Raw genomic sequence first — 72089 nt, forward strand, 5'->3', positions numbered from 1 at the left:
CCAGAGGGAGTAGATGACTTCGTAGTCTATTTTGACGCTTCAATCACAGGTATGGGGCAGTGTTGATGTAATGAGGTCATGTGATAGCTTATGCCTCAAGACAGTTGAAGCCTCACAAGGATAACTACCCAACACATGACTTGGAGTTGGGGGTTGTAGTGTTCGCCCTCAAGATTTGGCGGCATTACATTTATGAGGTTCGATGTACCATTTACACGGAACACGGGAGTTTGAGGTACCTCATGGACCAACTGAGTGTGAACATGAGGCAGCATCGGTGGTTAAACGTGGTGAAGGACTACGATTGTGAGATCCTTTACCACTTGGGTAATGCCAACTTGGTAGCCGACGCCTTGATCCGCAAGGCGACAAAGACCCCAATCCGAGATATCTGTCTAAGGATGACAATGATTACTCCATTTCTAGAGCAGATTCGAGGGGCGCATGTCGAGGGCCTAAAGGAGGAGTTCCGAAAGTGCGAGAGGATTACAGGCCAGGTGGCCTCCTTCGATTATGACATCAGGGGGTTGTTGACCCTACATAGGAGAGTTTGGGTGTCATACTGGGGAAGAGTACAGAAGGTATTGATGTATGAGGCCAACAACTCCAGGTTCTCCATCCATCCGGGAGTGACAAAGATGTACAGAGATCTTCGCCCAGACTATTGGTGGCCCTACATGAAGCGGGATGTAGCCTGGTATGTAGAGAGATACCTGACTTGTAGGAAGGTCAAGATGGAGCACCAGAGGCCGCATGGAAAGATGCATCCATAGGATATCCTCATGTGGAAGTGGGAGGATATTACTATGGATTTTATCACCAAGCTTCCTAGGACTGTACGTGGGGTCGATTCGATATGGGTCATCGTGGATCGGTTGACCAAGAGCGCACACTTCATACCGATCCAAGAGAGCATCCCGGCCGAGAAGATAGCCGAGATTTATGTTGAGAGATAGTGGCATGTCACAGAGTACCTGTCTCAGTGGTGTCAGACTGAGATGTCTGTGTCACTTCCAGATTTTGGAAGCGGTTTCACGAAGAGATGGGTACTCGTCTCCATTTCAGCACCACTTACCACCCCCAGACAGACGGGCAGAGCGAGAGGACGATTCAGACTCTCGAGGACATGCTTCAGGCATGTATGCTAGATTTCGGTGGCAGTTGGGATACGTATCTTCCGTTAGCGGAATTTTCATATAACAACAACTACCACTCCAGTATAGACCCCCCCCCCCTTCGAGATGTTGTATGGGAGGAAGTGTAGGACCCCAATCTGCTGGAGCAAAGTCGGTCAGAAGTTCATGGGGAGTATGGAGGTAGTACTCAAGACTATAGAGCAGATTCAGCAGGTCTGAAGCAGACTCCAGACTGTGCAGAGTAGACAGAAAAGTTACGCTGACAAGCGACGCTCGGATTTGGAGTTTCAGGTGGGTGACATGGTCCTCCTGAAAGTTTCACCCTAGAAGGGTGTTATCAGGTTTCAGAAGTGGTGTAAGTTGGGCCCTACGTTCATTGGTCCGTTTAGGGTTTTGGCTCGGGTGGGTCGGGTTGCTTGCCGGTTAGACCTCCCAGTAAAGCTCAGTAAGATTCACAACACGTTCCACGTTTCTCAGTTGCGGAAGTGCTTGGTAGATGATTCAGCAGCGATACCCATGGAGGATATTCAGGTTGATGACAGCCTGAATTACATAGAGAAACCAATAGCGATCTTAGATCACAAGATGAAGGAGCTAAGGAACAAACATGTCGAGCTATTTAAAGTTTAGTGGCAGCACCGTAAGGGTTCAGAGTGGACGTGGGAGCCTGAGGAAATGAGGGAGCACTACCTAGAGTTGTTTTCAGGTGCAACAGACTTTGAGGATGAAGTCTGAGACAAGTAGGGGAGAATTGCAACGCCCGTTCCTGGTACACAATTTCTTGTTCATTCATTCAAGTATTTTATGTTGAGCTACTCAACGAGTTGGAAGCCCTAACTCGTTGACTATATGCTTTAGAAGTCACGGGATTTAAAAGGCCTACTCGGCGAGTCCAAGCTAGACTCGATGAGTAGGTCTGCCAGGAAGAAACCTTATTCTCGGGGTTTTGTACCCTATTTAAACATCTTAAACCCCTACCCTGGACTTCCCTTATCAGCCTCCTTCTCTCCAAAAAAACCCTAGTGCATTTGTGAGCCTCTCTCCTGAGTTTTTAGTGTGTTTTGCTGCCTTTGAAGGTGATTGAAAGAGTTTTGAGCAAGCAAGCTTGGGGAAAGAGGACTAGATCTAGGAACTCACTCATCTTTTGCAACCTACTAAGGTAAAAAGTTATTACCATGATGAGCTATAACTTAGATCTCCTGGGATGTGGATTCTTGGGTATTTTTGACCCTTTTGTTTAGGAAAAACTATTCCCTTGGGGTGTATGCAAAACATTTCCTCTTTTCTATAACTTAGGGCCTCTGAAGCCATAAAAAGGGTCATGAACCCGTTTTCATGCAAGTCATGACCATGCTTATGAAAGTAGAACGCTATAACTTGAGTTTGGGTTCATTTGAGGTGTGCAAAGCCATCAAGTCTTCAACTTTATAGAAATGGACCTTGGAAACAACCTGATCTGTAATTTGGAACTGCAGAAGTGTGAAACCAATGATTTTGGATAAATCTGCAAGGGACTCGACGAGTCCATGAGGGGACTTGGCAAGTCCAATGAAGAAACCCCGATGATGTTCATAGGAATCGACGAGTTGATTAAGGAACTTGCCGAGTAGAAGGATCTTTCCACTTTTCTGTTTATGCCAAGACTCGACGAATATAAGGACGACGTGACTAGGCAGTTTGTAAAATCGCGATGACATGTAGCTTGGGAACTCAACGAGTCATGGGGTTGACTCGGTGAGTCGAGTCGCGATTCCAAGGTTTTGAGTTCTAGGACTCGGCAAGTCATAAGGCCGACTCGGCGAGTTCGGTCAACAAGGAAGGTTGACTTTGACCAAGGGTAAAATGGTCATTTTACCCTAAGAATAGTTATCGATTTCTGATTGATTGTCATTATGTAATTTATAGCCGGAGAGTTACCGAGCAGCAAACATGGATTCCTCACTCGGGTCTTCAGCAGTTAGTCATACAAGGTGAGTTTTCCTACAGTAGGAATGGGTATAAGGCACCAACACTGGCTCGTTTATGTAGTTGCAGTATACCGAGGTTAGCCCGATGTATTTTATATGTTTCTGGACTTCGGTTTGATGTCAGGGCGATCCCGAGAAGTAGTCATGTATGCTTGATGTCTTTGTGATTCATGCATGTTTATGTTATATGTGATATGTTCTGGACTTCGATCCAATGGTGGGCAAGCCCAATGCAGTATATTTGATTATACCATATGTTTATATTGATGATATGTTTAGTTTATACTAGACTTTGATCTGATGTCGGACGGGGCCCAATGCAGTGGGCGGGGAGCAAGTTATTCTGGATTTCAATCCGATGCCGAGCGGGGCCCGATACAGTAGGCAAGGCCCAGCATATGTTATATGTGTTATTGTATGATACATGTTAGTTTAGGGGAGCTCACTAAGCTCCGTGCTTACAGTTTTAGTTTTGGTTTCAGGTATTTCTGGTAGCAAAGGGAAGAGCTCGATGTGATTGTATGGCATACACCACAATATTCAGTCTGGGATTGTTGAGACTTTGATATTTTACCATTTGTTATTGGTGCGATATTTTATATGATATTTTGAGACACATGACAATTGGTTTTTCTTACTAATTATGGATAATTGTAGTTTTATACATTTTTCAAACGAAATTTTTGGGCGTTTATTTGGGATGTTTCACTCTGGTAGAGTTTTCCTATAATAATAATTTCCACTCAAGCATCAAGATGACACCTTATCAAGCTTTTTACGAACAGAAGTTTCGTATGTCGTTATGTTGGCTTGAAGCTGAAGAAAAGCAGATTATGGGCCCCGAGATAGTCCATCAGACTGCTGAAAAGCTAAAGGTGATTAGGGAAAGGATGTTAGCAACTTAGGATCGTCAAAAGAGCTATGTTGACAAGAAAAGACTACCGATGACATTCGAAGTTGGGGATTCGGTTTTGCTTAAAGTCTTACCATTGAAAGGACTTATAAGATTCGGGAAAAGAGGAAAGTTGAGTCCAAGATTCGTTGGATCGTTCAAAGTTCTTTAGAGGATTGGGAACCAAGCTTACAAGTTGGAATTTCCAGAAGAACTAGATGGTATTCATAACACTTTCCATGTGCGTTATTTGAGGAGGTTTATAGGAGAAGTTTCTGACATAATTCCAATTTATGAATTAAGATGGATGAAAACAAGAGGCTGATTGAAGAATCGAAGACGATTGTTGACCGTAAGACAAATAAGTTGTGACACAAGATGGTCGACTTAGTGCTTGTACGATGGAAACATACGAATGGGCCAACTCTCACATGGGAAACGGAGAGTGACATGATGAGTCGCTATCCGCATTTGTTTGCTGATGCATGATTCCGTGTTTCTAGGTTAAGCATTAATGCGATGATGTAATAGATAGGGTCAACAAATGTAACATATTTCGAAGTAATAAAGATGAATTATTTGAGTATTATGTGAAATTTTGTGCTTTATACTTGCCGATAAAGATATAATAAATTAAGAATGAAAATAAGTGTCAAAAATTAAATGTTAGATAAACCTGATATCTATGAAGAAAGTTGTAGTGGTTGTGACAAGGGTTCCGAGGATATAAAAAACGTCAAAATCTGAGTTATAACGAACAAGTTATGACCTATCGAAGTTTCGCGATAGAACCAATACGACATTGCATGACGCAAAAAGTGAGTTTACGATAAAGTGCATTTTAGCCTTAGCAATCTAAATGAAAGTCGTAGTGTTCGTTAAAACAAGAGTGTGTATAAAAAGAACATCCAAATCCGACTTCATATGAGGAAGTTATGAATTTGTTAAGATTTGGCATAGCATTGTGCAGACCGGACTTCGAATTATAGATCGAGCAATATTTACCCAACACAACCTAAACGAGAATCTAAGCTCGTTAATAGGAGCTCAATGATAAAAAGACCGACAAAAACGGACGTCGTATGAAGAAGTTATGAATTCTAACGGACTTTTCCTGTCCCGTCCTGTTAAAAATACAACTTTAAAAATCAAGTCAAAATTAGTCGACAGAGTCTAAATGAAAGTTGTAGAGTATAGTCCCACCTACGCGTGGATATAAAGAACATCAAAAATGGAGCTCTTATGTGAAAGTTATGAATTTTTGAAGTAAGAGGTACACCTTTCGAGGCTATCTGAAGAGAATGCCCAACGTGCGAGGGTACGCCCTGCGTACGAGGCCCATACGCCCCACGGTCTCCTTTCTTATGTGGTTCTGAAGCAGCCATGAAGCCCCAACTGAAGACCGACACATGTGCACTACGCCCCGTGTAGATCCGAAGTACGCCCATCATATGACGAGTCTTCGACCCTATAAAAGGGGGTGCGAGGTAGCCTTCTTTCTTCACACTTTTACACTTTTCTTTCTCTCTCTACTCTCTCAATAGCCACCCTAAACCACCCCGAAGCTTAGGAAACCTCCCTAGCACTACAAGAAAGCCCCAAAGTTCCCGAAGGCTCTAAGAAAAAGAGTTTTTTGGTTTAGAAACTCCCCCACCTCCCCCCCCCCCCCCCAAGAGCCCGGTTTTTAAGCAAACCTCCTTATTTCGTAAAAGAATATTATTTTAAGAAGAGAAGTGTTGGTCGAATCACCACCTTATAAAGTGAGTGTATAGTCACCTTCATCTTGCACATACATATGAAGTATTTTATATAAATTACTTGATGTGTGTATATATTATCTGTTTACCTGACATGTATGTTGGATGAAAGATTTAAACTTCATTTTTCATATCTGAACTGTATATGTATTTTATATCTACAAATGGGTAAAACATGGGTAGATGAAAGAGTTGATTTGTGATGAAATAAAATGATGAGAGGCCTCGGTGTTGACGATTATTCAGTCATCTAGCGGAGTATAGATGACAACCACAAACTTTTCTAGATAGTCCAGTTGAACGCTAGCAGGCTCGCAACCTGTAGGTGTTTGTGAATGACGTGTTCAACGTGTTGGAATAGTGTCTAAGGCTATAACTATATTCGGTGGTGCATGGTCCTTTTGGGTTGCCTTCACCATAGCAACTTGAAGGATGATTTTGCTAAGAGAGAGTAAATATTATAAGGAATAATATTTAGCTATTTGATTAATATAAGTCATAAATTAATTGGTATTAATTTGGTGACTTAAAGAGATTAATTAATAAGAGGGTATAAACTGTCAATTGTTTGATAGTTAGACTTTAGACTGTAAATCCATTAGGATGGACTTTGGACGAATTCTAAGAGCTTTAGGATAGCTCAAAATCGTCCATAGGGTTATCTATGGAATGGATTTGGATAGCCTTAAGAGAAGATTATCCAATTAGGGTTTAGGGTGAAACCCTTAAGGAGTCTAAAGGTATAAATAGGTCCTTGGGATGTGGAATTCGTGTACAACCTTTCAGAACCTAAAGCAAGGAACCTCTGGTCGAATTCCATCCCCTCTCCTCTCTCCCAAATCATCTTGCTTGCTATTGGTGTTTGTAAGCCATTAGAGGAGTGATAATTGTGACTCTAGAAGCTCCAAGACAACAAGATCAACAAGGAACTCAAAGGTATGATTCTAGATCTGTTTTAATGTTGTTGTTTAACCTAATTAGCCATTAGAAGTCTTGGATTCAAAAGCATGTTTATTAGAAAGCCTAGATCCAAGCAATAGGGTTTTGCATGCGCACATAGGAAAGTTCTTATGGCTAAAACCCAACAGTGGTATCAGAGCCTAGATTGGTTTTCTTTAAATTGTTGCTTGAATAACTGAAACAAACCTGCAAAATTCGAATTTTTTGGGTTTTGAGTCACTGACTCGTCGAGCTCCAAGGTGGACTCGTCGAGTAGGCCTGACTCGTCGAGTCCCCTTGTGCACTCGGCGAGTGCAAGCGTCAGGAATGGCCAGATTCGGGATTTTTTCATAATTATCTTATGGAAACTTACCTTAATCATATTAGATCAATATAAATCCGATTTTTTGATAAATATGACTGTTATCTTGATCTAATTAAAGATATTTATCATCTAATAAAATATTTAATTTCCTTATATGATAATAATTAATTATTTTGGTAATTATCTTCAAAGAAATCAAGATAAATCAAATAAAGATAATTAGATTATTAATTGTTAATTGGAATTATTTGTTATTTGATCCTCTATGTTTTTAAATGTTTAAAACCTACCCTTAAGTTTTGAAATTTATATTTGTGATTAAAGTTTTAATTTAGACAACTTAAATTTCAAACCCTAGATTTTGAAAAGTTTAAACTGCAACCCTATACTTATATGATATTAGAGTAATATATATATGTATAACTAAATGCTAGTCTTACCGCTAGTAGGCCTCATTCACGAAGCCGATCTATAAGGTGGGTATAAGGTTGCGGCCTATAAAATGGCGCTTAATGGGTGTACACTCACACCCACCGCTTGCTTGATTGGTGGAGGGTCGTTAGCCGAACGGGTAGGATAGGGCAACCTCATCCTCTCATTAAAAGTATAATAAGAAATACGAAGTAACTAAACTTTCTTTTTAAATTTCCCAATCTTAGTTACTTTAGGAAAAGTGAATTGATGCAATCCCATGAAATTACACTTTGCACCTTGCTAAGATGTTAGTGGAGCGTGTGTGGTTTACCGGCACACTAATTGGTTCTAAGCGAAGGTGGCAAAGGGTGATTCATTGTTTATCATAGTTCGATGGAGCGTGTGTGGTTTACCGGCACATCGAATAGGTGATCGTAACAATGAAGGCACCATGTGAATTTGCATGGTAATTCACACCCGCTTTGTGATCCTCGGCATCCCAGTCACAAACAAGAGGGGCATATCGAGATTTAAACATGCCATTGAATAGTTCAATGAATCTCATCCGAACCTAGGAATTCTCAAAAACACTTAGGACTAAAAGTTTAAGTTTTGTGATGGAGAATTAGTGAATCGTCATTCACTTACCTTCAATTTATTTGCATGTTAGATTACGGCATCCCTTTTCTAGTATGTAAATGTTATTGTTGGATCCTAGCCCTAATTTTTCTTATTGGGTGATAATTAGGGATTCTTGTTCTAATCTATCTTTGTCCTTTCTATAGATGTCAAACGCAAACAACGCTGCTGCTAGTTCTTTCACGTTGATGAGCCTTTGCCAAAAGGTCACCTTCGATGGAACGAACTTTGGCGAATGGATAAGATACATTCGCACCATTGCTCGCTATGAGGATAAAGAGTATGTCCTCGACGAGAAGCTCGAGAAAATCAACCCCGAAGTTGCTACTCCCGCTGAAATCACCGCCTTTGAAACCCATGAGTGAGATGCAACGAAAGTACATTGCATCATGATCGCCACCATGAACTCCGAATTCCAAAAGTCCTACGAGGACATGTATCCATACGAGATGCATCAAGACTTGTTGGAGAGGTACCACCAAAACGCGAGACAAGAGCGTTACGAGATTTTCACTAACATGATTTCCGCTAAGATGGGTCATGGAGAATCTCTTACCGTGCACTTGCAAAAGATGCAAAGGTATGTCGACCGCCTTCGCAAGTTAAATGTTGACTTCGGCGAAGACTTGGCGATCGACATGGTGCTTCACTCTTTGCCTCCGATGTACAACCAATTTAGGATGACCTACCACATGAACAAAGAGGAGGTCACTCTAAGTAAACTCCAAGGTCTCTTGAGGGTTTCTGAGAGCAATTTCAAGGACAAGTCTGTTGCACCAACTCCCAATCCATCCGCTGCTCCTGTCTTGGCTATTGGTCAAGGGAAGGGAAAGAAGAGGAAAGCTTCTTCGAACAACTATCGCAAGGTGAAAGCCCGAGATGGTTCCTCTTCTAGTGGGACCAAAGTTGATCCCTCTAAGCCTTGCTCTAACCCGAAGGAGGCAGAGTGCCACCACTGCCACAAGATAGGACATTGGAAGAGAAGCTGCCCGGATTACCTGCAAGCCATCAAGGAAGGAAAGATCAAGCCATCTTTCGCAGGTATATATGCAATAAAATCTAACGATTCTAATCATGCTATTTCTTGGGTTCTTGACACCGGTTGTGGTTATCACATTTGTTCTAATGTGCAGGGACTAAAAAGAAGTAGGGATGTGGAGCAAGGAAGAATCAATCTAATCATGGGGAACAGAAGATCGTTGCCTGTGACCAAGATTGGAGTGTATTCTTTAGTGCTTAAGAATAGTTTAGTTTTAGATTTGAACAATTGTTGTTATTCGCCAGAAATGGCTAGAAACATCATTTCATTTCATGGTTTATATAGACAAGGATTTAGATTTTCTTTTAATAATGAGAATGGTTCTATTTTGGTTTATCTAAATGGTGTCTTTTACTTTGAAGCTATACCATGTAATGGAATATATGAAACTGTTATGATTGTTGATAACTTAGGAAATGATGTTTTGAATATTGATTCTTCCACTAGTATGGATAAAGCATCCTTGTGGCATTGTCGTCTTGGACAATTCAACAAGAAACGCATAGCCCAACTCCAAAAGGATGGAGTGTTGGAGTCATTCGACCTTAGGGAAGATGACACATGCGAGTCTTGTTTGCTTGGAAAGATGACTAAGTCACCCTTCACGAGCACTTGTGAAAGGGGTGAGGGACTATTAGACCTAATACATACCGATGTATGTGGACCTTTTAGATCAACCACGAAGGATGGGAACCGCTTCTATGTGACCTTTACCGATGATTATAGTAGATATGGGTATATCTATTTAATCAAGCAAAAGTCAGAAACCTTTGAAAAGTTCAAAGAGTTCAAGAATGAAGTGGAGAATCAATTGGGCAGGAAAATCAAGATGCTTCGATCCGATCGAGGAGGAGAGTACCTAAGTCTTGAATTCCACGATTATCTCAAAGAGTGTGGAATAGTTTCGCAATTGACGCCTCCTAGGACACCGCAGTTGAATGGTGTGGCAGAAAGGCGTAATCGAACCTTATTGGATATGGTTCGCTCTATGATGAGTCGTGCTTCACTACCTATCTTCTTTTGGGGGTATGCCTTAGAGACTGCCGCCCATATCCTTAACCGAGTCCCTACTAAGAAGGTTGCCAAAACACCTCACGAGATGTGGACGGGGAAAGCTCCCTCGTTGGCACATATCAAGGTTTGGGGTTGCGAGGCTTTCGTAAGACGAGATACTCACGACAAGCTTGAACCTCGAAGTGAGCGATGTATTTTCATCGGCTACCCGCAAACTTCCTTTGGATATCTCTTCTATAGACTGAAAGATAATGTTATCTTTGTTGCGAGGAGAGGAGTTTTCCAAGAGCGAGAACTCATAAGCCAAGGAGATAGTGGGAGGCAAATCGAACTTGAAGAGATTCAAGAGTCGATAGATGAAGGAACCTCTACCGCTGGCGTTCAACCCGAGGAGGAAACTCCGGTTGAACCGATTGACAAATCCTTACCTCTTAGACGTTCCGATAGAGTTAGAGTTCAACCCCGGTTTTATGGTTTTCATATTACTACCGAAGGGGACACGTATATTAGTGATGGTACACTGGTAAATCTTGATGAACCTAATAGCTATAAGGAAGCCATGGCAGGCCCGGAGTCTGCGAAATGGAAAGAGGCGATGGATAGCGAGATCCAATCCATGTACGATAACCAACTTTGGAATTTGGTTGATTACGTGCCCGAACGTAAGACCGTAGGGTGCAAGTGGATCTTCAAGAAGAAGACCGACGTGGATGGGAACGTACACACATATAAAGCGCGATTGGTTGTGAAGGGCTTTACTCAAACTCCCGGAGTTGACTATGATGAGACCTTCTCACCAGTTGCGAAGATTAAATCTATTAGAGTGATGCTAGCAATTGCCGCATTTCATGATTATGAGATTTGGCAAATGGATGTCAAGACCGCTTTCCTTAATGGAAAGTTGGCTGAGGATGTTTACATGGCTCAGCCAGAGGGGTTTGTGGATCCGAAGCATCCGAATAGAGTGTGTAAGCTTGAGAAGTCCATTTATGGACTTAAGCAAGCGTCTCGCAGATAGAATCTTTGCTTCGATGAGAAAGTCAAAGAGTTTGGATTTGTACGAAGCGAAGACGAATCTTGTGTATATGTCAAAGCCAGTGGGAGTATAGTAAGCTTCCTCGTTCTATATGTCGATGACATATTACTCATAGGAAACGACATCCCGACTCTGCAGGAGGTTAAGTCCTGGCTCGGGAAGTGCTTCGCTATGAAGGACCTCGGAGAGGCTTCTTACATTTTGGGAATAAGGATAGTAAGAGAAAGAAGTAAGAGACTAATTGGACTTAGTCAGAATACTTACTTGGAGAAGGTACTAAAACGTTTTAGTATGGAAAACTCAAAGAAGGGAGAACTACCGATACAAGGAAATGCCAAGTTGAGTAAGACTCAAAGTCCGAGTACCGAAGCTGAGATAGCAGAAATGAGCCGAGTACCATACGCTTCCGCAGTTGGCTCAATCATGTACGCTATGACTTGTACTCGCCCTGATGTAGCCTTCACTTTGAGCATGGTTAGCAGATATCAAGGGAACCCTGGCAAAGCACATTGGATTGCGGTGAAGAACATCCTTAAGTACCTTCGGAGGACGAAAGAATGGTTCTTAGTCCTTGGAGGGAGTGATGACTTGAAGGTGCGAGGGTATAGTGACGCCAGCTTTCAGACCGACAGGGACAACTACCGTTCGCAGTCGGGCTGGGTCTTTACCCTAAATGGAGGAGCAGTGACATGGAAAAGTTCCAAGCAAGAAACCGTAGCTGATTCAACGTGCGAATCAGAGTACATCGCAGCGAGCGAAGCGTCGAAGGAGGCAATATGGCTAAAGAACTTCATTGGTGATCTTGGAGTTGTACCGGCCATAAAGGAGCCCATGGAGATTTTCTGTGATAACGAAGGTGCGGTTGCCTTGACCAAGGAACCGAGGGATCATGGTAGATCTCGACATATCGACAGAAAATATCACTTCATTAGACATCGTGTAGAAGAAGGACAACTCGTAGTGAAGAGGATATCATCAGAAGATAACCCAGCAGATCCGCTTACGAAGGGACTGAGTAGGGTTAAGCACTTACAGCATGCTAGGAGTATTGGGCTGAAGGATGATATTAGCATAGATTAGATAGTATTAGAAACGTATAATAGATAAATGTAATTGACATTTGATGATTAAATAAAGAAGTTTTATTTATGAGTAAAGTTACTATCACATGTTAGTTGTTTAACTATTGTTTCACTTTGCATGTTTTGACTTCCAGAATAATTGAGTTTATTAGGAATAATCGAATTATTCAAATGGTCCACAGTCGTTCATATGTTGGGAGTAGATATGAATGAAGATTGTCATGAATTGGTGTGTAGAATGTCTAAATCGTGTTAGACATAGCAAGGGTTGCTGCAACGTTCGTGAGTGCTTATAAACTAGTTTTGAGCATTGGAATAAACCCGCGCTTGCTGGAATCACTTTATGGAATACGATATTAAAGGTGATCGCAAGACGATAATATCATATGGTCTTAAAACCTAGATATATGGTTTATTATTTGTTAATTGATTGTGCATTGATAATGCGAAAACGCATCAGTAACTTGATGTTATAAAACGCATTGTTGTGTATAGTTGGTTAATGAATAAGTAAATGCATATAAGTCGAAGTTTATCTGTAAATTTTATCCTAAGAGGGTAGAAGAGATATCTTGGCCACTCGATGATTTGATTTGACTTATGTGCCGGGCCCGGTCAGAACTGAATTGATGTGTTCGATTAAGTTCTATGTCAAATAAATCGAAGATCGAGAAATCTAAATGCTAGACTAACCATTCCATAGGATTGTCAGCATGATATCTAACAGAGGACTGTACGATCCCTTATCTAAAGGACAAGATTGATTAGATCAGAGTTGACAGCGTCTTTGAGAGCTACGATTGCAAACCGTATTATACTTGTATAGTTATTAGACTTATCCAAGTGGGAGACTGTTGGAATAGTGTCTAAGGCTATAACTATATTCGGTGGTGCATGGTCCTTTTGGGTTGCCTTCACCATAGCAACTTGAAGGATGATTTTGTTAAGAGAGAGTAAATATTATAAGGAATAATATTTAGCTATTTGATTAATATAAGTCATAAATTAATTGGTATTAATTTGGTGACTTAAAGAGATTAATTAATAAGAGGGTATAAACTGTCAATTGTTTGATAGTTAGACTTTAGACTGTAAATCCATTAGGATGGACTTTGGACGGATTCTAAGAGCTTTAGGATAGCTCAAAATCATCCATAGGGTTATCTATGGAATGGATTTGGATAGCCTTAAGAGAAGATTATCCAATTAGGGTTTAGGGTGAAACCCTTAAGGAGTCTAAAGGTATAAATAGGTCCTTGGGATGTGGAATTCGTGTACAACCTTTCAGAACCTAAAGCAAGGAACCTCTGATCGAATTCCATCCCCTCTCCTCTCTCCCAAATCATCTTGCTTGCTATTGGTGTTTGTAAGCCATTAGAGGAGTGACAATTGTGACTCTAGAAGCTCCAAGACAACAAGATCAACAAGGAACTCAAAGGTATGATTCTAGATCTGTTTTAATGTTGTTGTTTAACCTAATTAGCCATTAGAAGTCTTGGATTCAAAAGCATGTTTATTAGAAAGCCTAGATCCAAGCAATAGGGTTTTGCATGCGCACATAGGAAAGTTCTTATGGCTAAAACCCAACACAACGGTGTAGTCCATCCCCTCATGGATGCCTTACAGACATTTATGGCCGAGGAATCACCTCAGCAGTAGTGTCTACACCGATGATGATCCTTAGGCTAGGTCCCTTTTATTAGATGCTTTAGGGATGTAAAGTGAGGACAACGGGAATGGGTACTCGGGTTTGTTTGGTTTGATGAAATTAATAAACTTATTTACTATGTGTTGGAAACCCTATATGCTCACCAGGCTCACCAGCCTGATCCATTGAGTTTCTTGTATTACAGGTAGTGGCAAGAGCATGGTTGGATGATCTGACGAGAGATTATGGATTTATAGGCCAGTAGAAAATATATAGAATGTTGTAATGCCTATACGGTTTTTTAGGCCAAATTTAGTTTTGTGGCCTATGATGTGTTGTTTATGCTTTTGATTTGTATTGACGATGACATCCCGAGTTTTGTAATATTACGAAAATACATTTCTTTCGAAATGTTTTGATAAATCTTTATCATATTTTTTTTGGGAACAAATTTCACAACACTTTTCTTTAAAAGGTTACTCTGATTTTATTATAAAGCATAAACGAAATCGGTCTTTTATGGCCATGAAATTGGGGATGTCACATTTGTTTATGGAGTTTTAGACCTCTTTAGGTCCCCAAGAATGGATTTTTATGTTTCAACTTTGTGTCTAGGCTTAGGGTTTCCACCCTTAGTGCTAAATGTGTCCCAATATCAGTAAAGTTTCGATCTTTGAGGTCATTTTGCATGAGATATAGCCATTTCCATGGAAGTTAGTTGCTATATTCAAAGTTTGGGTCCATTTGGTGGGTTGTAAGCCACCAAGTAATCGACTTTATGAGTTAAGACATGCTAAAGAACTCAGATCTGTAATATAGGCTTAAGGTCTTAATGGAATAAGCACTTTTGAAGTTTATAGCTTAACAGGGTAATAGGATGGGCATACAAGCCATGCAGCAGTACGCTTAGCATATAGAGGAGTACGCCCATCGTACTCTCAGGTTTTGGGCTTTGCGATGTTTGCGCCTCGGTTTAGGTCAATCTTTGGAGTTAGCAGTTTTTAGGCCTTAATGGGCCATTAAAAATCATATAATGGACCAAGGACCTGTTTGGGCTGAAAGGAAGGCCTATTTGAGGAGTTGGGCCCAATTTAGAACATGGGCCATTAGTGGGCTTAGAAAGATTAGATGGAATTGGGCCTAGGTTATGGTCCAAATTACACCAGGGGTAAAATGGTCATTTTACCCTAAGATGGATTATTGGATTTTGACTAAGTGTTATTGTGATAATGATAGTCAGTGAGTCACACAAGCAACTGATAGAGATTCCTTACCGATAGATTCAATAGCCAGTTTTGTGAGGTGAGTTTTCCACCAGTAGGAACGTGTCGAAGGCACCAATGTCGGCTCGTTTATGTATGTTAGCATATGTTGGACTGTGCCTGACGTAGGTTTATATGTTTTCGGAGTTCAGTCCGATGATGGGGCAAGCCCGAGGAATGTTTATATGCTTGATATCTTTGTGATTCTTGCATGTGTCAGTTCGTATGTTTTCGGACTTCGGTCTGATGTCGAGGCAAGCCCGAGGAATGTTTATATTCTTTCGGATTTCGGTTCGATGTTGAGCGGGGCCCGAGGAATGTTTATATGTTTATGTTATGTGTTATGTTTATACGTATTTGTTGATATGCTTATGTATACCAAGCTTTACTCGATGTCGGGCAGGGCCTGATGCTGGATTTCGGTCCGATGTCGGGCGGGCCACGATGCCGGACTTCGCTTCGATGCTGGGCGGAGCCCGATGTAGTGGTCTAGGACGAAGTTATGTGTTATGTGTTATGTGTTTATGTGATTATGTGTATGGTATGTGGTAGTATAGGGAGAATGGCTAAGCTTCGTGCTTACAATTTTTAGTTTTGGTTTCAGGTACTTCCGCTAGTAAGAGGAAGAGCTCGGGATGACTCATTGCACACACCACAATGTTTAGCCTGGAATGATTTACTCTGATGATTGGACATGTGATTTTGATATGATGTTTTGAGATACTATCACTTATGTTTTTATGAGATGATTTGGTTTACTATGGTTTTATTTATAAATTAAAATTGAATTTGTTGGACCATATTTTTATGTTGTTTCAACTGCTCTTGTTCTTCTCTTTTTAGGTCTACTAACCTAAACCAATATACTTATAAGCAATATGGAAATGTATATAAGAATTTTCAGGAAAAATGAAATGTATTATACCTGTCTATGATGGTTTGGTCCAACCATAGTGATGGGACAGTTGGATGTGGGTAACATGATTCTCTCATTTATTGGTTCAATCTTATAGTTATACATGCATTTCCATATTGTTAACCAATAAAAAGATATACCCATGTTTTAGGAACTCTAACTTCTAATCCATTATCCAACATGTCAAAAATTACAGCTACTCCATGCTTGCATGGAAAACCAATGACCTCTCGTACCCTACATGTTCAACTTCTTTCCCTCATATTTACCATAAATTGATCCATAAGAGGACCATTAAACCGATACTTGTCATTCCAGGAAAATATACACATGTGTTGAGTAGCATCCTTTTTACCTCTTTTTAAATTATGGTGCCATGTGGTGTTAATTCCCCCTTCATATTTTTTCAATTTCTTTTTGTATGATTGTCAGCCTTTTCATCAAATACTCCCTTATAAACTCCATACATACAATAATAGGCTTATATCTCCCTTCATCCTGTTTAGAATTGAAAACCTCATAAATATTATTCAACAAGGCATTTATGTTTTCCCTTCCTATCCATTAATTACATTGACAAAACTAGACAAGCAAGATTCATACACAAGAAGATAACATTCAACACATAAATAATTGAGTAGACATATATGAAAAATTGCTTATAGACCAATGTTTTGGTGGAATCTGATTTAACCATACATGAGCTCTATTGTTCATTTTCTAAAAATTTATCATGGCCTTTTGGAAATGTATTAATGTGGTTACCCTGGTACAAATCCATACATTATCCATGATGCCATCACCCTTCCATTGAAGTATCAAGTTCTCATGGATATGCCACAAACAATATTGATGCCTCAAATAATAGAGTTCAATGCATAGATTAAAAACTCTTCAATATCTATGTAGTCAATATAAGCTATTTTACCCTTCACATACATGTCTCTTGGTGTGTAAGAAACCAAAATTTTGAGATAATTGAATTTTAGTCACCTATTGACCAAAAGGGAAAATGGTCATTAATGAGGATTTTGTGTGTTTATGAAGTTGTGACTTCATGAAAATAGCTAAGATAAGTTTAAGTCAGTTATATGATATTAGATAAGTGAGTTTAAGAGAATAAGTACATGAGAATATGCATTTTGGCCAAAAGGGTAAAATAAGAAATTTTATGTTTTGGGCTAAATTTATGACTTAACAGATTAAGGCCTATATTAACTTAGAGTTGTAGAACGTATCCCCACCTTCGTGTGGATATAAAGTTCATGGAAAACACGTTAGAAACAAAGAAGTTATGCTTGTTATAAGATTAGAAGAAATTTGTCCCAAGGTTGGAATGGAATCAGCAATGCACATTGTTGATCTGCAGCCACCACAATATGGAAAAGGCTTTCTACGGAGTAGTGAAAGGACGTATAATGGTTCATGTTCTCACTGCAAGTAGAGGGCAATGTACTTTGCCTTGTGGCCTGGTATGTGGGTACACGACGCGGTGGCTAAAGTATAATGTTGTGAGAGGAAAGTACAGTGGCTCGGTTAATGGCTGACCATAGACAACTTACGCACACCATGGCATGACATATAGCTCACTGCGATGTAGTTTTGAGGTCAGAACACGGGTTTAATAAAGTTAATAGATCGTTCAGATAATTTCAAATAGGAAATTGATTGGAGAGCTAAAGAAGGCGATTTTACTGCCAAAATGGTGCCAAGACAAGCTAGAAATGGTGGATGCTAGGATTGTCATCCTCTCCACATTGAGGTAAGATTTCTCCATTTTTGGTGAAATAGTTAGTTTGGTTTAGTTGAATTGATGAACCTATAGTTTGTCTATGATGTTAACGAGAGTGTTTAGAAGCTTTGAACAAGATTTTATGTGATTTCCATGGTGAAATTCATATATGTGAAGTTAGGATTAAACCCTAACTAATAAGAAGTGAATTCATGAAATAGATAGACCTGGCAAAACCTAAAGCGACACAACAAATCGACATGAAATTAGTGGGTTTGGGTAAGAGATTTCGACACGTTTATGTAAACGGGTTGACACGACATGATAATTAAACGGGTAGGGTAAGGGTTAATACTTTCAACTCAAAGATGACCCGTCTAATATATGTATGTATGTATGTATGTATGTATGTATGTATGTATGTATGTATATATATATATATATATATATATATATTTCATAATTTTATAAATATATATATATATATATATATATATATATATATATATATATATATATATATATATATATATTATAGACTTTTAGTGGGTTAAACTCAAGAATTAAAAGTAAAATTCAAACTTTCAAAGTGACTTAGGTGTTGTTTGTTTTTTCGAAGCGAACATATCTAAAGTCTACGGACCACCTCTGTAACCCTATGTAGTAGAAGAGGGGGACCAAACGGTGGCATCATATAATAAAAAGTTTGTTTGTTTTTAAACCTCTATAAACTGTTGCAATAAGTTAAATTAAAGTGTGAAGAGGTTTGAAACAGAGGGTCAAGTGTTATGCCACGCAGCACACGCGCGACAGTTTTTAAGTCAGAAGTCTTCTGAAAAACAAACATCTGAAAATGGTCAAGTGTTGCGCATGTGCTGTGCGGCGCAGCAATAAGTGGTTAGAAGAGGTTTTTTTGAAAAAGCAAATAGCACCTTAATTTTACTCCTCCTCACCACCCATCCCATTTTCTCCCCAACTCTTACTCTTTCCATTTTGCTTTCTAAACTTACTATGAACTTTGTCATTCCACCTCCCAACTCATGTGTTTCACTTTTTCCTTTTTGCCTCCATGTCTCTTACTTTTCAACCTTTAAAATGTTTCAACAAAAAATAATACAACATATTTACATGGACTAAACCTTAAGTCGAAACCTGGCACAAAATCGACATGAAAATAATAGGCTGACAAGACAAAACACGATAGTTAAACAGGTTGGGTTAAGGTCAAGCCCTCTCAACCCGTTTAATGTCTTGACACGACATGACATGTTTTCCAGGTCTAGCAATAGATTAGAGTTTAATGAATTAGGTAGTATAGGATGCTTAATTTATTGGTTGGAATAGATTTAGAAATAGAAATTTAGAAGTTAGAATTATGATCCATTAAGAGGTGATTTTGACATAGAGAGGTATTAAGCTCTTAATAGGCTAATACAAGTTTTAAGAAACTCGATATGTTGTATAAATATGCCTTGGATAAAGAAGATGGATCAAGCATGCATCAATAGAAGAATGGAGCCATGGGCAGTTAGCTATCACTAGCTAACAAGGCGAGTTATAACTCTCTTACACACACACACTCTCTCTCTCTCTCTCTCTCTAAATAATAATTATACATTTTGTAATCTTTTTATGTATGTACGTTGTGTTATTTGAAGATACACTAAGAATATACGTTTAAATCATGTATCTGATCATGCACATATATTTAGAGTATGTATGAGATTATACGTTTGAAATCATGTATCTGAGCATATACGTATAAATAGAGTATGTATGTATGAGTAGATGCTAATGGTATTATGAGTAATACCGATGTAGATTAGAAAAGAATAGGATTATATGTATTATAATCCATTGTATGAAAGTATATGTATGGTTAAATGAAAAATGTATTTGTGAAATACCTAAGAGATGGTAGAAGGAGATAGAAAGTGATTATATACATTACAATCATATAACAAAGTATATGTGTATGTAAAGATCTAAATGGTATTGTGTAGAATACCTATGAGATATGAGAAGAAGAATTAGATTAAGTACTTAATGAGCTAACCGTTAAATGAGTAGTAGAAGATCTCTTGATGAGATAATGAGAAAGAATGTCCATGGGATAAGTGTTATGTGATGAGTCACGTAAAAGAATTAGAAAATAGTAAAAAGATGATACATTCGGGAATAAAGAGTATAATTCCTTTAAGAATGAGATTATTATTCCTTCGGGAATGTAGATAGATGATTCCCACGGGAATGAGATTGTTATGTTTAGATAAGATGGAGGAAGGGTTCCATGAGTGGAACAAGGTAAGAGAGTTCTTTAAGAACTTAGAGATAATCCGTGAGGGATTAAGAGTAAGAAATTTGTAAGGGGTTCAAAAGAAGAAGAATGATGTTAAGGGATCCGTGAAAGATCAAGATGAGGGGATTATGCCTGGATGGTTGTTCCCAGTAAGATTAGAATTATGTTGTCCCCCCTATATGATAAATGTGGTTATCATATATGATTGCACCATTTGGCTCTAGATGAGAGTAGAATGTTGATGCATGAGAAGTTGTGAATAAAGAGATAAAGTATAAGTAGAGTAAGAGAAAGGCATGGCTAGGGTATGAGATGCGAATATAGTAAAGTAAGAGTATGAGAAGGGAATGTGTAGACTATGGAAAAAGTGTAGAGATATGAGATGAGATAAGAGTAATGGATAAGAAAAGATATGTAAAAAAGAAAAGTATGAGGGAGATAAAGAAAGAGAATATAGATTATGTACGGAGTAAGAGATGAGCCTGAGAAGAGGCTAAGAAAGAGTATGTGAGGAGAATAAAAGACTAGAGAAGAAGAGTAGAAGATAAAGTATGAGATAGATGAGATGAATATACATGAGAAATAGTAGAAGAGATAGATGGATTGAAAAAGAATGGCAGAGTATGTTATGAGAAGAAGAGATTAGATTGTAGAGTATGAGAAAGAAGAGAAAAGAATGAAAGAGTATGTGAAGAAAGAAAGAGTTAGAAGATGAGTAGAGTAACATGAAAACATATAGAATATAACTCACCATACATGTGGTCTGATGTATGTAGATTTTTATGTTTTGCAAGTTCAAGTGTAACATACACGTTTTGAATTCGTGTTTTGTAATGAATAAAATTGTGAAATACTATGCGAAATTGAGTGTTGAGTTCTAACAAGATGGTTTTTACTAGAAATGGAGTAAAACTATGTTTAGAATCACTCAGAAAATATTGGAAGTCTTATGAGATTCCAATTAAAAGCCAAATAGTGAAATTTAGCGAAAATATAAATTTTTAAATAATTAAAATATTATTATTTGATGTTGTAGAGAATCTCGTTAGAAGTGTTTAGGCAAAAACCTCATCGAAATCCAAGTTATAACGAAGAATTTATGACCAATCGAAGATCCGCGACAAAACCGGCACGGCGCCGAATGACATAAAAAGTGAGTTTTTGATAAACTATTTTTTTTGCCTTAGTGATCTAAATGAAAGTCTTAGTATTCGTTAAACCGAGAAGTTCAATAAAAAGAACGCCAAAATCTGACTTCGTATGAGGAAGTTATGATTTTTCGAAGTTTCAACTTAGAAGTAGACAGCTAAAAACTCGAATTTTAGATCGAGCGATATTTAAGCGATACATCCTAAACGAAAATCGAAGGTCTCGTCATTTTTAATACAACAGTAAAAAGTCTGACGAAAAAGGATGTCGGATGAAGAAGTTATGAATTTTTAACGGATTTTCCTATCCCGGTCTGTTAAAAATAATAATATTAAAAATAAAATCAAAATTAGCCGACAAAGTCTAAACGAAAGTTGTAAAGCGTAATTTTAGCTACACGTGCATATAAATAACGTCAAAAATGGAGCTTGTATGAGAAAGTTATGGATTTTAGAAGTTCGGGGCTCAAATTCCGAGAAATCTCGCAAGAATAGTGTCAGGCCACGTCACCTCGCACGAAGCAGCAGCATATCCGCGACGTGGCCCAATCCGAAACTGGCGATTGTCGCATACTGATTCGACCGAAGTGCGGTCCAACGCGCCTCGCCTTGGTGTCCGAACCTCGCTTCTCCACGCCTCCTCGCGTCCGAGCCTTCGCGCCTGCCTCGTCACCCCTCCTGACCGAACCTCGCAGTTGCGACGTGGACTCTTCTCAGCCACAAGGACCGAACCCTCGGCCCTATATAAAGGGAGGTTGCGAGCCTTCCCGGGTAACTTTGAAATTTTGACACTTTTTCACCCTAATTCCATATATTCACTATTTTGACTTTCCCCGAAGCCCCGGTATCAATTTTAGCACCCGAAACACGTCCTGAAGCTCCCGAGAAGCCCGAAAAATTTATCTTTTTGGTTTTGAAGCCCTACCTTCGCAGAGCCCGGTTTTCAATTAAGCTCCCGGTTTTCAACATAGAAAGTCATATTTAAAGCCGAAGTGCTGTCCAAATTACTATTTTAACCCCTGGTTAATTTAAGGTGAGTTCATTATATAGGAACAATTGTATGTTATGTGTTATATGTGCTATGTGCTTTTCAGTGTTATTATTCTGAGTTATTTTCCCGTGTTATTTTATTCGCTATGTTTATAGCCAATGTAATATCTTTGACCATGTGATCAGTGAAAGGACTTAGATTCACATTGGTACTGGTACGTAGCCTCTGTCCATGTAGAGCATGTCTCCATAAGAGAATGACTTCTATTCTATGGCATTGGCAAATGGTTAGACATGACTATAAGCCTGAAATCTAACAAGATGTTAATCAGAAATTGCATGTCTTCTATGCCATTTGGGCCAAAGTTTTATTGATGTATATCAAGCATTGAAAAGTATATCTTTGAATAAAGTCTTTGATTGATATGAACGCTTGTCACATGATTTCACATATGTCTTGTTGTTCCTCTTTGCTTCTGCCATATTGATGTATATATATGGCATAATGTTATATTGTATCTATTATTGAACTCACTAAGCGTCACCGCTTACCCTATCAATGTTTAACAATTGCAGGTGATAAGTAACTAGTATGATCACATACTGTTGAAAGATTTAGAATAGTTTGTAATAGTACTTTTTTACTTCAGTTTATGTTTGTATAAATTACAATATCCTGGGTAGTTATGTAATATATAACACTTTGTAGTAGTCGGTTTGTATCCAGTAGTTTGTAATCCCTTTATCAATGTAAAATATTGCTTTTATGAATATGCAAGTAGCATGTTTTGGAGTAATAATATTGTGAAGTATGAAAGTTTGGGTCTTTCAAAAAAAAATACGAAAGTTGGAGTCTTTCAACCATGTGTTAACCATTGTACGAAAGAAAGTATAAGCACAAGGACTTATACTAGAAGTAGTTTTATTTTTAGTACACCTTGTAGCTTTAAACTTATATGTATGATTTTATTGTAAACCTTAATATTTAGTGCGAAGGAAAATGTTTTATTTTTATGAGTTAATAGATTTCCACAAAAATTTTATAGATAACTCTGAAAATCCCTAGATAATTAGATGAGAAAAGTTTGGATCATTACATGGTGGTTGAGTGAACTCACTCCATGGTGGATCTTCATTATGAAGATATTTGAAAATCCACCTATATTTGTCAAGTGAAAATGATAAAAAAAACACCATCCTCATCCTTTCAATGTGCATAAATAACATGGAAAAAAAAGCAACTTACTGTAAACTTTTTTCACGTGAAAGTCTGACGATGATCCACCACGAAGACTCCATATTGTCGAAATCATTCAACTTTGATAATGGAATATTAAGGTTTTGTAAACATGCAGGGAAGATGGAGGAAGAGATATCTCCAACAAAGTCCTAATTTTTTGTGTCACTTTATGGTGTAACACTTGTCATGTGGCACTCCAAGCTAGACAAACTGTTGGTATGTTATGACATGTCAGTGTGTTTCGGTTATCTAAAAAAACTGATTTTTGGCAAGGCAGTAGAAGGGTGGGATTTAAACTCAAGGCGTGCATTTTACCACTAACCTAGAAGCATATTGTTGCATTCATTGTTGAATATTTGTAATTTGTATAAAATGTGGCATTTGTTTCTTACCAACCTTCCACTTCCGCCTTCCTCATATGTAACTCCAAATCTTGCTTCACCCATTTTCTTTCCTTTGCCTTCAACTTCGTCATAAAGATTAGCCCCTACCCCTCCATACTTCAAGAGGCGAAGATCAGAAGTCAACATCGACGATCAATGGTTAGTGATGAGAGCTATGTTCTTGCAATTCTATACACATAATGGAAAACTTTTAAATAAAAGTAAGATGTTTGCATTATCATTCTTGAATTATTATTATATCAAACGTATATATTTTAGGATATTTGGACAAATTTGGAAGTATATATAGGGCAAGATAATGGTTAAGGTTAACTTAGTTTTAAACTCATAAGGCGAGCTCATAAGAATTTTTACCCATTTTGAGGTATGTCACAAAAGATTAAATTTAATTCTAGCATATGACCTTTTATAAATTGAAGTATACCTGCAAGTTTTGAAAAGCAACAATTTGAAATGAGTAGTTTCACAGAAGATTTGTATGCTAGTATTGTAATCATACATTGTATACACGATGCATGAAATTGTGTGTTGAAAGTAAAGGGTGCTTGTGTGGTGTGTTTATGTATACATGAATGGCTATGAATTATATAATGTGTGGTAATGGTCAAGACACTTAGGAGAATTATTATTATGACAACTCATGTCGTGAACTAGTTGTATCAACTCTTCTTGCCGGGAAAGGCCCAACAAGGATCGGTTAATGATATGAAATACATAAGCTTTGTGTCGAAACATATTTTAGGTTATAGAGGACTTAGTTTTATAGAAGTGGCTTTTGTGACAACTAGAAAATATGACTTTAGGATTAGCAAGAGAGAAACATTTAAACATTACTTGTAAACTATGGTCTTTGTAATTATGTATTTCTTCTTTATGACTTGTTGATGGTTTTTTGTAACCCTACTCAAGGACTAGGGGTATTCCTATTACCCATCCCCACTTTTTTTAGGGATTCCATATCATTGTCCTCATCCCTGGTTAAAACGGGTACGAGTTCCCCCACATGGTATGAGTTTTTTTTTTAATCCCTAATCGATGTTTGTTTGGGGGAAAATACCGGCAATAGTAAAAAAATGGGGGGTATTTTCAAATTTTAGACATGAAAATGGACATTTCTAGGTATAGACATGGATTCCGTTGAAGTAGCTTTGCGGAGCTTTGCAGAATTTACTGTAGCTCCGCGGAATGACAAAATCGTAAATAAATAAGGGTATTAAAAAAAACTCAAGATCCATTCCGCGGAGCTATCTCCGAGGAATGAACTCATTCCGCGGAGGTAGTTCCGAGGAATGGATCTTCAAAAAAAAATTTACATTGGTTCTTCGGGTTCGGGTTTTATGTTAATTTTCTAACTAATTATTTTCAAGAAAAGATTATGGTAGTATGATAATCTTTTCTTGAAAATTATTAGTTGGGGAATGAATAGAAACCTTGAAGAATCGATGTGAAAAAAAAAAATCTAAAGATCCATTCATCGGTGTTACCTCTATGGAATGAGTTCATCCCTCGGAGGTAACTCCACGGAATGGATCTTGAATTTTTTTTTTTTTTAATACACTGATTTATTTACGATTTTGACATTCCACAGAGCTACCTCCACGAAATCGAGTCTATATCCGGAAATCTAACTTTTTATGACCATATTTTGAAAATACCCTATTTTTTAACTATTGACATTTTTTCCCTTGTTCGGGGCTTTTTAGTAAATATAATAGCTCCATTCTGGAGCTCACAAAGGCAAATTGAAATGGATAAGGTATTGACCACTACTAGAACCACCATCACGAGACGACGACAACCGCCTGCTTCTAATTCAACAACTTTCGTATTGCAGAAATTCAATGGCTAGGGTTACTACCAGCTCCATCGCCCCGCCTTTTAAACAGTCAATTTCTGCGGGTTCTCTGCAGCCAAAATTCTCTAGTCTCCGGCTGGAATTCCCTAATCTAAACGTTGCCTGTGGCGACCGGAATCACCGGATCACCTGCCGTTACGGGGGAGGAGCTAATTCACGTCAGGAAGACTCCAGACGTTCTCCGCGGCTTAATTCTGATGATGAAGCCCTTGATGTCGCCACTATCAGGTACTGTTCCTCTTTTACATGACAATCAATACATAGCACTCATCTAAACGTTTAAAGAGAAATTAAATATCCTTCTACTTTTGTTCCATCTTATCCATATTTAATTTCTTAGTATCCTAAAATATAATTAGATCTTAAATTTCATTAAATGAGAAAAAAGATACACATTTAATTGGATTGGATAGGATATTTAATTTATCATGTTTAAAACATACAGAAGTTTATTCGCATGATCCTAGATGATATGATTGGATTTTCCTTCCTTCTCAATTCTCCTTCGATTCACAGTAAATTACTGATTTCGACGTTAAAACTACTAATTTTTCAAATGCTTATTTGATGGAACTTCGTATTCGTATTACAAACTTAACCTCAAAATTATTCTATTTTAAAGTGTTCATCGTTGAAAAATTCACCATAGATAGCAATTTTTGGTGGATGCAAATCCCAATCAACAATCAGTGTTTGTATATTTTAAAATTTCGATTTGATTTCAAAGATCATTAAGCAATTACAAATGCTAAAACACAGTTTTTATGCCCTAGCTATATCAAATCCAAATAGGGTCTAAAGCAGACTAAGTTTGCACTCTGTTTGAAGTGTTATCTTTTTCCTTGGATGAAAATAGGTCAAATACTGTGAGGCTTATAGATGATCAGCAAAATATGGTGAGTTTATTGCAAAATGCACATATTAAATTGTAGGAAATTGTTTTTATGAAACTGATCCACTTGTTTTTCTAGGTTGGTATAGTATCCAAAACTGCTGCTATTCAGATGGCTGAAGAAGCTGCACTTGATCTTGTATGCATATATTTTTCAAATACTTGTATTTCCATCTGAATTTTCTTTTCTTATTTCTTGAGTAATTTCTTGTGTTAAGTAATAGTTTCTTATCTTAACCATATGTTATCCTTTCTTCCTTTTTTCTCTCTCCCACTTTTTAAGTACATTTATATGCTTTTTTATAGGTTATATTGTCTCCAGATGCAGACCCTCCTGTTGTCAAATTGATGGATTACAAGTAAATCACATCTCCTCATTTATAATACTGATAAATTCTTTTCAATAATTTGTCTTGAATCTTAATCATCAGTTACAAAATGTTGCAGCAAATATAAATACGAGCAACAAAAGAAGAAAAGAGAGCAGCAGAAGAAAAATACTGGTGAATTCAGAACTCCTCTTTTCTCTTGTGTTTTATTTTTTTTTTAATTTCAAGAAAACGAATGCTGAATAAAATATGTTCATTTGTAGCACTTCGCATGGATCAAAAGGAGCTTAAAATGGGGTACAACATCGATGTGCATGATTATTCTGTACGTTTAAGAGCTGCTCAAAAGTTTCTTAAAGATGGTGACAAGGTTTTTTTCTTTACATTTTATTTCATATAATAAAGTGGCTGAATGGGTAATGATGTTACATTAAGTCAAAAAGAAACAATTCATGATTAATTAATTTTGTCAGGTTAAGATTATAGTGAACTTAAAGGGACGTGAAAATGAGTTCAAAAATAATGCCATTGAGCTACTGAATCGGTTTCGCAATGACATTGGGGAGGTACCTTTTATATTATATATATGTGGTTTATTTATTTTTTATAAATTTTTTGAGTAGAAGTTTTATTATTTATAAAATGAGTTGAATGATTTTGTAGTTAGGGAATGAGGAAAGCAAAAATTTGAGAGACAGGAACATGTTCATGGTATTGATCCCAAATAAGGTTGTTGTACAAAAAGAAGTACCAAAGAGAAAAGGAAAGTCAACTGGGAAAGAAATGTCAGCTAGTGTATGAAAGTAAGGAAAAAGTTAAGTTTGGTGACTATTTTCTAATCTTCAATTTGTTGATTTGTTCATAAATCAACATGTATTTTAAATTTGCAATCTTGTATTGTTATAGATTCTATATCAGTTTGTTTCATAAATCAACGTGTATTTTGTTGGCCATAATTAATGTTGTGTAACTATTCATAATTTGCATGTTTTGTTTAAATGATAGGATTTGTATAAAATCTAATGAATTGAACTCTTCACATTTCTTAACCAAATAAGATAATGAAATGGATTTCAATTCCAAAAGTTGTCCAACTAATGGTGTAAGAGTTCTAACAAAAATAGATGTAAGAGAAAGAAAGATGTAAAATGACATAAAGTATGAAAGCTAAAAAAAAAAAAAAAAAAAAAAAAAAAAGGATAACTTTTGGATTAATTTTTTTTCTTCCAAACGAACTTTTTTCTTTGATTCAAGGTTTTTTTTAAAGCAAAAAGCTAATAGCCAAACATACCCTTAGTCTTGATTTCAGTTGCAAGTGTATAATCTATGCTCATCTATTTGACGTTGTTACATGATATTTGAACGATAAAATGTCCAATTGCTAGTTTAAGACATTTATTGAGATGTTAGACACAATCCACATGCCATTCATCATGCAAGTTTTTATTAAAAAAAAAAATGGATATTTATTGCATAGGAATTTATACAGGTCTTCATGGGTTTGAAAGTTGCCACATATGTTCGAGATCAATCTTTTGAGTTGTATAACAAATACAGGTGTTCATGGGTTAGATTTTAAACCAAAAATGGAATTTGAAGTTCAAAAGGGAAATAATAATAATAATGTTATGTAGAAGTAATATAAATTTGGTTTTATATAGTGGATTTAGGTTCTTAGATTAATACTAATAATAAGAATGATACTTGTATATATTATTTTTTAGCATTCGTACAAGAATACAATCAAATTCATACATGAATATAATTATAACATTACACTTTCCGATCTTTTTCTTGTTGGAACACTAATCTACCAATTGTAACAATGAAAATGTTTTGTATTTGGTTGACATTGCTATATTTGGATAGATTTCAAAGTACAATGTTGTAATATGAACAAATGAGAGTAGGATGTTATAATAAAAAAATCAATTAAAGTACATTGCTACTTCAAATGCATCACAATTTTAGCAATAGAGATACAGAGCATAACTAATGAGTAATAAATGAGATAAAGATTGTGTCACCTAATAAGTGCCTTCAATTGCATAAATGTTTTCAAAGCAGCACCTATGATTTTTTGTTTGCTCTCATGGTCACCATCATTATTTTCAAGGTACATTTGTACAAGTTTAAATATTAGGTCATCGTGTATTCATCTAATGAATAGATATCAAAACAGATACTTAAATACTAAAAGACCATTGCATGTGGCAGTAAATAGTAAAACAGGTAAATGTATATACTAAAAAAAAATAGGCCATGGCGTATTTCTAGAAGAATATATATATATATATATATATATATATATATATATATATATATATATATATATATATATATATATATATATATATATATATATATATATATATCGAAATAGTTGAATAAATTTATGGGAAAACTACAATAAAGTCCCTAAGTATTGCCCGTATAATCGATTTAGCCCTTATATATTTTTTTTTTGCAATTTAGTCCTAAATACCTGTAAACGCAATGTTTTAAAACCCGGGTTTTTAGTTGACCCGGTGTGATGACCGGTTCACAGGTCAACCGGTTCAACCGGTTGAACCGCCGGGTCAACCCGGTTTATGGTCTTTTTCTATTTCTATATATTTTTACTTTCATGCATAACGCATAAACATATAAAACCAATAATTTGATGTCCACAAAGTTTAAACATTGAAGAAACCGCAAACGGCTCGTTGTTTTGGCGTTCGCTACTTGTATCCAATCATCCAAACTCTATTGAAACGGGTCAAACCGGTTTAACCGGTTCAACATAAGCGGTCGAACCGCGGTTTAGGGGAAACCCGGCCGGTTCGATCCGGTTCGTATTTTTACAAAAAACCGGTCTAATTTGACCCGCCTTCTACCCCGGGTCACGGTCCAACCGGTTGAACCGGCCGGGTCGACCCGGGTTTTAAAACATGGTGTAAACGTAATCAAAACGAGATATTTAATAGGTTAGCCGGTATCTAACTGATGTGGCAGCTTACGTGGAAGTCATCATGTGAAATAACATCCTACGTGCCATTTAAGAGGGCTAAATCATTGAATCGAACTCGTCTTCTTCAATCTCCAGTCAAAGGAGCGAATGATTAGGGCAAATTGGCAACAGGAAATCGATGTCGAGTTCGTCAAGCACCAACATCAGAACGTGCTATTGTGGAGATACGGTTGGAATGTGGACATCATGGACTCGAAAGAATCCAGGTCAGAGGTTTTTTGGTTGCCCAAATTACATGGTATAGAATCTTCAAAACTCACTCAAATTCTTCTAACCCTCTAAATTTCCCATTTTTCTATGTTAAAAACATGCATCTTGCTATGTTATGTAGGATGAAGAGAAGGACTGTGGGTATTTTCGTTGGATTGACCCACCACTATTGAATAAGTGGTATAAAGAAAGAATGTATGAGTTAGGAGCTGTTGCTAATGGGGGTGTAGCTATTCCTTTTAATAACCCTGTTAATGAAGGTGAAATACCTGTTGATGGCCCTATTGCCCCTGTGAATGTTGATGTCCCTATTGCCCCTGCGAATGCTCTTGAACCTGATAATCAAATTGCAATGTGTGACAATACACATGTGCCTAGTAATGAATTTGGATTATGCAAGTGGATGATGGTTTGTTTTGTTTGTTTCATTGTAGGGATGATGTATGGTTATTTTAGTGTAAGTTGTAGGGTATTATGGTATGGTAGGGATGATGTAATCTTTTGGTTTGTTATCATCATGATGTAATAGATAAATGTTGTTGTGGATCATGTAATGTTTCGGTTAATGAAATGGCAATATGTTATTATGGTTTGCATAAATGGTGTACACTAGACAAATATAACCATGATTTAACAATTGGTGTTGAATTTGGGACTAAAATGATCACCATTGACAACAAACCAATAAAGCTCCAAATCTGGGACACAGTTTGTCTCCTTCTTTTCTTCTATACCTTATTCTCTTGTTACATTTATTATAAAAAGAAATCTTAAAAAAAATCTCTTCTTTTTTCTTTATATATTTGTTAGGATGGTCAAGAATCATTTAGATCAATAACAAGATCTTACTACAGAGGTGTTGCTGGTGCCCTTCTTGGTTTGCATAAATGGTGTACACTTGACAAATATAACCATATTAAGGGCATTCACAATGTTTCAATGTGGCCAAAATAATTAAACAACAAACTCCAATATGTCATTACCAACCATGTTAAGGGCATTCACAATGTTTCAATGTGTTTACAAAAGATGTACAAAATATGGTTATCAGTAATTTAAGGGCATTCACAAAAGATATACAAAAGTAGCATTCACAAAAGATGCACAAAAGTAGCATTCACAAAAGATGTACCAAAATACCCTTACTACCCTTAACACCCTAACACCCTAATCCAACTCCAATGGTGAATTTGAAGAAGTCCCAACACATCCCATCTTCTTCAGCTTGGTTTTAACAATCCTCTCAGAGGGCCTTCTTTTTTTCACAATCCTAAGGTGTACTGGTAATTCATTGGTGTCATTAATGCCTTCTTCTTCTTCCTCACTTTCTGGTTGTGTCTCAGGGATATTTTCTTCATCCCCATCTTGTGTCTCTGTCTGAGGTGGATACTCCTCTTCCTATAAAACATCAAGCAATTAATAACATAAACGAATGTAAACATTAAGGTAATATAGAGGGTTTACCATAGACATAGGAAGAACTTGTTCAATAGTGTCATTGTAATCATTGAGTTGTTTCATATGTGAATCTGTCAGACTAAGTGACTTTTTAATTTCTTCAGTTGAATACCGTGATAGTTTCAAATCTTGCATTGCCTTCCATAAATGGACTAAATATTTTTCAGGAATAGTGTCATCCTCAACTTCAGCCACTCCACCACCTTCAACTTCAGCCACTCCACCACCTTCCATAAATATTTTTATTTTCTTCAGTTGAATACCCCTACCACCTCTGTTAGCCACTACATCACCTGTGTTACCCACTGCACCACCTCTGTTACCCCCTCTACCACCTCTACTACCCCTTGCACCACCTCTACTACCTCTGACACCACCTCTTACACCACCTCTAGTCCAATGACTGATATTAGGATCCAATCTTGGTCTACCCATTTTTTGCTTGGGTTTGGGTTCTGGTGTGACCTTGGGATTCTTACAGGATGCCTTGTTATGACCCCTTTGAAGACAATTTTTGCATTGGACAGTCCTTCCTTTTCCTGTAACCTTCATCTTATTTTGAGAGTATTTGTCTTGAGATTCAGTGGCATGCCTCTTTCTTTTCAGAGTTGGTCTCCCTGGCATTCTTCTAGCTAAAGGGGGTAGAGGCTTTATGTATGATGTTCTAGGCCATAAATTTCTACCATTCACAGGTAGTATATTGTTTGCATATATGGCCTTGAACCTATCCACATGAAACCACTCACTTATGAAATGAACAGGATCTTGTCCAGTGAATAATATTGCACACTGTGCATGTACACATGGAATTCCTGAGATATCCTAAAGCCTACAGCTGCACACTCTGCTTTGTAAGTTAACCACGTACCCTTCTAATCCATTCCTGGCTTCAAAAATAGATGGTCCACTTGGATTCACATTCCAATTCCTACAATGGCATTACTAAATGAAATCATAACAATGAAATTAGAATAATGATAACAAGGAACAATAAAAATGCTAAGACAAACCTCAAATCCTCTCCAAACTTGTTCATTTTTTTGATAGCAGCTGGACAAACCACTGATTCCCACTTTTCTGCCTTTTGTAACATATGGTAGAACCTATCCATCATGTACAACCTAATTTCTTCAAACATTGCTAAAAGGGGTTTCTTTCTAGCATCCAATATGATGGCGTTGAAGCACTCTGCAATGCCATTTTCAACTGCCTCACATGCTACATCAGTCCTAAAAAATGCCCTGCACCATGTGTGAGGATCTCTTGCGATCAAATGTTCATAAGCATTTGGATTAACCTCTTTTATATCATCCATTTTCCTGAGAAATTCACTCTCTACAGTTGATAAGGAAGCTGCCCAGAACATATTCTTGAACTCCACTCCAGAATAGGTCTTCCTAAAGTTAGCATATATGTGTCTTGCACACTGTCTATGCTCCACATTTGGTAGGACTTCTTTGGTTGCTTCAAGCAATCTCTACAATTTAATGAATACATAAACATATAAGATGATGTTAAGGAAAAATCATAAATATGCAAAGAAATTACAAACCTTATGTTGATCAGAAATTACAGTAAACCCTCCTCCATCTAGCAGATTAAGATCCTCTGTGAGCAGTTCCAAAAACCATTTCCAATTAGCTTTGTTTTCAATGTCAACAACTGCCCAAGCAATTGGATAAACTTGGTTGTTTGCATCCCTCCCTATTGTTGTGAGTAATTCTCCTTTACATGTCCCTTTCAAGAAAGATCCATCTAGACCAATTACCCTACGGCACCCTATTTTCCAACCTTCCTTGATTGCTTTAAAACACAAATACATCCTGTGAAAGTATGTTGTTTGATCTGGATTTACAGTGACACCAACTTGGACAGTGCTACCAGGATTTGACCTTAGTAACTCATGGCAATAGTCCCACACCCTAGCATAATGTTCTGTAAGTTTACCATCTATAATGGTCATTGCTCTACACCTTGTTCTGTAAGCCTTAGACCAAGATACACCACAATGAAATTTGGTCCTAATTATTGATTGCATCTCCTTACACTTCAAGTTAGGTTTCATTATCAACTCCTTCAAAAAGTGTCTTGCTAGCCATCTGGGACTCAGTAAATTTGAAATATTGAAATTTCTAACACATTTGTGCTCATCGACTAAGGTTTTAATCTGAAAAGACCTTTCTTGAGTCATCCAGGAAGCATGAACTCTGAATGGGCAGGGTTGAGACTTCATCTTAGAACCACATTTGGCAGTTAATCTCACAGTGTCACACTTCGCAAATTTAATGTTATACCCTGACTTAATAGCATAATTAGTGAGACATTGTTGCAACTGATGTGGTGATTCATACCTTTCACCAAGAAGGGGCTTCATCTTATTCCACTTAACTGATGGGTCGTGAATGGGGAAGCCTGCACCAACCGCATCTCCCAAATCAAGATCATTAGCCCCTGCTGTGTCATCGATTTCCTCTTCTGAACCAAACCCTTCTTCATCTTCATCAACTAAGTCATTGTCTTCATCGGCTTCATTATCTTCATAATCAGAACTGAAGTTAAGGAAAGCATCCTTGCATCTCTCTTTACCCTGTGTCTTGAAATCATCTTCTTCCAGTTCCACATCTATGTGCTCAGTATCGAGCACCTCGTCATCATCTTCGTATTCTTCAGAGTCGTATTCTTCAGATGACTCATGGCGAACTTCTTCTGATTCGACAACCATTGGGTTTTACCTTCGTTTCTCTGAGTAAAACCTTACTTCTTTCGTGTATCACTCTGTAAAAACCCTATCTTTTTCTCTCAATCGATTTACCAGACGTCGAATGCAGTGGAAATGGAAGGGTAAAACTCACTTGTACACGTAAGGTGGGATACCGGCTAACCTATTAAATATCTCGTTTTGATTACGTTTACAGGTATTTAGGACTAAATTGCAAAAAAAAATATATAAGGGCTAAATCGATTATACGGGCAATACTTAGGGACTTTATTGTAGTTTTCCCTAAATTTATTATTATATTCAGGGACAATTTAGAAAGATAGAGGTTGTATCATCTTTTTTAATACATGTGGCATTTTGAAGTTAAATGGATGATGGATTCTATATAATATCAAAAGGGTAAATGTCAATGTAGCTCAACCATCTTACAAGTTATGGTTTAAATGATCCTTTTTTTGCATTTAAGAGGAACGAAGTCTTACTCTACTGGCTAAAGTGGTCAAGTTACCTGTTTTAACAAGTAAACCATACACGTCATAATAAAAGATAGAGTAAATTACACGGATGGTCCCTATGGTTTAGGGTAATTTGCGCGTTTGGTACCTAACTTATTTTTTTTAACTCGGAAGGTCCCTACTGTTTGTTTTTGTTACGCGTTTGGTCCCTGTCTTACCTAAAAAGACTATTTTTCTTTGATTTTTTAATTTATTTAAATAAACACACCCCAACCCTACTCCCCTCACCTTATTTTACCTACCCCACCATTTTTTCCTATATAAATAATAGTCTTTTTAAGTAAGACAGGGACCAAGCGCGTAATAAAAACAAATAGTATGAACCAAGTGCGTAACAAAAACAATCAGTAGGGACCTTCCGAGTTAAAAAAATAAGTTAGAGACCCAACGCGCAAATTACCCCAAACCATAGGGACCATTCATGTAATTTACTCTAAAAGATAATAAAAGTCAGCAAGTGAGTCAATATTAAGTCAACTCTGAGTTAACTCGTGGACAAGTCACTGAGTTTGACTGGTTCTTTGCTTGGGGACTAAGGGTCAATGTGGACCCATCAGTCAATAAAAGGGATGACTTATTCAATGAAACCCTAAATTTTCAAGCCCCTCTTCCACTAAAGGATATCGACAATTCGATAAAACCTCACTTTCATGTGAATAACGACGACGACCTTACCACCACATTCACCAGATTCAATATCTATAAATTCGAGAGACCATCTCAACTTCGGCGATTTGCATATTATTTATTGTGATTGTGGAGCACAAATCGTAGAACAAAAAAATGGAAGTCGCCCATTTGAAAGAAGAAATGAGTCGAGATTTGGTGTTAAGTATGGTTGAGTCACTCGTATTGCATCGTCGGATTGAGTACACAGAGAAAAAGTTAACTTCGCATTGCAATGGAATTTTATTGTTATGTTAATGGATGCATTATCACGTTTCCTTTCATGTTTAACCATCTATTTGTAATGGATTTGTAATCCTTTTTCTATTAAATGAAAACGTCCTGCTATTGTGTGTCATCATTTTGTTTGTGATATAAGTATACATATAATAACATCCAACATACACATACCATACAAAACACTTGCAACACATAAAATATAAAACACTTGCACCCATGCAAGTCCATTACATTCAAACATGCAAATGACAATAAACGTATGGGACCACATACATATTAATCTGAACAACCAACCAAGATAATACTACAAGAAACAAACTTAAATAACCCATCAAACATCATACAAGCACTTATCCCTATTCGATATTCATTGAATTGTCACCTAAACTGCCTTCTCCATTTTTCCCTTCAACCCTTTTAATCAATCTTTTTCTTTATAATGCTCTCAGATTGCTTCCGTTTATGTGCACATGTTGTTTTTGAACCACTTCCTTTCTCTTCATTACTACCTTTAGTAGTTGATCTCTTTCTCTTCGCCTTGAGTTTTTTGGGCCTCTCAACTTAAGGACATGTAACCTTGTTGTGACCAACTTGTGTTACACACACTGCAAAGAATTTTTTCCCAACCTTTGACATAGTGTCTCTAGTAGTATTTTCACCTGGGTTCTTCCTTCTATTGACTTTAGGCTTGCCTGACATTTTCCTTTTCAAAGGTGGCTGTGGTGGTATGAATTCAATACTAGGTCACATGTTGTTGCCATTCATCCCATTCAATGGATACTTGTAAGTGTTTTTGTAAACAGCTCCAAAGAACATGGGATCCACATAACTTCTCACATAGGTAAAGAGATAGTTGCAACTGATTGTACATACCCATAGCCATTTAATTGCCACACTCTACAAGAACATATCTTCTTGTCTAAATCCACCACATAAGACATTGCTAAGTTTCTTATCTCAAACTGGTTAAAACCAGCTGGTAAAACCTACCAATATCTAATAACACTGTCTAAAAGTTAGTACATGTTTAGTATTTTTGATGATGTTAAGAAACTAAAACTAAGTTTACCTTTGAGCTTTTTTCAATTGATTCAGTAAGGATGTAATTGCTGGATATGGTTGAAAATCTGGCCATAAAGTGCCTTTCATGCTCAAATGAAACTGGATTTTCGTAACATACAATCTAATCTCTTCAAGCATTGTGATGATTAGGTATAAAATCTTTTTTTACATTTTTCTCATTTATATTTTTATGATGTTTTTTTAAGTAATTTTCTTAGTTTGTTGGCATGTTGTTTGGATACATTTTAGCTTTTTTAACTTTTTATTTGTTTATATTTTTTGTAAAAAATGTAATAAAAGGTTTTTTAAATGTAATATTATTAAATTAGATTAGGTATAAAATTATATTTTTAATAAGATTAATAGATAGGCTCACTGAAATACGAAAAATGGTTTCAGTTTATATAAAGGCTAGATGGAAAACCATATAACTAAAAAACGAACAAAATTAAAAAAATGAACTCGAAAATATTGAAATATGTGTTTGAGTTATATGAATTCTTATTAGCATTTTCCATTCTGAACCTTAAAGTGGTTGATTTAATAACCTTAAAAAATAAGGAAATAAGTATTCCATTTACTACTGTATTTATAATTAATTTTATTTATTTCAAAGTTATATGCATATTAGCTCATATTTATGCATAAAGTGGCTTATTATTTTGCTATATAATATTAATTGAATTGATATGAATATGATTTTATAGTTTTGTTTTGATCAAAGTTGCATAGAAATGTTTAGTGTAAACCATATTCTATTAGAATTGTTGTATTGTGTATTTATTATTAAAGTTTGTTTAATTATTTGTCATATAAAAGCATTTTCATAGAATGTTATTCTTACATAATTCGGCTTTATGACAGTTATTCTCATAAAATGCTCGATATCATGGCAATTCTTCTTATAGAACGCGTGAAGGGAACATGATAATCAATGGCCTGAATGTTGCATGATGTTGTGTGGGATGTAGATAAACGATGGTCATCGATCTTCACAAACATGGAAACACAAAAAGTTTTAGATATTGTATGCTTCAATAATTCTTTAGTTGTATAAAAGAAATGTGGTGTTATATATTTAGAAAACTATATATTCTTTAAGAATTACTTTAGTTGTATAAAACATTTGTGATTTTATAGAGCCATAACACTTCAGTTCTTCAAGAATTCTTTAGTTGTATAAAAAAATAAATTTAGGAAACTATATATTCTTCAAAAATTACTTTATTTGAATAAAACATTTGTGGTGTTGTAGAGACATAATCAAAAATTCTAAAGCAATATTTGATTCATTGGTATGTTCAACTTATTTAAATAATTTCTTAATCATAAATTCTAAAAGAATATTTGATTTTTTGTTAAGTTAAACTGATTATTTACCTTAAATTCTAAAAGAATATTTGATTTTTTGGCATGTTTAACTTATTCTTAATTGTTTTTTCTTAAAAGAAAAAATTGCAAAAATGGTCCATATGGTATGCAGAATTTTGGGGTTTTAATCCAAACCACGCCTTTTTTGGATTGATGGTCCTTTTGGAGTGGTTTGTATGTGAAAATAGTCCCTCCGAAAATTGAAATGACTATAATACCCTTGGGGTATTTGTTTTTCATTTTTCCTTCATTTTTCGTACAATTTAATATTTATTAATTTATTTTAACAATTAAAAAAATAATAGAGGACCCACACACACACACTCTCTCTCTCTCTCTCTCTCTCTCTCTCTCTCTCTCTCTCTTTCAACACCTAAGAACACCTTCATAATCTTAAGAACATATTTTCATAATTTCAAGAACACTCAAGAACATATTCATGAACTTAAGAATATCTTCCACCACCACCACCCTTTGACCACCGTCAACTTACACCACTGTCTACCACTACCACCGTCTACCACTTCCATATATGGTTGAAATCTAATTCTAACAACCAATCACGACATCCACCACCATTGTTGAAATCTAATTCTAACCTCAAATCAAAACCAAGAGCTTATACTTAAAATCTAACCTGCAACTCAAATTCTTCAACACCTTCATCTTCTTCAAAAATCCAAACCCAACACATTCGTTACCTATTTTCTCCTCACATATGCATATACATACACATCACAATAGGAGATTTGGTTCCCAGTTTACTAACCCATAAATTTGCAGATCTATCTCCATCTATGCACCAACCATCACCTTAATTACCCTCCTATATCAAGCTCCATCGTTTCTACAAACCTTACACCACCAGGCATTACCTCTTGCATCATCTTCTTTACATACCCACCTCAATTACCTTGTTCTTGATTCGTTTTTTTAGACTTGTTAATTGATTAAGAGAGTGGGAATAATAGAACACAACACACCACCACGTTCTGCATCGATTGCAAAAAAGATGAGGGGATGAGAAGATCTATTTTTTTCTTTCTGTATACACTTTGACGGAAAAAATCCTATGTTGTTAATCGATTGATAGCTAGGACCGGTTCTGGATTTTTTTTTGGGGTTTAGAAGGTTAAAAGTCAATTATTCAGAGATTCACACAGAGGATGGGTAATGCGACTTTCAGATCATTTAGGGACTGTTTGTTTTTTGTGTAAAGATCTGCGCAATCACTTTTGTTTGCGCCGTGCAAACAACGCGCAGACATATCCCCTTGCAGATTGTTTGTTTTTTGGAAGTGCGCAGATTAGAAAACGTCTGTGCGAGGTCTTCCTAGCGCAGACATGGGCCACTATCTTCAAAGGTCTTCAGACCTCATTTTAATCTAAATTTAAAAATTCAATATATTTTAACAGCCCGTAGACGTTAAAAACAAACAATCTTCTTATTGCAGACTGCAGATATTTGATCCACATCTTCTACCGCAGAGGCTTGCAGATGTGGTCCGCAGACTGCAGATTTTTTGACTTCAAAAAAACAAACAGCACCTTAGGGAATTTCACTATAGTTGTAGGATGGGTGAAGAAGAAGAAATTCATCACATGGCTCGTTTTTTCCTGATGCATACCATCTGCTTCTTCCCCAAGTTAAAATTGCTCAGTTAATTAACTTCCTTCTTAGAGGAATTAATCAGCAACGAGTGGAACTTCGGTTCCTGGAGCAGGAAGCTTAAAGATCGAATGATCGATCGTTCTTTTCTACTTTTCTTGGGGTTCTTAAATTTGGGGTTGGGGATATTAGGAGGTCATAGGGACATTAACGTGTTTGTACAGATCTATGGTGCTTTCCTAAGATATATATATATATATATATATATATATATATATATATATATATATATATATATATATATAGAGAGAGAGAGAGAGAGAGAGAGAAAAGAGAGGTTGGCCCAAATTAGGTAATTATTTTATTTTTCATTTAAATTAAATAGAAAATGTATAAAAAAATATATCAGAAGGACATAATAGTCTTTTCAGTTTACCGAGAGAGCAAAAACGCAAAAAAAACTAGCTCAAAATGACCACCAATTCAAAAAAGTCGTTGTTTGGACTAAAACCCTAAAAATTTGCATACCACAGAGACCATTTTTGCAATTTTATCTTCTTAAAATCAATTTAAAGCGGAAGGTAGAACACTATATTCTTTAAGAAATTGTTATTAATACTTCTTTAAAAAAAATGTCAAATTACTTTTCATAGGAAAGTTTGATTCCCATTGTCATATCATATTATGATTTGTATTATTTTTTATTTGATTTCTTTTAATTACTATGATTTAGTTGCCTAAAATGTCTCTATTAATGAAATATCGAAGTTCCTTCTTAATTAAGTGAAATTATCTAGTAAATGATATCTCATGTTAATACAATGTATCCAAAAATCACATCCATTCATTTTTTTTAATCTAATGGATAAAATTTGATCATACGTTTACACAGTATTTATGATTCACATTTGATCCTAACTATATATATATATATATATATATATATATATATATATATATATATATATATATATATATATATATATATATATATGAAAGTGAGTATGTGTTGTTATGCAGCCGTGGGGGATGGGGACGCGAAATGGATGAGATAGGAGATTCGGGGACGTGGACGGTGATGGCTAATGCGACCCATCCCCGACCTATTTTCTTCCCTATATATTGGTACACGTTCTCATTGTACCACATAGAGTTGACAAGTCATTGCCACCAAACTCTTAAGAAAGATGGTGGGAAGCGTATGTGAGTTGACACAGTTCTTGGTTGTGAAGCAATGACACGTTTCCCTTCACAAAAGAGTTGTGGCATATACATCAAAGCTTAGCTTGGGTGTTTTCAAATATATTTTAATATTATTTGAACATGTACTTAATTCAAATAGCCTTCGGCAGCACTTCTCTTTTTCTTTTTTCTTCCTTTGCTTCATCCTCTCAATAAAAAACTTGGTTTTTAAATTAAAGTTGTTGCGAGTTAAACTAATTATCAAATGGTTATAAATAAAAAGTTTGATTACAATGCACGTCATCCAATTAAATGATATGTGGCAGCTGGAAATTGTTAGTGATCATCGTATAAAATAATATCTATGCTCATCTATTTCTGTTAGGCCAATGCACTTTGTGAATTATTGGCGTTATTACATGATATTTGTATGATAAATTATCCAATCGGTAGTTTAAGACAATAAGACATTTATTGAGATGTAAGACACTATCCACATGCCATCCATCATGCATGTTTTTATTAAAAAAATGGATGTAATTTGCGTATGAATTAATTATACTAAAATACTTTTCTATAATTGACGGCAATGATAACTAAGAATGAAGTAATAAGTCCATTGACCATTGTCGTCGTACAATTCATTTTCCCAACATTTTGTTTTGGAAATCAAATTTATATCACCTTCTAAATTATCTAAGGCAACAGGGAAAACTTGGTATGTGCATTGCGTATATAAGTGTAAAGTGTTGGAAAAATATGGCTTTACCCATATTTTCGGTCATAATTTTGTGTTTAATATTATTTAGTTGTGATTATGGTGATTGTTACATGCTTACACTATAAACAAAGTATTATTGTACACGGGAAAGATGAACCAACAACTCTCTACTCTTCTCCTTTATATGACGGTGTTTTCTAGTTGTTGTCAAGGTAAAGTGCAAGCTAGCTTGGTTTGGTGGTCTTGGAGATCCGTTTTGACTATTGTATCTTGGGTGACAAAATAACATGGGGAAAATGTATTCGAAGGAAAACATGTTTTACACGTGCCTCAATCAACATGTTCTTAACATACGAATCGGAATCAGGACGTATAACTCGATTAGGGTTTTCCCATGCTTTCCATCAACATGTTCTTGACATGATTTACACATGCCTTATTCTTATAATGGTTAATGTTATAGTGAATTCACTAATACAAGCATACAGGATGGGCCCAATGAGAATTCAAAGTGTGCCTATAAACAGGATCACTCAAATCTAGGGGACCAAAATTTTCTCGGCCTTTGTATTAACATAGGTTTATTTTGAGCCCAAATAGTATTAGGTTATGTATTGTTGTTGATTTTGTATCATCAATGTGTATTTAAGTGTAATTGATTGATTTGTTGATATAAATCAATATTGATGAATATTAAACAAGGAATGTGCAGAGTGCACACTTGTTTAAGTTTATTCATGATTCAAATTAGACTGTCATTTAAGGCGAAGTCCCTGAATGAACGGGGGTACGGGGGCAGCACCCCTGGGAGCAGGGTTCAAGGAGCAAAGCCCTTAGCTGGGGTCAACGCTGAATTTTTTTTATTTGGGTTATATTGCTATCTTAAAAAGAACTCTGAATTTTTGGAAATAAACCTGATTTTTGACTTTGTTTTGAATCTTATAGAAAGAACCCGAATTAGTGATAGTTTTCAGACACCAAACTGTTTTTTTGTGACATTTTTTCAGACATACAATTGTTTTGTGACAGTTTTCTATAGAAAAATATATTTAACTAATTTTGATATTCATTTGATGGTACATTCGAAATTCATAATAATCAGATTTTCTGATCTTGCACTTGATTTTTGAGTCTTATCTGATTAAAGATTGGGAGTACCACCATATACTTTAATTTAAAAGTGATACCACAATTCTCATAAATTTCCAAACATTTCTATATCCCAAATTTCTAACATGTATCAACGAATGAAAGGAGCGACACAAGAGATAATCATGAGCATGAATCTAAAAGTTTTGGGGCAAAATAACGTTTAGGTTCCTTCAATGTCGCAGATAATATTTACGATTGAGGCATAGGAACAAATTAAATATGCCAACAAAATAGCAAAACAATGAATCATCGTCGAGCACCCTGGTAATGATCTCCTTTTTTCATTCTTTGATTAAAATCAAAATAATCATTCATATGAAACCCTTCCATCCGTGAACAACATCAAAAGGATTTTAGAGGCATTGATCAGAAGGATGTCAATAATCTTCATAAACCTTTGAAATTAGACTAAAATCAGAAGCCTTCAATTGTCAGTAAGAGGTGTTGAAAATCAGAATTCAGGTCTCAATAGGGACGAGAATCTAAAGGCATTATACACATTTTTATCTATATTATACATATATGATATTGTTTAGAGGTTGTATGGTAATAATTTATGTTTACTTTTAACTTAAATTCAGATTTTTTCTAAGAAGAAATCAAAATTTGAAAACCAGAAGGTATTCTCATATCTTTCACCGTTGTATGGTAATAATTTATGTTTATTTTAGCTTAAATTCAGATTTATTTTCTTAGAAGAAATCAAAATTTGAAACCAGAAGGTATTCTCATATCTCTCACCTAAGATTTTTCAGTAAATCTATTTTTCCTATTCATTTATTCTGATCCCTATTTTCTTGATATCAAAAGAAAGATTTGTCAAGTTTTAGGTTTCAATGAGTTGTTTGAAGTTTCAAAAATCAAAAGGTAAATTACTTTATGTCTGAATAAGAAACAAATGAGACTTTCTCTTTAGTAATAATGTAATATAATATTTTGATTTTAAAATTTTTCTTTATGATTTGTTTTTTATTTTTATTTTTTATAGGTTTTTAAAGAAAATAGGTGTTAAAATTTTACTATTTGAATTTCAGAATCGAAGAATCCTTTAAATAAAACTATTTATTAAGATGTTATTGAAAAGTTTATTTAGAAGAATGATTGTTTCCAAATAGAATGATTTTTTTAGTTGTATTATTTTGAATAAAGTTTTAGTTTATGTATTTTTTTAATAGAATATGAAAAATTATAATTGTTTTGCTAAAAATTTATGTTATTTAAGTTTTATATCTTACTTTTTGTTAATTTGCATAGGGCATTCGAAATATCCCGGCCCGCCCTGCAAGTATATTACAAGTATATATGTTTATTTATCACATTATGTTAATTAGACAAAATTCTGGAGGAAATCAATAGTGATTTATATATGGAGTATTTGTTTACATGACAATTTTATATTAAGATAATAAACTATATTTATATAGAAAAAACATCTGTCTTGGTTTCTAATTAATCTCAGTAATAAAAGTATCTAATGACAGAGAGGATGGATAAAAAGGTTACGAATCATCAATTAAAATTTCTTCGAATGCAACATTTAAAAAGAAAAATGTTTTAGTTACCTTTAGATGCTACCATGCCATCATCATCAATCTAAAAACTGAAAACAGTGATCAATAATCACTAAATAGAAATTTACAAAAAAAAAATAAACAAGCATATTGAATGTCAAAACGTATGTTCTATTACATGATTAGATATATAGAATATGAACTTTCAACAACTATTCGTATATTTTACCATCTGAATTAGATGTTAACCGTTTTGAGACCAAAAGGTGAAAAAAGATGATGAACCAGAACCATCATTCCATACAGCATCCGAATAATATTTATATGATAATTTTTTTAGATCTCAACTATTTGTAGAACTCTATTTAATAAAAAAATAATAACTTTTTTAGATCTTGATTTTAAGCAATGCGTTAATGTACAACTAAACAAGCACAAACACAATAGACTTTTAGCAATTTTACGTTTGAATTCTTGGATGCTTTTGTTGTATTTACTAGGTGTTTTTGTTGTATTTACTAGGTGTGAAACCCATATAAAAAAAATTAAACATTAAATTAAAGTGTAAACAAAAAATATTTTTTAATATATAACTTTAAAATAAGAAAGGCCAAATGTATTTATTGTAATTTAATATCATATATATATATATATATATATATATATATATATATATATATATATGATATTTAATACTTTACATATATGAATATTAGTTTAATTTTAAAAAAATATTTATTTTAAAAATATCACAAAATGACAAGTATCAAAATTTATAAGAGATTGACATGTAAAAAAAAAACGAATGAAGGATGATGATTAGAATGTAATCTATAATTGCTATTTATCAAAGAATTAGCATTATCCAACATTTATTCTAGAGATATAGTTAATATTATGATACAAAATAATCAGCGAACATACAAAAATCAAATTATGCAAGCGATATGGAGTCTATCATGTACTATATATCAATTAATTAATTTACTAAAACCTTTGAAATAAAGAAACCATATATAAAAGTAGTTGAAGAAAAACGAGAGGGAAACTTAACTTAAAGGCAACGGAGACCCTGCAACAAACCTATAGGTACATGAGGGACACCTCGAATCTAAAACGAAAACAACACCCCTCGTTCTTTCCATTAAAAGGAACCCTTCACCTCTCTCCATCTCCACCTCCACCTCCACCACCACCACCACCTTGTGTTCTCCACCATGCAAGCCAGCGCCGGCCTAGTCGCCGGATCTCACAACCGGAACGAGCTCGTAGTCATCCATGGCCACGAAGAACACAAGCCTTTGAAGGATTTGACTGGTCAAGTCTGTGAGATATGTGGTGACGAGATCGGCGTCACAGTCGCCGGAGATTTATTTGTAGCATGTAACGAGTGTGGTTTTCCGGTGTGCCGACCATGCTATGAGTACGAGAGAAGAGAAGGTAGCCAGAACTGCCCTCAATGCAAAACCCGATACAAACGTCTCAAAGGTTTGACTTTGACCTCAAAAAACTCAAAATCTCATCTAGGTTTGTTTTTCTTACGAATGGATTAAGTATTAAATATTAATTCTACATATATAGGAAGTCCTAGGGTTGAAGGAGACGACGATGAGGAAGATGTGGATGACATTGAACACGAATTCAATATTGATGATGATCAAAACAAGAACAACAATATTGCAGAAGCAATGCTTCAAGGAAAGATGAGTTATGGTCGAGGACATGAAGATGATGACAATGCTCAATATCCACCTGTCATTGCTGGCCGCTCTAAACCCGTAAGCAATAACTTTTGTTTTTATAAAGATCGAGGCAGATAAGATTGTGTCTAACTGATCATATCAATCATGTTACTTAAAAATGTGAAGTCCTAGAATCTCTCTCTAATATACAAAGACAGAGTAGACTGTGTCTAGCTGAACTAACTAGATTAAGTGCCATGGATGTAGGTAAGTGGTGAGTTCCCAATATCGAGTCAACCTCATGGAGAGCAAACGTTATCCTCGCTTCATAAACGTGTGCATCCGTATTCGGCTCATGAGCTAGGTACGTTTTTTTTAACTTTTTTTTTTATGCCATTTGCAAGAATTAATAGTTATGAAATAATAATTGGATGAATTCCTTTCACAGGAAGCGGAAGATGGGATGAAAAGAAAGATGGAGGATGGAAAGAAAGAATGGATGACTGGAAAATGCAGCAAGGAAACCTTGGTGCTGAAGTTGATGATTCAGCTGATCCTGATATGGCCATGTATGTTTAATTTTGTTCTCAATGTAGTAAAGTTTCAAACTTTTATATAAAATTGGATCTTTTCATATGATACAGGTTAGATGAAGCAAGACAACCACTTTCAAGGAAAGTACCGATTGCATCCAGCAAGATCAATCCTTACAGAATGGTGATTGTGGCTCGTCTTTTTATCTTAGCCATCTTTCTTCGTTACAGACTCATGAACCCTGTGCATGATGCATTCGGGTTATGGTTGACATCTGTTATCTGTGAGATCTGGTTCGCTTTCTCATGGATCCTTGATCAGTTCCCGAAATGGTTCCCGATTGATCGTGAAACTTATCTAGATCGCCTTTCTCTCAGGTAGTGATCTTGATCATTGATGATCAGTATTTATTAGTGACTCTGATACCATGTTAAATTTTGTGTGTTCGATGTTTTGTTGTGATGCAGGTATGAGAGGGAAGGTGAGCCGAATATGTTGTGTCCGGTGGATATATTTGTGAGTACAGTGGATCCATTGAAGGAACCTCCACTTGTTACAGCTAACACTGTTTTATCGATTCTAGCTATGGACTACCCGGTTGATAAAATCTCATGTTACATATCGGATGATGGTGCTTCAATGCTTACCTTTGAATCACTATCGGAAACCGCAGAATTCGCACGAAAATGGGTTCCGTTTTGTAAGAAATTTACAATCGAGCCACGAGCTCCTGAAATGTATTTCTCGGATAAAATCGACTACCTTAAGGATAAAGTTCAACCCACGTTTGTCAAGGAAAGGCGCGCCATGAAGGTATTTATTATTTAATATTTTTTTCTATGATGTTTTAGTATAACCAGACTCTAGACTCTGCTCTGATACCATGTTAAATTTTGTTTTTGTTGCAGAGAGAATACGAAGAATTTAAGGTACGAGTCAATGCGCTTGTAGCGAAAGCTATTAAAGTGCCCGCGGAAGGTTGGATCATGCAAGATGGGACACCGTGGCCGGGGAATAACACAAAAGATCATCCGGGAATGATTCAAGTGTTTCTTGGTCAAAGTGGAGGGACTGATGTTGAAGGAAACGAACTTCCTCGTCTTGTTTATGTTTCTCGTGAAAAGAGACCTGGTTTTCAACATCACAAGAAAGCCGGTGCTATGAATGCCCTGGTAATGATCACATCAGCTGGACACAGTCTCATCTGATTATACATCGTGTAGTCTACCCTTTCTTTTAAGGGGTCTTTTGAAAAGAAATATAATTGTAACGAATGTGTGATTGTTGTGGATGTTTCTTGGATTTATAGGTGAGAGTCTCGGCGGTTTTGACGAATGCTCCTTTTATGCTCAACTTGGATTGTGATCATTACTTAAACAATAGCAAGGCTGCACGAGAGGCGATGTGTTTCTTGATGGATCCACAAATAGGAAGAAAGGTTTGCTACGTTCAGTTTCCTCAACGTTTCGATGGCATAGACAGGCACGATCGATATGCCAACAGGAACACCGTCTTCTTCGATGTAAACATACAAAGATTATTAATTTTTCTTTATTGAAGATGAAATTTGGTGTTTGATCGATGTGTTTTTTCGTCTTTTTACAGATTAACATGAAGGGTTTAGATGGAATTCAAGGCCCGGTATATGTCGGAACAGGATGTGTGTTCAGAAGACAAGCATTATACGGGTATGACCCACCAAAGGGTCCCAAGAGGCCGAAAATGGTGAGTTGTGATTGTTGTCCTTGTTTTGGACGCCGTAAGAAGCTTCCCAAGTATGAAAAACATGGACCGGGTGGCGATTTGGAAAACATCCAAGGATACGATGATGATAAAGAACTTTTGAAATCTCAAATGAACTTTGAAAAGAAGTTTGGACAATCGGCTATCTTTGTCACCTCGACTTTAATGGTGGATGGTGGAGTTCCACCATCTTCAAGCCCCGCATCGCTTCTCAAAGAAGCCATTCATGTCATCAGTTGTGGGTATGAAGACAAAACCGAATGGGGTTTGGAGGTAATTAAAATACGTTATTTGTATGCTAGTTGATTGAATCTCATATCTGACAAATTCTCTTTATCATATAGTTGGGGTGGATTTATGGGTCGATCACGGAAGACATTCTAACAGGATTCAAGATGCATTGTCGTGGATGGAGGTCCATATACTGCATGCCAAAACGACCCGCTTTCAAAGGATCAGCTCCAATCAATCTTTCGGATCGTCTAAACCAAGTCCTCCGGTGGGCCCTGGGTTCGGTTGAGATCTTTTTCAGTCGGCACAGCCCAGTTTGGTATGGCTACAAAGGCGGTAACCTAAAATGGCTCGAGCGGTTATCCTATGTCAACACCACCGTCTACCCCTTCACCTCCCTCCCCCTCCTCGCATACTGCACCCTCCCCGCCGTCTGCCTCCTCACCGGAAAGTTCATCATGCCGGAGATTAGCACCTTAGCAAGTCTCTTCTTCATTTCTCTTTTTCTCTCCATTTTCACCACCGGAATCCTCGAGCTCCGGTGGAGCGGTGTCAGCATTGAGGAGTGGTGGAGGAACGAGCAATTTTGGGTGATTGGTGGCGTATCGGCTCATTTGTTTGCGGTTGTACAAGGTTTGTTAAAGATTTTGGCGGGAATAGATACGAATTTCACAGTGACATCGAAAGCATCGGATGATGAGGATTTCGGGGAGTTGTACGCGTTTAAATGGACAACTTTACTCATTCCTCCGACTACTATTTTGATCATTAACATGGTTGGGGTTGTGGCGGGGATTTCTGATGCGATTAACAACGGGTACCAATCGTGGGGCCCGCTATTTGGGAAGTTGTTCTTTGCGTTTTGGGTGATTGTTCATCTTTATCCGTTTCTTAAAGGTCTCATGGGAAAGCAGAATAGGACCCCGACTATTGTGGTTATATGGTCTATACTTCTTGCTTCCATCTTCTCGTTGCTTTGGGTCAGGATTGACCCGTTTGTGTTGAAGACTAAAGGACCCGATGTCAAGCAATGTGGACTCAATTGCTGAACATGAAATACCTACTCCTTCAAGTGAAAAGTTTTGTTCATTGTACTCGATGAAAAAAGTTTGTTTCTGTTAAGATTGTAATCTAATGCCGATCAAAGAAAGTTTGTTTCTATTGAGAGTGTTTTTTGATGGTATATTTTGAATTTCTGTGTTGTGACGTTTAAGCATACAACAAAGTTTAACTTCTAGAGTAAATTACACCTTTCATCCAAATGTGGTTCGTGGCACTATGGTCCTTAAAGCATGGTATCATACTATCATTGCATATTTGGTCCCTCGACAGCAACTTAATTTGTTTTTTTTTTCCTTTGTTATTACTTTAATCTTAGATTTGAACTTTTATGGGTTAGTTAAAATGTGTTTTTTATTAGGATTTTTTTTTTGAAGATGAGACGAAAAAAATGAAGACAAGAGCAAATTGGTCATTTAGCATCCACTTAAGATATACCACATCGACGAACGCTCTAATTTACTCTAACTAGTAATTAATTGCTTTTTACTTTTTCATTTCTTTTCAAGTAATGATGCTAAAAATTACAATAATAAGAATGAATAAAGCTAGAACCATTGCATTGCCATTGATATGGATACATTAACCGGTTACATTTTTTTGCTATAATTACCCCAACACCTCTCCTAAAGTGATGGGAGAAAAAGAAGCACTCTCTCACACACACAAAAGAAAACTGTACACACACTATATCAACACACCATATGTTGTCGCTGACGTATGTTCTTTTTTTCTTAAGAATATAAAGTGAAGTTAGTGTAGAATGTGGATGGAGTCATTTATGGGCGAAATCATAGACTCTTCAAATCTTGTTTCAACTGTATGAGATGTGTCCTAAGGGTGTATTCCTCTACCTGTATATATCCAAAAAAAATCAACATCAAGATAATCCAAAGACTTTTTCTTACATACTGTAGTTGTAGTTGCTAAGACTTGAACCCTTGACCTATTCTAGAGATACCCATGAGGCCCATACTTTGGCCCCCATGTTTGTGGGACTAAGGACATTATGTTTGCAGCATTTATAACAACCATGTTCATTAATAAGCTTCTTAATGGGCAAGTGGTCCACAATTTCTAAAAGCTTAAAAACGATTTACCTAATTTGCTAACCTAACTAATTTCTATACACACTACATAATTACGTATCCAAGAATAGAAAGATAGCATTTTTTATACAACCAAAAATGGAGAATGTTGCCAAAAGTTTCAATACGCAACTACACGCGTGAACCCTATTATTGTATCAATGAGAAGAAAGAAAAATTACCCAATTAAAAGAGACATATCATAATCATATGCCACATCACATCACATCACATAGACACATACCATATGCTTTAATTGCATATGGCATGATGGAGGACCACCAAAGCTACCTAAACTTCCTGCCCATAACTTAACATAGAATGTTACTGTTATGCTTTACTAAAAAGCGGGGGGACTAATATGTAATATGTAATATCTTGCTCCTTTATAGTTTTAATAAACTTTTTTCACCATTTAAAATGTAAATATTTATTTACCTGTAGAGAAGATGCACAAGTCAATAAAGCTTCACATTGATCAAGAAGAGCTCTTTCTTGTGATGCTACAGTTGCAAGTTCAGAAACCACCCAATTTGTCCCCTCCAACTGTAACAAAAGGAATTTATTTATTCACTTTTTATATAAACTTCAAATGTATATGTATATAAGTAATAAAAGATATAGAACTTACTCTTGATAGTGTAGATTGTAAAGAGGATCCAATCGACTGCATTACTTGAATAGCTGAATAAACCGCCGACTTCACACTTTGTATATTTGCCTGTGAATTGTAAAAAACAAGTGTTATTACTTATTATTTTATTAATTTAATATAAGGTTATTCGATTTTGTCTATGTGGACGCCACGTAGGCATCAAATACATACCGTTGCCCATCCAGTAACAGGAAGGCGTAAAGTACTTGCTTTTAGATCTTCGATAGCACCATGTAATGCAAAATTATGGTCTCTTTCAATTGAACACCATTGGTTTAAGTAACCAGTTTGAGTCATTAAAATCAAGTAAAGCTTTAACTGCAGTTTCATCTGGTTGATGTTAACCCTCTTTGCAGTTACTGAATCTTGAAGTCGTGACGTTGTTCTCTGTGCATTAAGTAAAGATCTCTGCATTACAGAATACGATAGTATCAATATCGGTTTTCAGAATACTATTTTAATTTTTTAATTAATATATACAAAAGAGACAAATGAAAGAACCAAACCTCTTACCTCAGCCGTTAGTTTCTGAGAATTTAAGGTGGCTTCTGCGCCGGCGTTTACGAAACGCCACTGGACTTGCCGGTTATAAAGTAGGCGTAGATTATGAGCGTCTTCTATGCGATTCGCAACTTTTTTCCCCTTTTTAATGTCGGCGATAAATGTGAGAACAGAAACTGTATTCGAATTGCGTAATTGGGTGGAAGGAGTAGGAGTAGATGACGACACGCCGCGACTAGGACTGGCGCCTCTAGCGGCGGCGGGTGGTGGAGGTGGTGGAGAAATTAAAACCCTTGTTCGCGATGGACTGACACCTCGTGAAATAATAATACCAGATGACTTAATTGGTGATGGAGATCGAATTGCGTTTTTTTCGGAAAAAAGATTGGCTATTCTGTGTGGATTATAAGAAAGCGACGATGGTTTTCTTGAATTTCCGTTTGTGGATTTTGGAGTTACGGGTTCATGATCGGGTGGGTCGATGTTTTTGGTTAAAACATTAGAAGACCCGGTTCTGTTAGGCCATCTATGGTGATCAAATCGATCGAAAGGTTTAGAATTTTCTAAGTGATCGATGGTGTTTTTGCCTTTGAGAGGACTTCTATTTCTCTCCGGCGTAGCTTTCCGGTATGTCGGTGGTGGTGATGGTGGTGTTACAGTCGGTTTATGGCCGACATTTGACGAAGGCTTCAATGTCCGATCAAACATGGCTTGTGGGGGAGGCTTCTCTTTCTTACTAATCGGCATTGAAAAAGCTGTTGATTGAAAAGCAACATTGAGACTTCGCATTCTTGAAGGCCATAACGACTCCGGCAATTTACTACTACCACTCGCTTTTCTAGCGCCGAGTTCGGTGTAAATAGATGAATCGTGAACTGGGGTGGAGGGGGACGGCGGCGACGGTGGTGTTGCTGCCGCTGGCGGTTGTCTTCGTCCGGCGGATACAGCTCTCTTTGAAATCGGCGCTGACGTTGAAGTTGTGACTGTTGTTTTCGTGTTTGGAGATGGAAAACGCCGTGGTGTAGGTGATTTGTACCTTGAATTAACGTCCCGATGAATTCTTCCATTGTTTTTGATCTTTCGGGTCTCTGATGCTTGATTTGATTCACATACGTCCATCCACTCTATTCGAATTCAACCACATTGATGTCTTCTATCACACGAGCAACACATTTGCCAAAAATAATCCACGAATTTCTTGAAAAGACGAAGGAATTTGCTTTCTTCTTCTTCTTATGTGCTATCCTTTCACTGTCATTATTAAGCAGAAGATAATATGATGAAAAAAGAAAAAAAGTGATAAAAAGTACACATCTTTACAGGCACACAGATCTGAAAATGCGAAAACTTTTGTAACTTGGAGCCAAAATAAAGCAAATGGATATCTTTGAATCATAATAACAAACTAAATATGATCATAAACAACTAAACATCATCAAGAAAATTGCACTTTAAGAATATTACACTTACACTTACAGTTACAGCTCATAAAAAAAAGGGAAAAGTGCGTTTGTTTGATTGGAGGAATGCAACCCATTTAACTCAAATACAGGAAACAGTAGGAAGAAAGGGAAGGCGATAGGTACAAGAGAAGATATGGAGGGGTGCGTAGGATAAGATTATAAGAAGAATCCTGCTAAAAAACACAAAAACTGCCACCTGTTGTCTCTTTCACGGATTTGCCATGGTCGACAGGACTGAAAGGAAAAGGAGTTGCAGAGTAATGGCGGAAATTCACACAATATAATCTTGAAAACATTGATGAACAAAAATACAATCCCACCAGATTGTTTTATACTTTATATTTATATTTATTCTTTGTTTGTCTACATCTGAGTAAAGATTATTTAATACAATCAACATTTTGAATTTTTAACTTTAGAAGCCTACTTTTTAAATTTACAGTCAAAGGTTAACTGTAAATATTTGATTATGGTCAATAATAAGCATGTAATGATGGGATTATGGAAGCATCCATGGAGGACCATGTGCCAAACAGGATCATTGTCCCTCCTTGTTAGATTAATTCACTGTATCCGTTCACACAGACACAAAACATAGATTTATCAATATAACAAAATACAAAAAACTTAATCTAATTAACTAAAAGGCTAAAATATACTTAGGTTAAGATCTCATTATTACATAATGAAACACAATGAACATCTTTGAACTATATTATAGATATTCAAAACTCAGAAGCTACATATATGATATACACTTTCTACTTTTTTGATCTCTATCAAGAGTCAGATAAAGTCCAAACATAATAATCAAATTCTTTCTGCAATTCTAGCACCAAATGTTTTTGTATCATAGTTATATTGATTTTCCTCAAAAGATCAATATATTTATATCAATTTGATACTTGTAAGAACCTAGGAAGAAACCTCATATAAATCACAAAAATCCCTATTTTCTATAATATATCAGTAAAAATTACAGGAACCATACAAGATGTAGTGGCTGGATTCCGCAGATATCTGTCTGAAATTTCAGGAACAGTGTCGAAGTAAGAGATATCAATAAAATATATATCATTCTACATCAAATATTTTTCTAATAACTAAAACCAGATCTGCATAGAGATTGATTCTATTCTTTTTCATCTCGATGCTCTCGGATACCGTAGAAATGGAAATAAATATTAAATAAAAACTGATTAAACTTCTAACTCTTATGTCACCATTAATGACATTAAATTTCACCTCGAAACTGAAAGTTGACAGTGAATTAGTAATTATGGCCACGATTTTGAACGATACTAAACGTAATTTGAATTTTTCACCGGATGCACACAAATTAAAAACTGGATAGAGTGAACAATAATCTAACCGGCGATCAATTAAGCTGGATGACCGGAGATCGCTGAGAGGGATGAATATTCCGGCGACGCAGCCGTTAAATTTTGAATATTGAATCAGTCAATTTCAGGAATTCGAAAAGCGGGAGAGAGAAAGAGAGACGGCTTCTACACAGCCAACGGTTGAAGGAGAAGAGAACGAATTGATTTTTGTTACATTTTACTAAAGACCAGACTAACCTTTTTAACGTCTTCGTTTTAATTAAAGTATTAAAAATAATATTTTCAAGTGAAATTGTAGCGTAGAAAATCTGATCCGGAAAAGCTAGTAGGTATAATCTGCCATGACCCTGGCCAAAAAGAAAAGAAAATACATCTTATTTTTAAGACATTTTTAATATTAAAAGCTTATAAACATAAGTTTAATATGTAGCTTATATATTACAAATACTTTGAAGATATTTAAAAAGTATATATTATAAGCATTGTAGTTGTAGTATTTTGTGTGCATAGAATAAAATGCCCTTAAAATATAGCCGTTAAAATAATCAATAATACAGTTTTAAATTTATTAAATAACAAAAAAAAGACCATGAACACAAATAACTATATCATTTCTCAATTCCAAATTTCAGCCACAAAACAAATCGATTCTCAGTGATCACTTTTTTCGCATTAGATAAAATCCTCTCTGATTCGATATAAAATATCTCGGGTAAATGCTCCAAAAACAACATATAAGGTAAAACTTTATCCACCCGGCTAAGTTACAAATATAGTATAGTCCAAATATAAAACGCCCCCCCCCCCCCAAAAAAAAAAATAATAATAATAATAATAATAATAATAAATAAAAATAAAAATAAATAAAACTTCGGTAAATCTCGACCTTCAGGTCTCAGGTTTTTGTGCAGCTGAATTGTTAACATGTGTATATATATGAGATACGCTGATACGGATATCACACAAAGAAATGAACTAAACAGGGTATCTATAAAAATAAATTCGTCCCATTTTCATATGTTTGTTTCTCATCATAAAACAACAACAATAACGATTCTTTGTAACTATGAAATCAACCGCGTTCAAATATCATATCTGGGGATGTTCGTGTTACACGTTCAAAATACAAAAAAGTGAATGCGTAATGACAAAGAATAGAAATCGGTTAGTATCTTACTGTTTCGAGTCGTTAAATTTGTGCTCAAATTAGTAAACCTCATTTTTTTCAAACATATAAACGTCATAGCTTTGTGCATCTCCTATGTTTTTATATGCCGATATCACATTATTAGATCTCCACTTCTCATACATTTGACCAATTTTAAGATAATTTTGACCCAAAAGGCCAAAACAAACAATAGTTTTTCATTTACCATTTACTTTCGAGAAGCATCCATATACAGAAACTAATTTAAAGACAAATAAACCCTAAAAGCCTTGTATTTGTATATAATGGTTAAAAAACCTTCAAAGTTTGTATAACGATTAAACCATGTTAATGAGAAATTTTTACTTGATGAATAAGACACCTCCATCTTTCAACATAAGAATTAATTTTGTTTGGTTCATATAAAAAGATATGTTATACATCAACTTCTTATAATTAGGAAATCGGAATACAACATGCTAACAAAAACCCCAATTAGGACCACTAGAACCAAACACGACGTATCGATTACAATTCTCTCGATATGTCTCTGCCTTGTGGGGCTCAAGATCTGTTCATTCATTCACCGATTTATACTTTTCTAAAAATTATATTATATTAGAAAAGAAAGTAGTTGTTTTCATATTTTAAGTTAAATACTAATTTTAGATTTTCATCCTAAATACAATACATTAGACTTCATGATTTTTTTGAGAAAATTATACGGTTTGTTCCTAGTTCAAATGTCAAATTATGTGTTTAATCTTTATTTTTAAAATATAATTCAGATTTCTCTTGTTTGTTTTAAACTTGTACGTTTCATTCATACAGATATGAAAATAATTCAGATTTCTCTCGTTTGTTTTAAAGTTATATGTTTCATTCATACAAATATGAAAGGACTACATTGTGTGTGTGTATATATATATATATATATATATATATATATATATATATATATATATATATTAGTCATATTTTGAATTTTAAGAGGTATAAGCTACAAAGCTTTTTGTACAAATTTATTATGCATAAATAATCATTAATACTTATCAAAAGTTTAAAGATTTGAATTAAATAAAGTAATTAAGTTCAATTTGAAACAAAATGAAAATTTTAAAATATTAAATTCATGAATATAAATTTATTTATATTTCTTAAAGTATACATTAATATTAATTAATTTACATCAACAGTATAAACAAACAATATAAATATAAAGTATAAACATAAATATTTTATTTAAAAATAGTAAATTTTATTACAAAATAACTAATAATAAAATCTAATATTTATTTCCCTGTTGTTATGGCCACGATCCTTACAATATTCAGGATCCTCAAATATTCAGGATCCTTAGTTACCTCAAGATCCCGGTTACTTATCGTTATTATTTTTATTAATATTTATAACGATCATATCTTGTATATAATTAACACGTGTGCAGAAGCATTCAATAGAAGACTAATTCTCAACGAAGAATCATCTCAATAATGCTGAAGACCCGGAATACTAGGTCAAATAACGATCATGAAGTTGGTCATAGAGGATCCCGAAAATATCGGACATCTTGTTGGCTAGTTTAGACTATAAATTGACACTTGTAATCTACACACAATACATTGTTTTTTATTCTAAGGTTACTCTACAAAATTCTTTACTTATTCTGGCTAAAAAACTCACTGTAATCTTTATTTTATATCAATAAAATCACCAAGGCAGGTGCTCATTATCACCTCCCAAGATTTTGTATCGGAGATCCTAGCAATGATCAAGGGTTTTCCTTGTAAACCATTGTGTCACTCTCTTTTACCATTGCTATTACACAATCTGAACATCACAGCCTCTCATTCAATTTGGTTAATAAGTACTTGTGTAATTTTTAACCAAAACAATTTACCGCCCAACGTGGGGTCGTGGTGTTCAAAATCCTCAAAAAAAATAAAAATCATGTCCACACAACTTATCCTCTCTTCATCCTCTATTCCTTCCATTCCAACCAAAAACCTACCACCTCCTCCGAGTGGGCCCCCAACTCATATGAAAACACCTGACACTTCTAAGAAAAGCAACCCCTCGGTTGCTAATCTAGGAAGTTTGGGATCCCTAGGGCTCTAGGATCAAACTGCCTCAGTCACTACTGCAGAACTTTTCGCCATGATGAAGAAAATGATGCAACAGGTGACCCAACAGCAAGAGGAGAATAGAGCATTACTCAAAGAAGTGGAGAGGATGAAGGTGGAATTTCAAAAATCCCAGGAAACAACGCCCACAGTTGTGCAACCAAGGATCCCAGACTTCGATAATGCAGGATCCTCAAAAAAATCGCCAGAAGAACACGATTCCTACCACTGTGGCATCACTCTGGGGGCGACTATGGGCAATCGATCGTCCATGATCAATAATCTCAACGAGCCTTTCACCACTCCTAGAAACCTTGATTCTAGTAACTTCTTAAACATCAATACTATTGATACTAACTATACTAACGTTGATGCAGGAATAAACCCAAGCATGGCCAGGGAACTTCAGCAATTAAGATAAATGATCTCCAGTGTACCCGGAGTGGTCCAACTAATACCAGAAGCATCTCCTACAAGCCATAGGATCTTGATATTTGCTCTCATGATAGCCGATACTGAAGTTCCTAAGCGCTTCCAAACTTCCAATATGAAGTTATACGATGGAACTACAGACCCTGAAGAACATATAGCCTAATACAGAGAAAGGATGGAGATCATTCCCTTCCCATGGCACTTGAAGAAAGCTTGCCTATGCAAAGGATTTGGTTCAACCCTTACAGGATCATACCTTAAATGGATGCTAAACGTTCCCCCATACTCTATTACTTCATTTGCAGACTTAGTCAATATCTTTAATAACCAGTTCTCTTGCAGCAGAACCTTCGAGAGGATCATTATTGATCTCTACCGGGTGGTTCAAGACCCTAGAGAAAAACTTAGGGACTTTGTTAACAGGTTTGGCAAGGAATCTTTGAGCATCCCCAACATCAACATGGCCACCACTGTAGAAGCCTTTAAAATTGGACTAAGAACAAGCTTACCATTAAGAATCAATACCCTCTACCGCGAATAGACGATTTGTTCGACCAACTCCAAGGAGTGAGCTACTTTTCGAAGATCAGCTTGAGATCAGGGTACCACCAATTATGAATCCAGGAGAGTGATGTTCCCAATACAACATTATGAACTCGTTATGGCCACTACGAGTTTGTAGTAATGCCCTTCAGTCTGAAAAATGCACCCGTCGTGTTCATGGGCTTAATGAATCGGGTGTGTTGTCCTTTCTTAGAAAAATTCATGATAGTATTCATAGATGATATACTTATCTATTCATAAAGCAAGGAAGAACATAGTCAGCACCTGAGACAAGTTCTAGAAACATTAAGGGCAGAGAAGCTATAAGCGAAGTTCTCAAAGTGCGAGTTTTGGATTAGGAAGGTAACTTTCCTCGGTCACGTGGTCAGCAAAGAAGGAATACACGTGGACCCCTCCAAAATTAAGGCAATAGAGAACTGGTCAGCACCAAGAACTCCCATAGAGATCTGTCAATTATTGGGTCTTGCTGGCTACTATCGCAGATTCATATATAACTTCTCCAGTATCGCTAAACCACTTACTACCCTGACTCAAAAGGGTGTAACTTTCATCTAGGGAGAGAAACAAAGCATTGCATTCCAAACACGAAAACAAGCCCTATGGAGCGCACCTATCTTGTCTCTTCTTGAAGGGACAGAGGATTTCGTTGTATACTGCGATGCATCCAATCAAGGGCTAGGTTGTGTGTTTATGCAGTGAGGAAAGGTCATTGTCTATGCCTCGAGACAGCTAAACACACACGAGGACAACTACACCACTCATGACCTCGAACTGGGAGCAATGGTGTTTGCTCTGAAAATATGGAGGCACTACCTCTAAGGTATAAAGTGCACCATCTTCACATATCACAAAATCCTCCAGCACATACTCGACCAAAATGAGCTTAACATGAGACAACGGTGATGGCTAGAACTACTCAATGACTACGAATGCAAAATGTGTTATCATCCCAGCAAAGAAAATGTAGTAGCAGATGCCCTCGGTCGAAAAGAAGTACTCAGGTCGCAGAGTGAAAGCACTAACCATGACCATCCATTCACATTTGTCCACACATATCAAATAGGCTCAACTAGAAGCCTTGAAGCCTGAAAATGCGGCGGGTGAAGCCTTAAGAGGAATGTAGAAGAACTTGTAGATCAAGGGAGACAGAGTTCATTATTTCATGAACCGGATCTAGACACCAAATTTCGGTGGTTACAGAGACGTTGTCATGAATGAAGCACACAAGACTTGATATTCCGTTCACCCAGGTTCAGACAAGATGTATCTGGACCTCAAGAAACTTTATTGGTGGCCAAACATGAAAGTATAGATTGTTACCTACATGGGCAAGTGCCTAACTTGTGACAAAGTCAATATAGAATACCAAAAGCCCTCAGGTTTACTACAACAACCAGAACTACCTAAATAGAAGTTGGAGTGGATGTAACGCCGGTAAATACGAGATAGTCAATTTAGAGACAATAACCATCAAAAATGAGTTTTTTATGGAAGATTATTTAGAAGGATTAATCTTAACCAAGTTGTATTATATGTTACAAGGGTTCAATACATATAAAGAATGCCGAAATCCGAGTTATAACGAAGAAGTTATGACCCGTCGAAGTTTTTCGGCAAAACCGGCATGGCACCGGGAGACGTAAATAGTGAATTTACAATAGAGGACTTTTTAGCCTTAGTAATATAAACAAAAGTCATAGAATATGTTAAACTGAGAGTGTCCATAAAAAGAACGCCCAAATATGACTTTGTATGAGGAAGTTATGAATTTTCTAACATTTGGCATAGAAGTGCATGGCCCGAAACTCGAATTTTAGTTCGAGCGGTTTTTGGCCTACACGACCTAAATGAGAGTTGAAGATCTCATTAATAGGAACTCAATGGTAAAAAGACAGATGAAAAAGGAGTCCGGATGTAGAAGTTATGAATTTTACGCGGACATTTAACAGGATAATCTCCTCCTAGTGTTAAATTTAAGATCGGTCGAGAATTAGCCGACAGAGTCTAAATGAAAGTTTTAGATTTTGTTTTTACCTACATGTGGATATAAATAATGTAGAGAGTAGAGCTCGTATGTTAAAGATATGGACGAAACTTGGTCCCTACTCTTCGAGCGCGATAAAATCGATACGGTTTTGTAAATATGAGATAGAACGAGAATTAGCTGGCGGCGTCTAAATGAAAGTTGTAGTACTCGTAAATACCAACGCGTGGATATAAAGAACACCAAATAGGGAGTTCGTATGAACGAGTTACACATTATAATAGCATATTTATGTATTAAAATAAAGTATAAATCATATATACATACACATATATATATAAATGTATATATCATTAGAAAAATATCGACGATGTGGTTATTATAAGACTAGTGTTGAGTACTTTCGACATTAGTTTAGTACAAATATCATTAAATCTATTTAAAATAGTATTATGAAGGGGTGTTTAGTCGTTTATATAACTATAAGGTCATTAAGTAATTATGGAGGGTAGTTTTTGTAAATTCAATTACTATAAATAAAAGGCTTGGGCTCTCATGTTTCTTACACCATTCTCTTGATTCAAGAGTCTTTCTCTTCTTATCCCCCGAGCATTTCGGTCCCTCGTGATTCGAGTTCTCTTTCTGTAGTTTTAGTATAGTAAGGTGAGCGTTGAAGCGTTGCACGAATCTTTCTTAGATAGATTCAGCGACAAAGTTCTGCCCCTGCAGAGCGTGACTCCTAGCTAAAACCCCCTTGTAAGTTAGTTATGCTTAACCTATTTTAATATAACTTATATTTAAAATTAGTATTGTTATTATGAACTTATAATAAATATTTGAGCTATTATTATATAAGTGTCGTTATAATATCTTTTTAACTACTCGTGGTACGGGGAATCTGGTTTAAAGGGTCGCATAGGGTTGTTGGATTTCAGAAGTGTTATATGCCAAAATGGTCCTGCCTTTCGGTGTTTTATGTCTGACCTCTGTCTGTACATAGTGGTTGGAAAGTATTGTTTAAACGCTTATATAATAATAATAAGACTAATAATTAGTCACAGTAAATATTAGACTAAAATCTAGTGATAATAATACTAGATATCGTCGAAGTAAATTATTTTAAAGTAAACGAAGCGTTGTCCGAGTACCGAGTCACCACCTTATCAAGTGAGTGCATTGTCCCTTTCATCTTACACGTAGATATGAAGTATTTAATATAAATTACATGTTGTGAGTGCATAATTACTTTCACCTTACACATAGATGTGAAGTATTTTATATAAATTACGTCTCATGTGTGCATATTATCTGGATACTTGCTGTCTATGCTGGATGAATGATTTTATACATGTTTTAAATGATTTAAACTATATATATTTTGTAACGACCCAATTTTCACGTCCGAAAATTTCGTTCGAAAACATTACTTTAGAAAAACATTAGCAATTAAAAACATCGTTTGATCAAACCATAACATAACGTAAACCATGTCTAAAAGCCAAACCATATAACCCATCAAAATATCAGAGTACAAATCCCAGTGAATCTCGTAAATGCGGAAACCAGAGTGTGTGCATGATGTGCCGCTACCGCGTCAGCTCCTTCCCCTTCGGTGAAGAGGTACCTGAAAACAAAACTGTAAAACGTAAGAACAAAGCTTAGTGAGTTCCCCCAACGTACCACATACCATACAAACACATAACATGCATACTGCCAGGCTATTCTGGGGTGCCTGACTACCCGGTACGGCCATTCTGGGGTGCCGACCTACCCATACGGCCATTCTGGGGTGCCGACCTACCCGTGTCAAGCCATTCTGGGGTGCTGACTACCCATGTCAAGCCATTCTGGGGTGCTGACTACCCATCGGTCCTAACAACCGATCCTCGAGGACTGGTCCCCTCCTACTACCTCTATCGTATAACATAATAGGCCAACATACAAACATATCATCACATACTGTCAGACATTTCTGGGGTGTATGACTACCCTACGGTCCTAACAACCGAACTCTACTACTATCGCATATAACGTATCATGCTAGCATATAACATATTAGGTAATAGCAAACCTAGATGATATCACCAAGACAATCATCTATCATATGTCTCCTACTGGTGGACCGGCATTGTGGCCTTAGACCCACCACTACTGGAAGGTAACTCACCTCAAAGTAGCTGCTGAACTGATCGGGAACTGACTGACTGCCTCTGCTGCTGCTCTGGAAATCCTCCGGCTGCAATTCCCACAACATACTCAATCAAACACTGCTAACTGTCCTGAGTCCCTGATTCTACTCGTCGAGTTAAGCTATGACTCGACGAGATCTTCTTCTAGACTGACATTGAAGTTCTTCATCCTACTCGCTGAGTTGTATGAACAACTCATCGAGTTCATCTTCATCCGATGAACACTCATGCTTAGACTCGCCGAGTTGTATGAACAACTCGTCGAGTCTGTTCTTGATCTATGAAGATTGTCTTGGACTCGCCGAGTCAGGCCATGACTCGCCGAGTGCTACCATGGGTGAGTTCAGCTTCCAACTCACCGAGTCACCCCCTGTGACTCACTCCTCAAACTCAACACAGCATAAAGGGACCAATTCGGTGACTCGCGAGTAGACTCGCCGAGTCACATGAACGACTCCCTGAGTCGTCGCCATGCATCCATTAAATACACCGATTTGTTCGATTTCAGTCCATGCCATTCATAGATCTGGGCTTCTAAGACACGAATCACACGTAAGTTTCCAACTTTACGTGTAGATATTCACCAATATGGATTTTAGGGCTCAAAGTGCACCAAAAGGGGTAGATCTAGGGCTTTCATGCAATATGACCCCATAAAGGCATTAGATCCAAGCTCCAGGGACTAAATCATGCCTAGGTCTAAAGGCTAACAACTTATTACAACCTACAATGCACAAACAAGCTTGGGGAATGGCTCAAGAAGGACTTTCATGAAGCTAAAAGAGACTACAAGCTTGAAAACAGAGGGGAAACGAGCTATACCTCAAGGAAAACGTTGAGATGACACAAAGATGCCTGGCCTCCTTCTCCTCTTCTTGATCTACTCTTCTTTCTCCTCAAAATCTTCAAGAACACACCAAAACACTTCAATCTCTCAAGGAAATAAGGGTATAAACGATGTTGGGAGCTCTGAGGGTGAATGGGGGCGAGTTTGGGGCGGAAATGAGGGTTTAAATAGGGTGCAAACCCTTGAAATTTAGGGTTTCATCCAGCAGCGGTGACTCGCCGAGTCCAGGATATGGACTCGCCGAGTCGCCAACTTAAACGTGTCCTGGGTCTCGTCCCTACTCGGCGAGTCGAACCTATGACTCGCCGAGTCCAAGGCTAAAATGGGAAATACTCAAATAAGATTTACATACCAGGAACCAGGTGCTACAAATCTCCCCCACTTATTTTAGACTTCGTCCTTGAAGTCTGCTGCTCGATCCTAAAACAGCTCGGGGTAATGCTCCATCATCTCGTCCATCGGCTCCCAAGTCCATTCTGAACCCTTGCGGTGCTGCCATTGCACCTTCACTAGTTCTACCCTCTTGTTCCTCAAATCCTTCGACTTCCTGTCGAGTATTACGACTGGGCGCTCAATGTAATTCAAGCTGTCATCAATCTGAATATCCTCCAATGGTACTACCGTTGAATCGTCCACTAGGCACTTCCACAGCTGAGAAACATGGAAAGTGTTGTGGATCTGACTGAGCTCGGCTGGTAGATCCAACCTATACGCCACCTTGCCCACCCGGGCTACAACCCTGAACGGTCCGATGAATCTTGGGCCCAACTTGCCCCGCTTCCTGAATCGAATGACGCCTTTCCAAGGCGATGCTTTCAGGAGAACCATATCCCCGACTTGGAACTCCAAGTCGGATCGACGCTTGTCGGCGTAACTTTTCTGCCGACTCTGAGCAGTCTGAAGTCTGCTCCGAACCTGCTGGATCCTCTCGGTCATCTCGAGCACCACCTCGGTGCTTCCCATGACTCTCTGGCCAACTTCACCCCAACATATCGGGGTTCTGCACCTCCGCCCGTACAACATCTCGAATGGTGGTCGGTCAATACTCGCGTGGTAGCTGTTGTTGTATGAGAACTCAGCCAAGGGAAGATAGGTATCCCAGCTACCACCGAAATCCAACACACACGCCCACAACATGTCCTCCAAAGTCTGGATGGTCTGCTCACTCTGACCATCCGTCTGCGGGTGAAAGGCGGTGCTAAAATGCAATCGAGTGCCCAACTCGTCGTGAAACTTCTTCCAAAATCTGGAAGTGAAACGCACATCCTTGTCCGAGATCACCGATACCGGCACCCCGTTCCGCGCCACAATCTCCCTGATATAGATATCGGCCAATTTCTCGGCCGATATGCTCTCCTGAATCGGAATTAAGTGAGCATTCTTGGTCAGTCGGTCCACGATGACCCAAATCGAATCCACTCCACGCGCGGTCCTGGGAAGCTTTGTAATAAAATCCATGGTGATGTCTTCCCATTTCCACAGTGGAATGTCCAACGGCTGCATCTTACCATGCGGTCTCTGATGTTCGGCCTTGACCTTCCTGCAGGTCAAGCACCGCTCAACGTACCATGCCACATCCCGCTTCATGCAGGGCCACCAATAGTTCAGACGGAGATCCCTATACATCTTCGTCGCCCCTGGATGAATAGAGAATCGGGACTTGTGCGCCTCATCCATCAAAATCTAGCGGACGCCCCCGTGATACGGCACCCACACCCTATGGTGTAGTGTCAATAGACCCCGACTATCATAATCAAAGGAGGACACCTGACCCACCACGCGCTCGCTCTTCCGATGCTCCTCCTTGATAGCCTCCTGTTGAGCCTCCCGAATTCGCTCCAATAGGGGAGTCACTATGGTCATCCTCATGCATACGTCCCTGATCGGTGCCGCCTTGCGGCTAAGCGCATCGGCCACCACGTTGGCCTTCCCTGGGTGGTAAAGGATCTCGCAATCATAATCCTTCACCACATCCAACCACCGACGCTGCCTCATGTTCAGATTCGGCTGGTCAATGAGATACCTCAGACTCTTGTGGTTTGTGTAGATGGTACAACGAACCCCGTAGAGGTAATGTCGCCAAATCTTGAGGGCGAAGACCACGGCCCCCAACTCCAAATCGTGCGTCGGGTAGTTCGCCTCATGAGGCTTAAGCTGCCTCGAAGCGTAGGCAATGACATGCCCCTTCTGCATCAGAACTGCGCCCAACCCTGAAATGGACGCATCACAGTAAACCACAAAATCCTCTACGCCCTCTGGCAGGGCTAGGATCGGTGCCTCACACAATCTCTGTCTTAGCATCTCAAATGCAGCCTGCTGATCGGGTCCCCACCGAAAGACCACATCTTTATTCGTCATCCGCGTCAGGGGTACGACTATCTTGTAGAAATCCTGGATAAAACTCTGATAGTAGCCTGCTAATCCCAGGAAACTCCGAATCTCGGATGGAGACTTCGGAACCTCCCATCTCATCACGGCCTCGACCTTGGCCGGATCGACCATAATCCCGTTCTGGTTGACGAGGTGCCGAAGAAATTTCACCTCGCGCAGCCAGAACTCACACTTGGAGAACTTGGCATACAAGCTCTCCCTCCTCAAGGTCTCCAACACCTCCCTCAGATGCTCCTCATGCTCCTCCTGAGTCTTGGAATAAACCAAGATGTCATCGATAAGGACTATCACAGACCGATCCAGCATCGGTCTGCAAACGCGGTTCATGAGATCCATGAACGTGGCAGGAGCATTGGTGAGCCCAAACGGCATCACCAAAAACTCATAGTGGCCATAACGTGTCCGAAACACGGTTTTCTGCGTATCCTCCTCCCTGACTCTCATCTGATGATAACCCGAACGCAAGTCAATCTTGGAGAACCAAGATGCTCCCTGAAGCTGGTCAAAGAGGTCATCAGTCCTCGGGAGTGGGTAATGGTTCTTCACCGTCACCTTGTTCAACTCCCGGTAATCTATACACATCCAATGTGACCCATCCTTCTTCTTCACAAATAGAATCGGGGCTCCCCAAGGCAAACTGATCGGACGAATGAATCCCTTGTCTAGCAGCTCCTACAGCTGCGTAGACAACTCCTGCATCTCGGGAGGAGCCAATCGATACGGTGCTTTGGCTATCGGAGCCGCACCGGGAATAAGGTCAATCCTGAACTCCACCTGTTGCTCCAGGGATATCCCAGGTAGTTCCTCCGGGAAAACATCTGCAAAATCTCGAACCACTGGAACCTCGCTCACGGTCGCCTTACCCGCCTCCCGGGTATCCATCACATACGCGACATATCCCGCGCATCCCTGCTGAAGATAGTGCCTAGACCTCGCTGCTGAACATACAATGGGTCCACACTGCGGCCTTTCGCCATGAATCACTAACTCTCCCCCGCTTGGGGTCCTGACTCGCACTAGCTGCCGCGCGTAGTCTATCACCGCCCCATTAGGGCTCAACCAATCCATGCCAATAATCACCTTGTTCCCACGCAATGGAATGGGAACCAAGTCTACCAGGTAACTCTCCTCAAACAGTCGCAGAACGCAATCTCGAAACACCATTGATGCTCGCACCGATCGATCATCAGCAATCTCTACCTCTAACGGGCAATCTAACTCGCTTGAAGTCTCATGAAACCTCTTGCTAAACGCAAGAGAAACGAACGATCGGGATGCACCCGAGTCGAACAATACCTGAACTGGGATGCCGTTCACATGGAACGATCCTAATGAATATATATACACACGGAGCACATATCAATATCATAACATCATAAAACAAAAGATAGAAGGAAAGAATCATACCCGTCACCACATCGGGCGCGGCGCGTGCCTCCTCGGTAGTCAGCTGGAATGCTCGGCTCCTCACCACCGGAGCCTCTGCCTTGCCCTGTCGGCCATCCGTGATCCGCAGGGTCACTGGAGCTGGCGCCTTCACCGGCGCTGAAACTGTCAACAGGGGGCAATTGGCCTTCTTGTGGCCCCTCTGGTTGCAGTGGAAACACAGCAACTCTGATGTCTGAATAACTACTGCAGGAGCAGTGCAATCCCTGCTGATGTGCCCAAACTTGCCGCACTTGTAGCAGCCTGATGATCCCATCCTGCACGCCCCCTCGTGCGGCCTGCCGCACTTCCTGCAGCGGCCCGGTCCTGATTGGCCTTTCGGCCTACCATCTGATCCCTTGGGCTTCTTCCCCGAAGCCCCTCCTGCCTGTCCCTCCTCTAATTTCCATTTCCGGATGTGCTCCAAATCTATCTCCCTCTCCCTCTCCCTCGCCCTGGTGATCATAAATCCAAGGTAGGGCAAGCCGAAAAGCTAACATGCTCCCGGATGTCAGCTCGAAGCATATCGTGATAACGAGTCCTCCTCATATCCTCATCACCAGCATAATGGGGCACCAACAAAGCCCTCTCCCGGAACTTGGCGGTGATCTCCGCCACAGTCTCCGTCGTCTGTCTCATATCCAGAAACTACGTGGCCAACTGCTGAAGCTCGACAGCCGGCGCAAACTCTACCCTGAACCTGGTCACAAAGTCCGACCAGGTCATAGCCTCGATAGTTGAGGCTCCCAACGAGTCACCCACTGACTCCCACCAATCCCGGGCTCAGTCCCGTAAACACCCCGCTGCATATCTCACCTTCGACCCCTCGGGGCAGAAGCTAGTCAACTGTGCAGACTTGATGTCTGCAATCCATCGCCTGGCAGCAATGGGGTCCTTTACCCCATGGAAATCCGGCGCACCACTGCCCCTGAAGTCCTTGAAGGACAGTGTGTGTGACCCCGACTGGCCAGATGCCAAATTGCTTCTGAATGCCTGCAGGCGATCCTCCATCAACTCCATGATCCCTTCCTTGATCGACCCGAAGATAATGGGAGTCGACTCAAGGATACCCCTGGTGATCTCTGACGCGATGAACTCACGTAGTCCCTCATCTACCGGCTCGGAACCTGATCCCGAACCTAACCCCTCTCCAGAACCGCCGTCCACCGGCCTCGATCGAAGTACCACCATTCTGCAATACATCACAACAATCATTAGATATACTGATGCTCCCTGAGGGATCATAGCTACTTACAAGTTCCCTGGTCTTGTCTTGGCATTCCTTGGTTCGGGTACGGATCCTCTGCTTTCAGTAGTACGGGCCCATACTACCTTCCACATCTATCCGTACCTTCTTCAAGGACTGCCTCGACTCCACCAGATCCCTTACACTAAGGATGGTTACTACTATACTCATCCCAGGCTCGCCCTAGGGAAATCTCCGGCTCTACTCGATTCAATCCTCAGCTGCTGCATGCCTCCTTGTAATGCCAATTAGCCATCACCCGAACACCATCACATGCGACGAGACTCAGATAATCCTTCGAGTACCCGACTCGTCCCTACAACGGTTGGACTCAAACAAGAGCTGCGCAGTAGGATCAAATCCGGTACTCTAAGATTATTCAACTCTGATCACCTGTAGTGTGACGTATTCGCCTAATGGCTAATTCCCATTATTCGGAGTCCCACGTAGCACGAAGCAAGCAACATTCGGACAAGGGAAACGACTTCAAACAATTCTGCTCTCATAGAGAGGAACTGAACTAGCACACCGTGTTAGCTTATACTACCAGGCATACCCTAACAGGCTACCCTACCGCTGTTGACACTATACAATCATGCAATTCACATATAGGTGGAACACATAAGGCAGGAACATAAGGCATCATTCCTAGATCCTTAGTCCTATTCTAGCATGTTGTTCTACAAAAGCTGATAAACATAACATAAACTGGTATGGGTACTTTAGGGAATACTTACTTGAACTCGGCCGGTCGTGCACATCACACACACTTTTGTTCTTTCTTAAACTCTTTTCTCCTTGTTAGAAATCATTTTCTTTAAAAAAAAATTCTTTTAATCCCTAGATTTGAGTTCAGACACCTTCGAAGGTGAGTCCGAATCCCTCAAACCAGGGCTCTGATACCAACTTGTAACGACCCAATTTTCACGTCCGAAATTTTCGTTCGAAAACATTACTTTAGAAAAACATTAGCAATTAAAAACATCGTTTGATCAAACCATAACATAACATAAACCATGTCTAAAAGCCAAAGCATACAACCCATCAAAATATCAGAGTACAAATCCCAGTGAATCTCGTAAATGCGGAAACCAGAGTGTGTGCATGATGTGCCGCTACCTCACCAGCTCCTTCCCCTTCGGTGAAGAGGTACCTGAAAACAAAACTGTAAAACGTAAGCACAAATCTTAGTGAGTTCCCCCAACGTACCACATACCATACAAACACATAACATGCATACTGCCAGGCTATTCTGGGGTGCCTGACTACCCGGTACGGCCATTCTGGGGTGCCGACCTACCCATACGGCCATTCTGGGGTGCCGTCCTACCCGTGTCAAGCCATTCTGGGGTGCTGACTACCCATGTCAAGCCATTCTGGGGTGCTGACTACCCATCGGTCCTAACAACCGATCCTCGAGGACTGGTCCCCTCCTACTACCTCTATCGCATAACATAACAGGCCAACATACAAACATATCATCACATACTGTCAGACATTTCTGGGGTGTCTGACTACCCTGCGGTCCTAACAACCGAACTCTACTACTATCGCATATAACGTATCATGCTAGCATATAACATATCAGGTAGTAGCAAACCTAGATGATATCACCAAGACAATCATCTATCATACGTCTCCTACTGGTGGGCCGGCATTGTGGCCTTAGACCCACCACTACTGGAAGGTAACTCACCTCAAAGTAGCTGCTGAACTGATCGGGAACTGACTGACTGCTGCTGCTACTGCTCCGGAAATCCTCCGGTTGCAATTCCCACAACATACTCAATCAAACACTGCTAACTGTCCTAAGTCCCTGATTCTACTCATCGAGTTAGGCTATGACTCGGCGAGTTCTTCTTCTAAACTGACATTGAAGTTCTTCGTCCTACTCGCCGAGTTGTATGAACAACTCGTCGAGTTCATCTTCATCCGATGAACACTCATGCTTAGACTCGCCGAGTTGTATGAACAACTCGTCAAGTCTTTTCTTGATCTATGACTCGGCGAGTTCTTCTTCTAAACTGACATTGAAGTTCTTCGTCCTACTCGCCGAGTTGTATGAACAACTCGTCGAGTTCATCTTCATCCGATGAACACTCATGCTTAGACTCGCCGAGTTGTATGAACAACTCGTCAAGTCTTTTCTTGATCTATGAAGATTGCCTTGGACTCGCCGAGCCAAGCCATGACTCGCCGAGTCCTACCATGGGTGAGTTCAGCTTCCAACTCACCGAGTCACCCCCTGTGACTCACTGCTCAAACTCGACACAGCATAAAGGGACCAATTCAGTGACTCGCGAGCAGACTCGCCGAGTCACATGAACGACTCGCCGAGTCGTCGCCATGCATCCATTAAATACACCGATTTGTTCGATTTCAATCCATGCCATTCATAGATCTGGGCTTCTAAGACACGAATCACACGCAAAGTTTCCAGCTTTACGTGTAGATATTCACCAATATGGATTTTAGGGCTCAAAGTGCACCAAAAGGGGTAGATCTAGGGCTTTCATTCAATATGACCCCATAAAGGCATTAGATCCAAGCTCCAGGGACTAAATCATGACTAGGTCTAAAGGCTAACAACTTATTACAACCCACAATGCACAAACAAGCTTGGGGAATGGCTCAAGAAGGACTTCCATGAAGCTAAAAGAGACTACAAGCTTGAAAACAGAGGGAAAACGAGCTATACCTCAAGGAAAACGTTGAGATGACACAAAGATGCCTGGCCTCCTTCTCCTCTTCTTGATCTACTCTTCTTTCTCCTCAAAATATTCAAGAACACACCAAAACACTTCAATCTCTCAAGGAAATAAGGGTATAAACGATGTTGGGAGCTCTGAGGGTGAATGGGGGCGAGTTTGGGGCGGAAATGAGGGTATAAATAGGGTGCAAACCCTTGAAATTTAGGGTTTCATCCAACAGCGGTGACTCGCCGAGTCCAGGATATGGACTCGCCGAGTCGCCAACTTAAACGTGTCCTGGGTCTCGTCCCTACTCGGCGAGTCGGACCTATGACTCGCCGAGTCCAAGTCTAAAATGGGAAATACTCAAAT

At 37.8% G+C, this 72089-nt stretch overlaps 5 protein-coding genes across 10 annotated transcripts; 3 read left to right on the top strand and 2 right to left on the bottom strand.

Annotated features, from left to right (window-relative positions):
- Positions 1-25632: 25632 nt before the first annotated feature.
- Positions 25633-27911, top strand: LOC145012355 (translation initiation factor IF3-4, chloroplastic-like). Its single transcript, XM_078971151.1, has 8 exons — positions 25633-25962; positions 26591-26630; positions 26706-26765; positions 26933-26985; positions 27074-27129; positions 27219-27325; positions 27429-27521; positions 27619-27911. The coding sequence occupies exons 1-8, from the start codon at positions 25721-25723 to the stop codon at positions 27754-27756; spliced, it is 789 nt and encodes a 262-aa protein (XP_078827277.1). The 5' UTR covers positions 25633-25720; the 3' UTR covers positions 27757-27911.
- A 2083-nt stretch (positions 27912-29994) lies between these two features.
- Positions 29995-31129, top strand: LOC145009987 (uncharacterized). The gene is made up of 4 exons (XM_078968591.1): positions 29995-30203; positions 30297-30584; positions 30705-30764; positions 30986-31129. The coding sequence occupies exons 1-4, from the start codon at positions 30084-30086 to the stop codon at positions 31127-31129; spliced, it is 612 nt and encodes a 203-aa protein (XP_078824717.1). The 5' UTR covers positions 29995-30083.
- Positions 31130-32773: 1644 nt separating this feature from the next.
- On the bottom strand, positions 32774-34355 carry LOC145009988 (uncharacterized). The gene is made up of 3 exons (XM_078968592.1): positions 33186-34355; positions 32931-33110; positions 32774-32821 (listed from the first exon to the last, which is right to left on the bottom strand). The coding sequence occupies exons 1-3, from the start codon at positions 34353-34355 to the stop codon at positions 32774-32776; spliced, it is 1398 nt and encodes a 465-aa protein (XP_078824718.1).
- An 11153-nt stretch (positions 34356-45508) lies between these two features.
- On the top strand, positions 45509-49735 carry IRX3 (Cellulose synthase family protein). The gene is made up of 10 exons (XM_078971152.1): positions 45509-45868; positions 45962-46158; positions 46330-46426; positions 46511-46631; positions 46707-46973; positions 47064-47409; positions 47505-47768; positions 47906-48118; positions 48202-48612; positions 48684-49735. Exons 1-10 carry the CDS (start codon positions 45598-45600, stop codon positions 49617-49619), a joined length of 3123 nt encoding a protein of 1040 aa, XP_078827278.1. The 5' UTR covers positions 45509-45597; the 3' UTR covers positions 49620-49735.
- Positions 49736-50168: 433 nt separating this feature from the next.
- LOC145012357 (AUGMIN subunit 8-like) lies at positions 50169-54901 on the bottom strand. Of its 6 annotated transcripts, none has more exons than XM_078971155.1 (7): positions 54709-54901; positions 51886-53124; positions 51544-51780; positions 51349-51438; positions 51156-51263; positions 50900-51027; positions 50169-50483 (listed from the first exon to the last, which is right to left on the bottom strand). In XM_078971155.1, the coding sequence occupies exons 2-6, from the start codon at positions 52990-52992 to the stop codon at positions 50941-50943; spliced, it is 1629 nt and encodes a 542-aa protein (XP_078827281.1). In that variant the 5' UTR covers positions 52993-53124; positions 54709-54901; the 3' UTR covers positions 50169-50483; positions 50900-50940. The 6 variants fall into 6 exon arrangements, with proteins under 6 accessions (XP_078827281.1, XP_078827280.1, XP_078827279.1 ...); XM_078971154.1 differs by lacking the exon at positions 54709-54901 and adding an exon at positions 53350-53662; XM_078971153.1 differs by lacking the exon at positions 54709-54901 and adding an exon at positions 53344-53662.
- Between the last annotated feature and the right edge of the window lie 17188 nt (positions 54902-72089).

Source organism: Lactuca saligna, chromosome 8, assembly GCF_052625555.1.
Source record: "Lactuca saligna cultivar CGN05327 chromosome 8, ASM5262555v1, whole genome shotgun sequence".
Lineage (NCBI taxonomy): Eukaryota > Viridiplantae > Streptophyta > Magnoliopsida > Asterales > Asteraceae > Lactuca > Lactuca saligna.

What these genes read in the sequence shown, in the direction of transcription:
- LOC145012355 (XM_078971151.1), top strand. Translation starts at nt 25,721, where the DNA reads ATGGCTAGGGTTACTACCAGCTCCATCGCCCCGCCTTTTAAACAGTCA. An exon ending in AAGAAGCTGCACTTGATCTT is followed by an intron (nt 26,766 to 26,932) that starts GTATGCATATAT and finishes GCTTTTTTATAG; the next exon opens with GTTATATTGTCTCCAGATGC. An exon ending in TTCTTAAAGATGGTGACAAG is followed by an intron (nt 27,326 to 27,428) that starts GTTTTTTTCTTT and finishes TAATTTTGTCAG; the next exon opens with GTTAAGATTATAGTGAACTT.
- LOC145009987 (XM_078968591.1), top strand. Translation starts at nt 30,084, where the DNA reads ATGTCGAGTTCGTCAAGCACCAACATCAGAACGTGCTATTGTGGAGAT. An exon ending in GATTATGCAAGTGGATGATG is followed by an intron (nt 30,585 to 30,704) that starts GTTTGTTTTGTT and finishes ATGATGTAATAG; the next exon opens with ATAAATGTTGTTGTGGATCA. An exon ending in AATGGCAATATGTTATTATG is followed by an intron (nt 30,765 to 30,985) that starts GTTTGCATAAAT and finishes TATATTTGTTAG; the next exon opens with GATGGTCAAGAATCATTTAG.
- LOC145009988 (XM_078968592.1), bottom strand. Translation starts at nt 34,355, where the DNA reads ATGGTTGTCGAATCAGAAGAAGTTCGCCATGAGTCATCTGAAGAATAC. An exon ending in TAATTTCTGATCAACATAAG is followed by an intron (nt 33,111 to 33,185) that starts GTTTGTAATTTC and finishes ATTAAATTGTAG; the next exon opens with AGATTGCTTGAAGCAACCAA. An exon ending in AAATGGATGATATAAAAGAG is followed by an intron (nt 32,822 to 32,930) that starts GTTAATCCAAAT and finishes ATGGCATTGCAG; the next exon opens with AGTGCTTCAACGCCATCATA.
- IRX3 (XM_078971152.1), top strand. Translation starts at nt 45,598, where the DNA reads ATGCAAGCCAGCGCCGGCCTAGTCGCCGGATCTCACAACCGGAACGAG. An exon ending in CCGATACAAACGTCTCAAAG is followed by an intron (nt 45,869 to 45,961) that starts GTTTGACTTTGA and finishes CTACATATATAG; the next exon opens with GAAGTCCTAGGGTTGAAGGA. An exon ending in CTAGATCGCCTTTCTCTCAG is followed by an intron (nt 46,974 to 47,063) that starts GTAGTGATCTTG and finishes GTTGTGATGCAG; the next exon opens with GTATGAGAGGGAAGGTGAGC.
- LOC145012357 (XM_078971155.1), bottom strand. Translation starts at nt 52,992, where the DNA reads ATGGACGTATGTGAATCAAATCAAGCATCAGAGACCCGAAAGATCAAA. An exon ending in CTGTTACTGGATGGGCAACG is followed by an intron (nt 51,439 to 51,543) that starts GTATGTATTTGA and finishes TACAATTCACAG; the next exon opens with GCAAATATACAAAGTGTGAA. An exon ending in CTTGTGCATCTTCTCTACAG is followed by an intron (nt 51,028 to 51,155) that starts GTAAATAAATAT and finishes TTCTATGTTAAG; the next exon opens with TTATGGGCAGGAAGTTTAGG.